Here is a 72,089-nt window from a genome sequence, read left to right as displayed (position 1 = left end):
CAATCACTTCATGGCCTCGCTGCTTCCCATCTCAGTAACCACCCCCAAGTCTAAAACTTCTTGTACTCCGGAACTTTCTACTTCTTTCGCTCTGGCCTTTTGTCCAACTCCCTGCCTTTGCCTCACCATTAATGGCCATGCCTTGTCCTGGGGCTTCAGAATTCAGTTCCTAAACTCATACGCCCCTCCGCCTCCTTCTCATCCTTTGAGGCTGTCTTTAAAACCCACATATTTGACAAAAGCCTTTGGTCAACTCTCCTACTATATCTGTATTTGTCAAAGCATCTTAGGATATTTTTCTATGTTAAAACATAATGTGAATAGAAATTGCTGTCATGGTTAAATCCTTAGACAACGTGTGTGAAAAAATTAATACAAAAATCTTCTCACATCCATTTGAGTTTTTTTTCATTCATGGGATGTGAACATTGCTGGCTAGGCCAGCATTTATTGGCCATTCCTAATTGCACTTGGGAAGATGGTGGTGAGGTGCTTTCTTGAACCGCTGCAGTCCATGTGCTGTAGATACACCCTCAGTGCTGCTAAAGAGAAAATTCTAGCATTTTGACCCAGCGACAGTGAGGAACAGTGATATAATGGTGAGTGGCTTGGAGGGTAACTTGAGGGTGGTCTTCCCATACATATGCTGCCCTTGTCCATCTAAGAAATGCTGTCCAAAGAGCCTTGAGTTTCTACAGTATATCCTGTAGATGGCACAGACTGCTGCCACTGTGCGTCAGTGATGGAGGGAGGGAATGTTTATGGAAGGGGTGCCATCAAGCAAGCTGCTTTGTCTAGCTGAGTGTTGATGTTGGAGCTACACTCACCCAGGCAAGTGGAAGTATTCCATCACACTCCTGACTTGTGCCTAGTCGATTGTGGACAGGCTTTGGGGAGACAGGAGGTGAGTTACTCTGTGCAGGATTCCTAGCCTCTGACCTGTCTTGTAGCCGCAGTGCTTACTTACATGGTGAGTAAAATGTAAAAACCCATCAAAATAGAAATTATTTGGATAACAGCCAGTCTGTCTTTTAAGCACTGATCTTTGCCTTTTCGTCAAAAAATTTAAATCCAGAATTCCTACATCATTACCGCAAAAATTATTGGGCACTCAATTCCCAGGAATGATTTCCTAATTAATTGAATGTTGTGTACGAATTAGAATGGGATAACATGTGTCTCAGATTTTCTTACAGTCACAGGCAAAGTGAATGTGATATTAGCAAGAGGAATCCACAATTCCCAGGGCACACTTCAGGCTGGGAAGATAATATTAAATATTAAAATCAGCAAAAATCATGAATTTCAACAACTTATTGCGTAGTAGCAGCACGTAAGAAACATGGAGATGCATGGGTACTGTGATGAACTAACAGGCCAAGCTCTAATGCATATGAATTACACTAGAGGTACAGAATAATAATACCATCCCCTGACACCGCCCACGTTTATTAAATACTGATTTAGATGAGTGAAATTATGGTGCAAATATAGGCTGAAACACATCATTTATTAAACATCCAGCAGTGAATTATATAGGGCACATTTATTATTCAGATTATTTACACCTACATTCTCTCATTGGAAAATTTCTCCATTGTGCTGTGTATGTGAATATGAAACACAATGAAAATACTCTACACAAATAGATTTTGGCTGAATTTTATGCTGGAGGAACTGGATTCAATCAGATTGGTGGCGCAGTGGTTAGCACTACTGCCTCACAGTGCTCAGAGACCTGGGTTCAATTACAGACTTGGGTAGCTGTCCATGTGGAGTTTGCACATTCTCCCCGTGTCTGGGTGGGTTTCCTCCGGATGGTTCGGTTTACTCCCATAGTCCAAAGATATGTAGGTTAGGTGGATTGGCTATGCTAAATTGCCCCTTAGTGTCCAAAGATGTGTAGGTTAGGTGGATTATTATAATACATGCTCAGGGTTACGGGGATAGGGCGGAGGGGAGGGCCTAGGTGTTATGCTCTTTGAGAGTCGGTGCAGACCTGAGGGGCTGGATGGCCTCTTTCTGCATTGTAGTGATTCTATGGTTCCTCCTGAATGAGGGCACAAGTTCCACCTTATGCCAGTCAACACTCATTAGAGTGTAATATGTCACTGGGACTGCTGGAGTCAGCAGGGGTGTGTTCTCTGTCCATTCTTCAAGCCTAAAATTTAGGCCCTTAAGTTTCTGCTAGGTTATCCTACTTTTCTCAGTACAATTGACCCTGACAGTGTAGTCTACATAAAAGATAAAGGAATTCCAAGCACAAATGATGTTCAGCGCAAGAGAATATCAGTGATCTTTTGTGCCAGTTTAAAAATAACAAATACCACAAAACCGGTCACATCCCAGGTCACAGTAACCATCATGGCAGGTCTCCACTAATTGTGCCTGCTTACATGCCTTCAACAATGCTGTTTGAAACATTTTCTTTGCACCAGCAAAGGATCTTAATTTTTTTAAAAATCAGTTTATTAAGAAACTGATTAGTGCACACCAATATAATTAGCAAACAGATCTGTTTAGTCATTAATGGTCAATATTAGTTCTTTGAAATCAGGATATTCACCAGGTGATGCACTATTCCAGCTGATTCAAAATATATTTTTGTGTTATGTGCATTTTCCGCTGTATTAAGCGATCAGGAACAACTTGTATTAAGGAATATTTTTAATGTAATTTAAAATAAATTCTAAAAAACGCAATAATGTTGGCCCATGGCAGGTTTCATTTTTGATATGTAAATATTTTATTATTGTCACATGTATCAGTATACAGTGAAAAGCATTGTTTCTTGCGTGCTATAAAGGCAAAGCATACTGTTCATAGAGAAGGAAAGGAGAGAGTGCAGAACATAGTGTTACAGTCATAGCTAGGGTGTAGAGAATGAGAAAGATTAACTTAATGCAATGCAGGTCCATTCAAAAGTCTGATGGCAGCAGGGAAGAAGCTGTTCTTGAGTCGGTTGCTATGTGCCCTGAGACTTTTGTATCTTTTCCCAATGGAAGAGAGTATGTCCGGGGTGCATGGGGTCCTTAATTATGCTGGCTGCTTTTCCAAGGAAATGCAGAGAAGTCAATAGATGGGAGGCTGGTTTGAGTGATGATCCAGGACATCACTGCAAAGTTTCCTGAGGGTAATGTCCTAAGCCTAACCATCTCCAGCTGCTTCATCAACAATCTTCTTTCCATCATAAAGGTCATAAATAGGGATGTTCACAGATGACTGAACAATGTTCAGTATCATTCGTGACTCCTCAGATACTGAAGCAGTTCCTATCCAAATCAGGGCAAGACCGGGACAATATATAGACTTAAGCTGACAAGTGACAGGTAACATTTGCACACACAAGTGCCAAACAATGACCATTTCCAACAAGAGAGAATCTAACCATTGCCCCTTGACATTCAATGGCATTACCATCATTGAATCCCCCACTGCCAACATCCTGGTGGTTACTATTGACCAGAAATTGAATTGGCCTAGCCATATAAATACTGTGGCTACTGGAGCAGGTCAAAGACTGGGAATCGGGTGGCATGTAACTCACTTCCTGACTCCCCAAAGCCCATCCACCATCTCCAAGTCAGGTGTGTGATGGAATACTCTCCACTTGCCTGGATGAGTGCAGCTCCAACAACACTCAAGCTTGACACCATCCAGGACAAAGCAGCCAGCTTTTTTGCCATCCCTTCCACAAACATTCACTCCTTCACCATTGATGAACAGTGGCAGCCGTGTGTACCATCTTCAAGATGCACTGCAAGAATTTACCAAGGTTCCTTAGACAGCACCTTCCAAATCCATGAGAACTACCATCTAGAAGGACAAAGGCAACAGATTCTTGGGAACACCACCATCTCCAAGTCACATCATCCTGACTTGGAAATATATCACCATTCCTTCACTGTCACTGGGCCAAAGTCCTGAGACTCCCTCCCTAACAGCATTGTGGGTGTACCTACACCTCAGGGACTGCAGCAGTTCAAGATGGCAGCTCACCACCAAATTCTCAGGGACAACTAGGTTTGGATAATAAATGCTGGCCTAGCCAGTGATCCCTACATCCTGTAAAATGAAAGTAAAGTTTTGAAGTAAGGGCATTGATTTGAAACACTAACTCCATTTCTCCCTCCACAGGTGCTACTTGAGCTGCTGAATGTTTCCAACATTTTTGGTTTTTATTTCAGATTTCCAACATCCACTGTATTTTGCTTTCATATTAACATTTTATCTCCTGTCTTCATGATCACAGGGAATGACAATTAAACCACTTGTCGAGTTACTAGAAGTTAAAAGAACAAGTCAAGCGCCTCCAACTGTAAGTGAGCAGATTCATATTCGGGTAAGTTTCACTCACAATCTCCACATATCTCAATGCAATATTGGCAGGAGTTCTGATTTTATTTACGTTGGCAGATCACATTACAGTTGAATTTTCCTGTTTTTTTTTAAACTGATGGCATGTCACAAGGGGTCAGGCAACAACATAGTTGAGGTTCTGAGATACAACATCAAGATCCTGAAGTCCAAGTTAAAATAATAAGCAATTTATTAATTAACCCACATGAAAACACATAGCCAAGTTCATAGTCATGAAAGCAGAAAAGATTCCAGTGACCAAAATGGTTCTCATTCAGTCCTTCGTCAAATTCCAAACCAGGTTCATTGTACACATAGAAAATAATACACAAACATTCCAACAACTTCCCAATTTTCACACTAAAACTTCCCCTCTGAGCAAAATTCAATACTCTACTTTTATAGTCTACTCAGGCTGCACAGCTAATCCCTGCTGGCACTGATTCCTCATCAGTCTGTCATGTGACTTCCTGTGGCCATCTTGGTCAGCACAGCTACATTCAGCAGCCATTTTGAATAAGGGGTGGATGTGATCTCGAAAATGGAGGGGCAAGTGTTGGAAATACAGCCCCTTGTGACATCACATTGGATATTATATAATGAGTAAGGATCTGTGCACATTTTCTGGTGTTGGCTTGTGTAATATCTCCACATATTATTACCAGTAAGGTAAGGTTTGATCATGCATCTTATCTTTGAAAATAGTAAACTCTTGGTTATTTCAACAAATTTAATGTACATCACATTCACTGGTATTACATTTATGGAAAGGGTCATAATCTGGTTTTCATTCACTGGTAATCAGTCTGCCCCTCTACCGCAGCTATATTCGTGGCTGGAGAGGGAGCATGTGGCATCCGAGGGCACTGTTAACACCTTCCATGCTTGTTGGGCACCACTGGGGCTAGGGTGCATTATTGACCCCTTTAATCACATTTTAATTTGATGTTTTAAGTTTCCTTTCTACTTTGTCCTTTGTTTCGGGCGGTTCCCTTTCTTTTGGGAACTGCCCGTTTTAATTTGTCCCTTAGTTAATTTGAGTTAGTTTATTTGGTTGGTCAAAAAGGTTGATAATCAGGTGACCAAAATCTCTGAAAAAGGGCACTTAATTAATTAATTAAATCACAAATATTAGATATTTCTCTCGATACCAATCAAGTAAACAAACTCAAATTAACTTAGGGACAAAGTAAAAGGGGCAGCTCCCCAAAAGGAAGGGGGGAACAGCCCGAACCAAAAACAAAGTCGAAAGGAAACTTAAAACGTCAAACCAAAAGGTGATTATCGGGGTCGATAATACACCCCTGCCCCTGCGGCGCCCAGCGGTCGCGGAAGGCGTCAACCGCACCCGTGGACACCGCATGCTCCCTCTCCAGAGACACCTGGCCGCGAATGTAGCCGTGGTACAGGGGCAGACAATCGGGATGGACGGCCCCGTCGATCGCCCGCTGCCTGGACCTATTGATGGCGCGTCTCGCCAGGCCCAGGAGCAGGTTCACAAGGAGGTCGGCATCCCGACCCGCCCCTCTCCGCACCAGGTGCCCGTAGATCAGGAGCGTGGGACTGAAGTGCAAACAAAACATCAATAAGAGGTGTTTGAGGAAACCAAAAAGGGTGTGCAGCCTAAAACACAGAACGTAGACATGGTCCACGGACTCCACGAGGCCACAGAAAGGGCAGTCTCGGGAGCCCGTGTACCGGAATATTAGAGACATGGCATACAATTGCCTACACTCAGTGGGGTAGACTATAATTGCCTTAATGGGATGGTAACAACCTCAGAATAGGGTTGGTTGCTTTACCACACTTTTAACATTGGCAGTGAAGCTAGGGCTATTCAAAAAGGGCTTTACTGCTAGGCATCCAGACTGCCTGCCTGCTCATCTGTCTCAAGCATTATATCCCTTTAAAAATGCAAATTGGGATTCTAGTACCCTGATCACCATTTTAGATCAGCACCTGTCCATGCACGCAATGACTGGAATTAATGTCACTGAGCTAATGCTCTGGGGGTTCAAATCCCACCATGGCATGGAATTTAAATTCAATTAATGAATCTGGAATATAAAGCTAGTCTTAGTAGTGGTGACCATGACAATTATTGTCTATTGTGTGTTGTTAAAAATTCATCTAGTTCACTAATGTCCTTGAGGGAAGGAAATCTGCCATCCTTACCTGGTCTGGCCTACATGTTACTCCAGACCCACATCAATCATAGAATGTACAGCACGGAGACAGACCCTTCGGCCCAAACTGGTCCATGCTGACCAAAATGTCCATCTAAGCTCACCCCATTTTCCTACATTTGGCCCATATCCCTCTAAACCTTTCCTATCCATGTATCTGTCCAAAAGTCTTTTAAATGTTGGCAATGTCCCTGCCTCAATCACTTCCTCTGGCAGCTCATTTCACACCCGTACCACCCTCTGTGTAAAAAAAATAAAGTTTCTCCTCAGGTTCCCATTAATTCTTTCCCCTCTTAACTTAATCTTATGCCCTCTAGTTCTCGATTCTTCATCCCTGGGGAAAAATACTGAATGCATTCACCCTATCCATGCCTCTCAAGATCTTCTACACCACTGTAAGATTACCCCTCAGTCTCCTACACTCCAAAGAAAAAAGTCCTAGCCTGTCCAATCTCTCCCTGTAACTCAGTTTCTTGAGTCCTGGCAACATCCTTGTAAATCTCTTCTGCATTTTCTCCAGTTCAATAATATCTTTCCTATTGCAAGAAGACCAAAACTGAACACAATACTCCAGGAGCGGCCTCACCAACGTCCCATACAACTACAATATAACCAATGTGGTTGACTATTAACTGTTCTCTGAAATACCCTGGCATGCCACTCGGCTCAAGGTAAAGGAGGGATGGGCAAAAAATGCTAGCCCTACCAGCAACATCCGCAACCCAGTGAAGAATAAAGAAGACACCTGAAGTGAGTCCGATGGACAATAGAGCCACACAGACCCAAAAAAGTAAATTTGGAATTATTTTGTTCATCAAGCAGCTGTGGATAAGACTGAAGCCCCAAGCTCAAGTCTGCCTCTATCTATGTATGGACAATCAGCTAGCACGTTCCACTGGACAGTCATCCAATGGTCAACATGACTTTTCAAATTCCAGACTGTTCCCAACTGTAGTGGGGAATTGGAGTTAAGAGGATCAAATTTTGAACAAATTCAATATTACCTGTAAAGTGTACCAGATTGTGATGAGGTAAACATTTCAATATTGACTGTGATCACCTCAGCATGACCGAGGGTATCTTGCTACCAAAGAACCTGCCTCAGCCCGCTCACATACGTCAGCACAATTATGGACTCTGAAAGCACTGCTGCCTCACAGTGCCAGGGACCTGGGCTCAATTCCCGGCTTGGGTCACTGTCTGTGTGGAGTTTGCACGTTCTCCCAGTGTCTGCGTGGGTTTTCTCCCACAGTCTGAAAGAGAAAGACATGCTGGTTAGGTGCATTGGCCACACTAAATTCTCCCTCAGTATACCCGAACAGGCGCTGGAGTGTGGCGACGAGGGGATTTTCACAGCAACTTCATTGCGGTGTTAATGTAAGCCTACTTGTGACACTAATAAATAAACATTAATTCCTTCCTTCAAAATACTGCCTCCATATGAAAGCTTCCTCATGGAAATAAAAATGGTCATGGTTAATAATTGACAGAATGATTTTGTAAGATGTATTTTCTGCAGTTCTTGGATCATTTGTTGGCTGGTATCGAAGACATCTGTGGACACTGGGGCCAATATTATTGGAAAGACAGGTATACATTTGATTCTTTAATGTGTGTGTGTGTGGGGTGAAATTACTCTATCTGTATGTGTTTGAGTGTTGGGCTGAACTTTATCCACTTTTGTGGTGTGGGTTGGGAGACAGGGAGGTTGGTAAAATGGTGTGGGAGGGCAGTGGGTGAGTGCTGATATCTTTCTGCTTCCATGTCATTTACCAGCAGAGCAAATGGCCTATCCACCCTCAGTCCAAATGAGTCACTCTTCCTGCCTCTACTGATATCTTACCAACAGCTGGTATGACCACCTGGATAACCCTGATGGTTTCCAAGCTGGTTCCGCTCAGGCAATCTTCAGCCCACATTCGAGTCCCCTGTGGCAATGGCCACCCCCGTGGCAACAGCACCAACAGTATTCAGCAATCCCCCTGCCGGGTCCTCACTGGGATCTGCTTGACTGACTCCAGCCCTCCCAGGCTCCACATACCTGACTTTGAGGGTGCACGATGCGCCCTCATTCTGGAGGTACAACCCTGGGTTAGAATTGTGATCGGTGCAGACTCGATGGGCTGAATGGCTTCCTTCTGCACTGTAGGGATTCTATGATTCAGCTGATTACCCACTACCCCTCCACCCTGCTAACAAGCATTATTATTCAAGTTGGTTAACAATCTATACACAAACCTCAAAATTACAATTCGTATTTAGAGCATACAAACATTTGTAATTATTATACAATATTCCTTCTTTTATTCTTTTACTGGAGGCATCTGTCCAATTAAAACAAGATGTGGAGATGCCGGCGTTGGACTGGGGTAAACACAGTAAGAAGTTTAACAACACCAGGTTAAAGTCCAACAGGTTTATTTGGTAGCAAAAGCCACACAAGCTTTCGGAGCTCTAAGCCCCTTCTTCAGGTGAGTGGGAATTCTGTTCACAAACAGAGCTTATAAAGACACAGACTCAATTTACATGGATGATGGTTGGAATGCGAATACTTACAACTAATCAAGTCTTTAAGAAACAAAACAATGTGAGTGGAGAGAGCATCAAGACAGGCTAAAAAGATGTGTATTGTCTCCAGACAGTCTGGAGACAATACACATCTTTTTAGCCTGTCTTGATGCTCTCTCCACTCACATTGTTTTGTTTCTTAAAGACTTGATTAGTTGTAAGTATTCGCATTCCAACCATCATCCATGTAAATTGAGTCTGTGTCTTTATAAGCTCTGTTTGTGAACAGAATTCCCACTCACCTGAAGAAGGGGCTTAGAGCTCCGAAAGCTTGTGTGGTATTTGCTACCAAATAAACCTGTTGGACTTTAACCTGGTGTTGTTAAACTTCTTACAATTAAAACAAGCCACAGTCAGATGCGTGTGCTAAGGGATTGTCCCCTAACATCAGCCAGAGTATCTGCAATGCTATGATGCCAGATAACACAGCAGAATAGTGGTCTCACCCCGCCCCCCTCGCTTCTCCATCTCAGGGGACCAAGTTAAAACCCACCTCTGAGAGAAAGAGCGGTAAAACTGTCAATCGCAGCTTGGATTGCGGTTTCTCTCTCTTCAAATCAGGATTGCGAACACCGAAAGTTTTGGTTGTCCCATTGTAGTGGGCAGGAGCAGAAAGTTTGGAAAGACAGCCAAAAGCCTACTGACTTCCAGCAGGACTGGAAAATCCTGATGGGGTGAAGACATAGAGCTAGGGTAAAAGCAAATAGTTACTTTTAGATTATATTTCTCTAGATCCCAAGTATGTTGACTCAAATTACCTTCTCCTGTCCTATAACTTTTGTGATTCGAAAAGCAGGGAGTTTTAGAATCATAGAAACCCTACAGTGCAGAAGAAGGCCTTTCGGCCCATTGAGTCTGCACCGACCACAATCCATCCCAGGCTCTATCCCCACAACCCCACACAGTTACCCCATTAATCCTCTTAACCTACACATCCCAGGACATTAAGGGACCATTTAGCATGGCCAATCAACCTAACTCTCACATTTTTGGACTGTGAGAGGAAACCAGAGTACCTGGAGGAAACACACGCAGACACGGGGAGAATGTGTAAACTCCACACAGACAGTAACCCAAGCCAGGAATCGAACCCAGGTCCCTGGAGCTGTGAGGCAGCAGTGCTAACCACTGTGCCACCGTGCTGCCGGGGACTTTAGGGACTTTAACTAATGCCTCACAAACCACACCTACATCTGAATGATTTGGTCATTTTTTTTTACCATTACTGCTGCATTCATCCACATTCAAAGTTACTAAAGTCCCAAATCGTTCACTGTATAAAATACTTGAGATTTTTCATAGACATGACAAGAAGCTGTATAATTGTAAAGTTCCTAATCATTTCCATTATCGCTGAAACAGTAAAGCAATGGAAAATACGTCGCTAGATAACAATTCCTGTTCAAGTTTAGTGTTGGTGTAACTTACAGGTGTCTCGTATTAATGAGTTACAATGGTTGTTACGACAGGGAAAGAATATTTAAATCTTGCTGCCTCTGGTGAGATAACCTTTCTATTCTGTGACTTCACGGATCCTGGCCAAACTTAACATGCAATTTGATATGTGTTCTGGAATGTCAATCAGCACTACAGATTGCAAAGTGTTGTCCCACACCGGTTAAACATCAATCTCATCAACAGTGCAAATATCAATTCATGGCAAAAACCGAAATCTATATTCATGAGGTATTAAAGTCAGGAAGATAAATGTCCCAAATGTTTTCCTTCTGGAGCAATTTATAGATTTTTAAAACCCTATTGAACAGCATTCTAAATATTCAGAAAGAAACAGTGCTGTAAAAACAAAATAATATACTATTACACCTATAAAAATGCCATAAAGTTCCACCAGCAACCTTGGGAGCCTGGGATTCCTTGAATACGAACCAACTCCCAAAAATGCCCCCCACCCTCCTGCAATTATTAACACACTCCCACAGACTCCATACAATTACTGACACACCCCCACACACTCCCTGCAACTACTGACACACTCGCAGAATGGGCGGCATGGTAGCACAGTGGTTAGCACTGCTGCTTCACAGCTCCAGCGACTTGGGTTCGATTCCCGGCTTGGGTCACTGTCTGTGTGGAGTTTGCACATTCTCCCTGTGTCTGCGTGGGTTTCCTCTGGGTGCTCTGGTTTCCTCCCACAGTCCAAAGATGTGCGGGCTAGGTTGATTGGCCATTCTAAATTGCCCCTTTGTGTCCCGGGATGCATAGGTTAGAGGGATTAGTGGGTAAATATGGAGGTATATGGGGATAGGGCTTGGGTGGGATTGTGGTTGGTTCAGACCTGATGAGCCGAATGGCCTCTTTCTGCACTGTAGGATTCTATGATTCTATAAGAAACACCCTGCAACTACTGACACATTTGCACACATCCCCAGCCTCGATCCCATTTCCAGGATTGACAACAGAGGGATCCACCCTGAGCTTCTCTGGGGATGGGCTCCAGAGGGTTGCAATATCTTGGAGACTTGCTCCTCCCCAGGCACTGGGTCACCCAGTGTGACCAGAGATCATTCTAAGTTCGTTACCATGGTACCAAGTACAAAGGCTTGGGAGGTACCGAGGAGCCTTTCCCTTCTCTGCAGTTCCTGGTGACCTAGGATTTTGGGAATCATTTTCACGGGTCCCCTCCAGGTCAGGCTGGCATGCAATGGGGCTAGGTTGTTGTTGGGCAGGGCCAGCCTCTGGCGCCTCACCCACCCTTGGCTCCAGAGGGCACCCCACGTAACAAGGGATGGTGAAGGTGTGTTGGGTTCGCCCGTCGTCAATGGGTCAGTTTGGGGGTTCTATGGGGGTGCCAGCACTTCCTCCACAGAGGGGCAGATCTCCTTAACAGTGTCCACCTTCATGTCACCTGCTCCCTCTTTTACAGGTAAGGCACAGAGGGAGGACAATGTCCATTTCCTTGGAAGCCTCCTGTGCCGTATCCTGTTGGAATTTGGGGTTCCTTCATCCATGCCCAGCCCCAGGGTGTTGAGCGCCCTCTGCAGCAGGCATGAGCTCAGGCTCAGGGACAGTCATACATTCTTTGGGTGACATTACTGAAGGCTCATATTCATGGCCCATCACTGGACCTGGGGCTGTGTGCAGAAGCACTGCCAGGTCTGGGATCAGGTACCTGGGCACTGCTGGCACCAGGGCGATGTGCGGAAATTTCGATGGGTTCAGTTAGATGTTTTGAGCAAGATCACCTGGGCAAAGGGGTTTTTTGCTTCTTCTGTACCTTCTATCCGCGTGGACATTACCCCCAGACCTCTGTGGCAGCTGAGATGGCATTGGCCGCTGATGGCGCTGCCTCTTGTGATGTTTGGGTTGGAGGGGTGTGGGAGAGGGGGGTGGGGGTGGTGCCACAGTACCAGCCACTGCTGCCTGGATGGAGCTAGCAGCCTTGGAGGCAGGGCAGGATTTTCTAACGTGCCTCACCTCCTTACTGGCTTGGCACTGCACGCCATCCGCGATGCAGAAGATGTGGTGTTGGGCCCCCTCATGGTCCATGGTAAATGCCCGTTTTGTGCACTGCCTCCTGTGCCAGCTTGATTTAAAAAACCTGCTGTCAGAAGGAGTAACCTGTGGGGCTGAGCAGGATCGGCAATACACCCGGGTCTGACCTTCCCAAGGTGGTGTGGATAGGGAAGGAGGGACTCAATGGAAGCAAAATGGTGGTGGTGGGGGTGGGTGGGGGGGTGGTCGACAGTGACCCTCTGCGTGGTAGCCTCTAAAGCGTGAACCGACAGGAATGTCCCGCCCACAGTGCACCCCTTTTCCAGGGCCAGGTGCACCCCCAGTCAGGTGCCCATGAAGAAGATGGTTTTGCCATACAATTTGGAGGCTGCAGCTGTGGCTGAAGGGCAGAAAAGCCCAGCCTTAGCCTCTGCTCGGGCCTCAGTTGAAATTTTGGGATGGGTGTAGCTCTTCATCCCAGGTTTTTTTGGTCACAGGCACAAAAAGATGCTGGGCCACTGGAGTAGCAGGAGCTGAGGAAGCTGCCACTCCTGCATAGGACTTTACAGGCCTCACTACTGGCAAAGATGATTTTGCCATAATGTCAAGAGCTGCACCCAGCCCCATGTTCGTTTTTGAAATGGTTAGGTGGGGAAACTAAAAATGTCTCCCTTTTTTTAAAGTATAGTCTATTTATTGGTGTCACAAGTAGGCTTACATTAACACTGCAATTAAGTTACTGTGAAAATCCTCTAGTCGCCGCACTCCGGCACCTGTTCAGGTACACTGAGGGAGAATTTAGCATGGCCAATGCACCTAACCAGCACATCTTTCGGACTATGGGAGCAAACTGGAGCACCCGGAGGAAACCCATGCAGACACGGAGAGAACATGTGGACTCTGCACAGACAGCGACCCAAACCGGGAATTGAACCCAGGTCCCTGGCGCTGTGAGGCAGCACTGCTAACCACTGTGCCACCATGCTGCCCTCTCTCTCTTTCAATGAGAATCGGGGGAAACCCTGTACCAGTTGAAGTCATACCTGACACAAAGGAAGATGGTTGTGGTTCTTGGAGGACAAGTGTCTCAGTTCCAGGCCATTACTGCAGGTGTCCCATAGCAGAGTCTGACGCCCAACCATCTTCAGCTACTTCCATCATAAGTTCAGAAAGTGGGGATTTTTGCTGATTATTGCACAATGTTTAGCATCATTCACGACTCCTCAGATATTGAAGCAGTCCATGTCTATGTGCAGCAAGATCTGGACAATATCCAGGCTTGGGTTGACAAGTGGTAAGTACCATTTGTGCCACACAAGTGCCAGACAACAATAATCTCCAACAAGAGAAAATCTAACCATTGCCCCTTGACATTCCATGGCATACCATCGCTGAATCCCCCACTATTAACGTCTTTGGGATTACCATTGATCAGAAATCATATTGGATGAGCCATATAAATACTGAGGTTACAAGAGGAAGTCAGAATTGGTTCAAGGAGGTGCTCACCACAACCTTCTCAAGGGCAATCTGGGATGGTCAATAAATACCTAGCTGACAAGCCCAGATCCAGTGAACAAATAAATTGAAAAAACCTCAATATAATTTCACAAGCTGTCAATTGTATGACGGTAGGTGTGTTGAGGACCTGCATTATATGACCTCAACTCTAATATTTAAGGGGACAATCCAAAGACAGAATTTGGAGGTGTTGAGAGTTAGAAGTAAGAGAACATTATCATGTTTCTGACTGCAGTAACCAGGCAAGTTCAAGTGGGCATCCTTTGTTACCTAGTGACCACCCAATAGGTCTGCTTGCAGATCTGAAGAACTGAAGGGACTTGGAGTGCTGTGAGATGAAAGCAATTATAGCAACCCCCTGGCTATCTTGCAGACGAGCAGGAATGTCATTTTGGGGAATGCTTACCAGTAGCCCAGTGCGGTTGATGAATACTGCTGGCCGATCTGGGGGTACTGAATTGACATAGAAACACTCAGTAATGTTCTGAACTGATGGGAAGCTAACCAGAGACACAAAGCAGAGAGCCTGCTATTTCTGACTGGCTTCATCACAGCGACAATTGGCAACCCAGACAACCAGTCATTCACTTTTAGGACGCTGACAGGGAAATCCTGCAAATCTAAGGGCACAGGTTCAAGGTGAGAGGGGAAAGTTCAAGGGAGATGTGTGGGGGAAGTTTATCACACAGAGAGAGGTGGGTGCCTGGAACATGCTGCCAGAGGATGTGGTGGAAGCAAGGCGCATTAGCAACATTTAAGAGGCATCTGGGTGGGTACATGAATAGGGAGGGAATAGAGGGATATGGACCGAGTAAGGGCAGAAGGTTTTTTTTAGTTAGGGCATCATGATTGGCACTGGCTTGGAGGGCCAAATGGCCTTCTCTTGTGCTGTACTTTTCTTTGTACTTTGTTCTTGTCTCTGGCAACACTGAGTGATCCGGAGGCAAACATGGGGGAGTAGAATTTACCACACAACCTGAATATGTTTCACAGCAGCGGGAGGGAGACCTTCTTCCCCCACCAATGTCAATGGGGTTTCCCATTAAATGCACCCAGCGCCGTGGTAAATGCCAGGGTGGGGGTGTGCCATCGTGGGACCGGAAAATCCCACCGGTGTGAATGGCCATAAAATCTCACCCAACGAGGGTAATGGTGACTTTGACAGACACAAGTAGTACATAGCTAGCAGGCTGCACACCAGCTGCAGATTGATGGATGAATATTCATTATAAAATCTCCTGGTTGCTGTGTTAGTGTTTGCATAGCACCCTCTATCTGGAGGAATGCACTCACAGAGACAAAACCAAGTTTAGTGTCATCACTGGAAATGTATATAAAATTGCCCACCCTGGAAAAGAAGCCATCAGTGAAGTGCTTCTGACAGCCCCAGCTATCATATAGTCACCAGGTCCAGCAGGGAGCAGGTTTTCCTCTCAGAGGTTCCAGCTCTTTGCTATCACCTAACCAGCTTGCAGAAGTATGGCTGTTCAGACGGTCCCTCCTCCGCTTTTCAAGCCCTGTTTGATGGTGAGTACCTCCTGCAAGCTGCACCTGTCTTCTCCTTTGTACACCTCTCCTCTCTGCTCTCCTGTTATAGGTCTGTCAACAGCAGGCTGCAGTTTCTGCTGCTGGCCCCTGTCCAGGTTCTGTAGAAATATTGCTCCAATTCAGCAAATAGCATGTCAGTAAGCAGCCTGCCTCTCCCTAGGGGGTCACACACAATCAGCCTGCTGTGCCCACGTTAAGCTCTGGTGGGGATTGGAACCAGCTTCCATATGTGCTTGCAATTTTGCTGATTTTAGTACCCAATCTGCAAACAAACCCTCACCACATTCCAGGTTAAAATTCTCCCCATTGTCTCTGGACAACCATCCAAGGTAAGAGAATACCTTGTAGGTAATTACTGGAGATTTGTGGCAGCCTTTAAGGGGCAAATTATCAGGGGGGGTCACATAATGCATCAGACCAATAGCAGTGAGGTGCATGAATCGAGTGGGGGGAACACAGGCTTTCTAGCGTGGGAGTCCGGAATCATGGAGTTTGGAACCATTCTTATCCGTCTTGTAAATAGTTATTTTTCCCCTATTCATTTATCTAGTCGTCAGTTCCTCACAGCTATTACAAGATTCTTATTCTCATTGAAGGCTTCTCAAAAGTTCAATTACAAATATACAAGGACATTGCATGTTTAAAGTTGCTAAGTTGACTAAAGGGTGATCTGAATAATGAACTTTTTCCAGCCAGTAAATGGAATTTGTTCTCTCAGAAACAGCTCAAAGCATTCCATATGTGATGGATTGTTTGTACCAAGCAGTGACAGCAGGTCTGTGGGCAAATGCAACATCCTGTTTAAGATCCCAAAAAGAGCATGTTTTCAGCACTATCACAAAAGCGGTGTTGCTGTGAAGGCTGACGGTTTGGAAAGGAACCATGCTGGTTAAGCCAGCAAAGAAGCTCTTGTTCCTCTCTTTATATTGTAGCAATAGATCATGGGTTGGAGTCATGTCTGGCACAAAGGAAGATGATTGTTGTTGATGCAGGTCAATCATCTCAGCTCTAGGACGTCACTGCAGAGGTTTCTCAGGGGAGTGACCTATGCTCAACCATCTTCAGCTGCTTCATCAATGGTTTTCCTTCTATCATTTAAAAAAACATTTATGGGATGTGGGCATTGCTAGGCCAGTATTTATTGCCCATCACTAATTGCCCTTGGTCGTGAGCTGCTTTCTTAAAAAGCTGTTGTCCCTGAGGCGTAGGTTTGCCCACAGTACTGTTAGGGAGGGAGTTCCAAGATTTTGACCCAGTGACAGTGAAGGAACAACGATATATTTCCAAATCAGGATGGTGTGTGACTTGGAGGGGAACTTCAAGATGTTGGTGTTCCCAGTGTCTGCTGCTCTTGTCCTTCTAGATGGTAGCGGTTGTCGGTTTGGAAGGTGCTGCCTAAGGATGCTTGGTGAGTTCCTGGAGTGCATTTTGTAGATGGTACACCCTGCTGCCACTGTACATTGGTGGTGGAGGGATTGGATGTTTGTGGACTGCAATCAAGTGGGCTGCTTTGTCCTGGATGGTGTCAAGGATCAATTAGATTCTCTCTTGTTGGAGATTCTCATTGTCTGACATTTGTGTGGCGTGAATGTTACTTGCCACTTGTCAGCCACAGCCTGAATGTTGTTCAAGTCTTGCTGCCAGTAGGCAGCAAGGACAGAAGTTGAGCATAGGACACTCCCCTGAGAAACCTCTGCAGTGATGTTCTGGAGCTGACCTCCATCAACAATAATGGTGTCTTGAGTGTTGTTGGAGCTGAACTCATCCAGGCGAGTGCAGTATATTTAATTGCACTCCTGATTTGTGCCTTGTAGATGGTGGGCAGGCTTTGAGGGGGTCAGGGGGGTGAGAAGCGTCAGAAAGAGAGTTACCCATTGCAGGATTCCGAGCCTTTGACCTGCTCTGGTAGCCACAGTATTTATATCGCTAGTCCAGTACAGGATCTAGTCAATGGTAATCCCCAGGATGTTGTTAGTGGGGGATTCAGCGATAGAAATACAATTGAATGTCAAGGGCGATGGTTAGATTCCCTCTTGTTGGAGGTGGCCATTGCCTGGCATTTGTGTGGCACAAATGTTGCTTGCCCTTTGTTAACCCAAGTCTGGATATTGTCCAGATCTTGCTGCATTTGGACACGGAATGCTTCTGTACCTGAGAATTCACAAATGATACTGAACATTGTGCAATAATCAGCAAAAATCCCCACCTCTTTCCTTATGATAGAGGGAAGGTTATTTATGAAGTAGCTGAAGATGGCTGGGCCGAGGACACGACCCTGCAGAACTCCTGCAGTGATGTCTTGGAGCTGAGATGATTGATCTCCAACCACCACAACCATCTTCCTATGTACCAGGTATGACTCCAACTAGCAGAGGGATTTTCCCAGATTCCCATTGACTCCAGTTTTTTTAGAGCTCCCTGATGCCATACTCTGTCAAATCCTGCCTTGATGTCAAGGACAGTCATAGAGTCATAAAGGTTTACAGCATGGAAACAGGCCCTTCGGCCCAACTTGTCCATGCTGCCCTTTTTTTAAAAAAAACCCCTAAACTAATCCCAATTGCCCGCATTTGGCCCATATCCCTCTATACCCATCGTACCCATGTAACTATCGAAATGCTTTTTAAAAGATAAAATTGTACCCGCCTCTACTACTACCTCTGGCAGCTTGTTCCAGACACTCACCACCCTGTGTGTGAAAAAATTGCCCCTCTGGACACTTTTGTATCTCTCCCCTCTCACCTTAAACCTATGCCCTCTAGTTTTAGACGCCTCTATCTTTGGGAAAAGATATTGACTATCTACTTTGTCTATGCCCCTCATTATTTTATAGGCCTCTATAAGGTCACCCCTCAACCTCCTACGCTCCAGAGAAAAAGGTCTCAGTCTATTCAGCCTCTCTTTATAACACAATCCATCAAGTCCCAGTAGCATCCTAGTAAATCTTTTCTGCACTCTTTCTAGTTTAATAATATCCTTTCTATAATAGGGTGACCAGAATTGCACACAGTATTCCAAGTGTGGCCTTACCAATGTCTTGTACAACTTTAACAAGATGTCCCAACTCATGTATTCAATGTTCTGACCGATGAAACCAAGCATGCCGAATGCCTTCTTCACCACTCTGTCTGCCTGTGACTCCACTTTCAAGGAGCTATGAACATGTACCCCGAGATCTCTTTGTTCTGTAACTCTTCCCAACGCTCTACCATTAACTGAGTAAGTCCTGCCCTGGTTCAATCTACCAAAATGCATCAACTCGCATTTGTCTAAATTAAACTTCATCTGCCATTCATCAGTCCACTGGCCCAATTGATCAAGATCCCGTTGCAATTGGAGATAACTTTCTTCACTGTCCATTATGCCACCAATCTTAGTGTCATCTGCGAACTTACTAACCATGCCCCCTATATTCTCATCCAAATCATTAATATAAATGACAAATAATAGTGGGCCCAGCACTGACCCCTGAGGCACACCGCTGGTCACAGGCCTCCAGTTTGAAAACAATTCTCTACAACCATCCTCTGGCTTCTGTCAAGAAGCCAATTTTGTATCCATTTCGATACCCCATCCTGGATCCCGTGAGATTTAACTTTTTGCAACAACCTACCATGCGGTACCTTGTCAAAGGCCTTGCTAAAGTCCATGTAGACAACATCAACTGCACTGCCCTCATCTACCTTCTTGGTTACCCCTTCAAAAAACTCAATCGAATTTGTGAGACATTATTTTCCACTCACAAAGCCATGCTGATTGTCCCTAATCAGTCCTTGCATCTCTAAATGCCTATAGATCCTGTCTCTCAAAATATCTTCCAACAATTTACTCACCACAGATGTGAGGCTAACTGGCCTGTAGTTCCCAGGCTTTTTCCTGCAGCCCTTTTTAAACAAAGACACAACATTTGCCACTGTCCAATCTTCAGGCACCTCACCCGTGACTATCGATGATTCAAATATCTCGGCTAGGGGACCAGCAATTTCCTCCCTAGCCTCCCAGAACGTCCTGGGATATATCTCATCAGGTCCCGCAGATTTATCTACCTTGATGCGCTTTAAGACTTCCAGCACCTCCTTCTCTGTAACATGTACACTCCTCAAGACATCACTATTTATTTCCTCAAATTCCCTAACATCCATGCTTTTCTCAACAGTAAATACTGATGAGAAATATTCATTTAGGATCTCACCCATCTCTTGTGGATCCACACAACCTTGTTGATCCTTAAGAGGCCCTACTCTCTCCCTTGTTACCCTTTTTCCCTTTATGTATTTGTAGAAGCTCTTTGGATTCTCCTTTACCTTATCTGCCAAAACAATTTCATGTCCCCTTTTTGCCCTCCTGATTTCTCTCTTAACTCTACTCCTACACCCACTATACTCTTCAAGAGATTCACTTGATCCCAGCTGCCTATACACGTCATGTGTCTCTTTCTTCTTCTTGATCAGGGCCTCAATATCCCGAGTCTTCCAGGGTTCCCTACTTCTGCCAGCCTTGCCCTTCACTCTAAGAGGAATGTGTTTACCCTGAACCCTGGTTAACACACTTTTGAAAGCATGCCACTTACCAGACATCCCTTTTCCTTCCCACAGACTCCCCCAATTAACTTTTGAAAGTTCCTGCCTGATACCACCAAAATTGGCCTTGCCCCAATTTCGAATTTTAACTTTTGGGACAGACCTATCATTCTCCATAGCTATCTTAAAACTAATATAATTATGGTCACTGGTCCCAAAGTGATCCCTCACTAATACTTCTGTTAGCTGCCCTTCCTTATTTCCCAAGAGGAGGTCAAGTTTTGCCCCCTCTCTAGTCGGGCCATCCACATACTGAATGAGAAATTCCTCCTGAATACACTCAACAAATTTCTCTCCATCCAACCTTCTAATACTATGGCTGTTCCAGTCAATGTTGGGAAAATTAAAATCTTCGACTATTACTACCCTATTTTTCTTGGAGCTACCTGTAATCTCCTTACATATTTGCTCCTCAATTTCCCACTGACTATTTGGGGGCCTATAGTACAACCCTATCAAAGCGATTTCTCCCTTCTTATTTCTCAGTTCTACCCATATAGACTCAGTGGCCGAACCCTCGGATATATCCCCTCTCAGTACGGCCGTGATGCTTCCCTAATCAAAAGTGCAACTCTCCCTCCTCTCTTTCCACCTGTTCCATCTCTCCTACAGCATCTGTACCCTGGAACATTAAGCTGCCAGTCCTGTCCCTCTCTTAGCCATGTTTCAGTAATTGCTATAATATCCCAGTCCCACATACCCATCAATGCCCTGAGTTCATCTGCCTTGCACGTCAGGCCTCTTGCATTGAAATAAATGCAGTTTAATCTGGACTTCTCTTGCTCTCTGTCTTGCTTCTGTCTGATCTGTCTGGTACTAGGATTACTGGCACTGCCTTTACTAATTAATGTGCTCTCTTTAACTTCCGTGCTGTCCTCAAACTTCTCTTCTGTCTCCCTACTGCTTTGGATCCCACCCGCCTGCCAAACTTGTTTAAACCCTCCTGAGTGGCTCCAGCAAATCTCCCCACCAGGCAGTCACTCTCACGTCTGGAACTTAGCTCTTTTGTCCATGTTTTAATCAAGGCTGTAATGAGGTCAGGAGCTGAGTGACCCTGGTGGAACCCAACTGAGCGTCCATGTGCAGGTTATTGCTGAATAGGTACTGCTTGATTGCACAGTTGGTAATCCCCTTCCACCATTTTACTGATGATCGAGAGTAGACTGATGGGGCAGTAATTGGCCAGGTTGGATTTGTCCTCCTTGTGTCCAGGACATATCTGAGCAATTTTCCACATTGCCGGGTAGATGTCAATGTTGTAGCTATACTGGGACAGCTTGGCTAGGGGCCAGTGAATTCCTGAACACAAGTTTTTAGTATCATTGCCAGAATATTGTCAGGGCCCATTGCCTCTGCAGTATCCAGTGCCTTCAGCCATTTCTTGATATAGAGTCATAGAGGTTTACAGCATGGAAACAGGCCCTTCGACCCAACTTGTCCATGCCGCCCTTTTTTTTTAAAACACCTAAGCTAATCCCAATTGCCCGCATTTGGCCCATATCCCTCTGTACCCATCATACCCATGTAACTATCTAAATGCTTTTTAAAAGATAAAACTGTACCCGCCACTACTACCACCTCTGGCAGCTTGTTCCAGACACTCACCATCCTCTGTGCGAAAAAATTGCCCCTCTGGACACTTTTGTATTTCTCCCCTCTCACCTTAAACCTATACCCTCTAGTTTTAGACTCCCCTACCTTTGGGAAAATATATTGACTATCTACCTTGTCTATGCGCCTCATTATTTTATAGACCTCTATAAGGTCACTCCTCAGCCTCCTACGCTCCAGAGAAAATAGTCCCAGTCTATTCAGCCTCTCCTTATAACTCAATCCATCAAGTCCCGGTAGCATCCTAGTAAATCTTTTCTGCACTCTTTCTAGTTTAATAATATCCTTTCTATAATAGGGTGACCAGAATTGCACACAGTATTTCAAGTGTGGCCTTACCAATGTCTTGTACAACTTCAACAAGACGTCCCAACTCCTGTACCCCTTCCACAAACATTCAATTCCTCCATCACCAATGTACAGTGGCAGCAGGGTGTACCATCTACAAAATGCACTACAGGAACTTACCAAGCATCCTTAGGCAGCACCTTCCAAACTGACCACCATTACCATCGAGAAGGACAAGAGCAGCAGCATATCATGTGTAGTGAATTGAATTGGTTAAAGACTGACATCTGTGATGTTGGAGACCTCTGGAGGAGGCCAAGATGGATCACCACTTGGCATTTCTGGCTGAAGATTGTTGCAAATGCTTCAGCCTTATATTTTACACTGATGTGCTGTGTTCCTCCGTCATTGAGGATGGGGAGATTTGTGGAGCTTCCTCCTCCAATGAGTTGTTTAATTGTCCACTACCATGTCCACCGGATGTGGCAGGACTGCAGAACTTAGATCTGCTCCGTAAGGAATGTTTGCTGATGATTGTACGATTGCACCATTTGCGACTCCTCAGATACTGAAGCCTTCCATGCCCATTGGCAGCAAAACCTGGACAACATTCAGGCTGTGGCTGACAAGTGGCAAGTAACATTCATTGCCCCACAAATGCCAGACACTGAGAATCTCCAACAAGAGACAATCTAATTAGCATCCTTTGACATTCAGTTGAATCCCCAACAATCAATATCCTGGGGGTTACATTGACCAGAAAGTGAACTGGACTAGTCATATAAATACTATGCTTACAAGAGCAGCTCAGACGCTAGGAATCCTGTGGTGAGTAGCTCAACTCCTGACTCTCCAAAGCCTATCCACAAGACACAAGTCAGGAGTGTGATGGAATACTTTCCACTTTCCTGGATGGGTGCAGCTCTCCAACAACACTCAAGAAGCTGGACACCATCCAGGATAAAGCAGTCCACTTGATTGGCACCCCATCCACAAACATTCACTCCTGCCACCACTGGCGCACAGTGGCAGGAGTATGTGCCATCTAGCAGATACAATGCAGGAACTCACCAAGGCTCCTTAGACAGTACCTTGCAAACCCACGACTGTGACCATCTAGAAGGACAAGGGCGGTAGATACATGGGAACACCATAATCTGCAATTTTCCTTGCCGGAGAGCACCTCTCCCAGCGAGGCCATAAAGGCAAGTGAGCTCAGACAATTGCTCATTAAATCCATGAAAATGACAATTTAAATATATTTAAATAAATTATTCAGCTTCTCACAGAAATGGGTGAGAGGCTGACTGCACCGGATATCTGGTGCCGGTAAGATTGCCAAAGGCAAGAAATAGGGCGCGAACCTGATTTCTTTGCTTTCGCATGATTTTCGAGCCCATGGTAAAACCGCAGCCCATGTGTTCAATCCCTGAAGTGTTACTTGAATGCATGGCTTTCTGACTCTGTGGCATCCACATTAACACCAACCCTGGTCTAAAATGTTTATTTAGAATTTATTTATTTAGAATTTATTCAATACATTGGGATAATGAACTGAAGTTCTGAGGGCTGGTTCGGGAACATCCTCACAGTCAGATAGAATTCTGCTATAACTAAACTGATACAGAACTGCAGTTTACATCATAATTTCAAATTGTTTCCATTTATATTGATTGCAAACTGGAATCAAACAGTGCAGAAAGGAGGCCATTCACTTAATTGACCCTGTACAGGCTCTTTCAAAGAGCTATCCAATCCCCTGTTCTATCCACAGATAACTCTGCAAATGTTTTCTTTGCATGGATATATCCAATCCTCTTCAGAAATTTACTATTGCGCAACTCGAGTCCCCTTTCAGGCTGTGCTTTTCAGATCATAATGACATACTGCACAACAAAAAATTCTCAACACCCCTCTGGATCTTTTGCTAATCATCTTAAATCTGCATAATTTCATTCCCACAACCACCTCCCAGTGGAAACAGATACCCCTTATTTACTCCATCAAAACTTTTTGTGATGCTGAACACTTGCATTAAACCTCCTTTTATCTTTTCCTGCTCAAATGAAATCTCCAATATTCATGATAATTGAAGTTTACAAACTCAGTAATTTAAACTAATGTAGTAACCTCGGAGGACTCGGACAGGGTTGCGCAGTTGGTCGGTTGTAGTTATCCAAACGCAGCCTGCAATGGAACCGTTTCTGGAATCTTCAATTACATTTTTAATCCAATTTCTTACAGGTTCGAGAACTTCAACAATAAATATCTCAACAAAGTTTTCATCAGAGAGCAACATTTGTCAAAGTCCAGCATTGTTGTTTTATACCAGAAACTGGAGAAGAAGCACGCCATTGAGCTGGCAGAGGCAGGCCAGCTGGTTGGAGCACCATCCCTTGCTTCACTCCCGTGAGTAGATTTCCTGTTGCAAACTGAGCGCTGATTCCTGCATCTTTGTGTTGTCCATTGCAAAATCCTGAGTTCCACTGGCTGCTATTCCTCTGTAAAATAAATCAGCCATGTTGGCTACGTTAGTGCTGTGACAGTAAGGAAGACTCCATCAGAGGAATTGTGTAACGTCTTATATTTATGGAAGAGTCTATTTTTGTCACTCTGTGGCAATACTTTCCAATAGTCTGGAACACTTCTGTGGCATTCAGCTGCTAACATGGAATTGTGTATTATAAATGGCAGAACTCATAGGGTGTTAACATTCAGCGGGATCTGGGCATGCAGGTTCACAGTTCCCCAAAAAGTGGCAAGCGGCCAAGGTGATGAAGAAGACATACGGCATGCTTGCCTTCATCAGCCGGGGCATTGAGTACAGGAGTTGGGAAATTATGTTGCAGCTATATAAAACCTTGGATAAGCTGCATTTGGAGTATTGCGTGCAGTTCTGGTCACCACATTATCAGAAGGATGCAGAAGCTTTGGAGAGGGTGCAAAGATAGTTCACCAGGATGTTGCCTGGTTTCGAGTGTTGGCTATGAGGAGACGTTGAATAAACTAGGATTGTTTTCACTGGAAAGACGGAGACTGAGGGGAGACCTAATTGAGGTCTACAAAATTATGAGGCATAGACAGGGTAGATAGTCGGAGGCTTTTTCCAAGGCTGGAAGTATCAATTACAAGGGGGCACAGGTTCAAGGTGAGAGGAGGGAAGGTTTAAAGGAGATGTGCGGGGGAAATTTTTCACGCAGGGTGATAGGTGCTTGGAATGTGCTGCCAGAGGATGTAGTGGAAACAGGCACATTAGTAACACTCAAGAGGCATCTGGATGTGTACATAATAAGGGAGGAATTGAGAGAAATGGACCGAGTAAAGGCAGAAGGTTTTGTTTTTAGTTAGGGCATCATGATCAGCACAGGCTTGGAGGGCCGAAGGGCCTGTTCCTGTGCTGTACTTTCCTTTGTTCTTTCTATTTTGCCCATCCCTTTCAGCTTTCTACTTCCTTTAATCAATCCAGAACTATGCATGTGGCATTAGCCAGCATTTTACAGAGATCAGTGTGTAGATCTATAGTTTGTTTGCAAAGTAAAATTTGATAACAAAAGACAGGCAGAATGACAATCAGAAAGATAGCATTGGGTAGGTAAAGTACCCAGCTTGTTCAACAGACAAATCTTTTTTGATCTAGACTGAAGTTGTATGTACAGCGAAGTTATAATTTGGAATGAAAACTCTGCACTGACACTAACATTGATGATTTTTTCGGGTATAAATTAATCTCAGGCAGAATGCTGGGTAATGATCATCTTCAGTCAGAGAGAACCTAAGCATCTCAAAGAACAAAGAACAGTACGGCACAGGAACAGGCCCTTCGGCCCTCCAAGCCTGCACCAATCATGATGCCTGCCTAAACTAAAACTGTATGCACTTACGGAGTCCGTATCCTTCCATTCCCACCCTATTCATGAATTCGTCTAGATGCCCCTTAAATGTCGCTATCTCCTCTTGAGATTCAACAGCATTACCATTGCTGAATCCCCCCACTCCCATCATCAATACCAGGGGGTGACAGAACCTTAACCAGACCAAGCACATAAATACAGTGGATGCAAAATAAGATCAAGGGCTGAAATTCTGTGGCGAGTAACTCACCTACTGACTTCCCAAATCCTGTTCACCATTTCCAAGGCATAGGTTGGAGTGTGATGGAATACTGTCCACTTGCCTAGATAAGTATAGTTCCAATAACACTCAAGAAGCTCAACGCCATCCATGATCGTACTTGGTTGGCACCCAATCCACCAACTTAAACATTTACTCCCCCCACCACTGGTACACAGTGGCAGCAGTATGCACCACTTACAAGGTGCACTTCAGCTCCTTTCAACAGCATCTTCCAAACCTGTAACTAGGCACCTAGAAGCACAAACGCAGCAGATGTATGGAAACACCATTATCTGTAGCTTCCTCTCCAAGTCACACACTATCCTTGTTTGGAATTACATCGCCGTTCCTTTACTGTGGCTGAGTCAAAATCCTGGAATTCCCTCCCTAACAGCAATGTGGGTGTATCTGCATCACAGGTGAGACCTCAATCTTCCTGTTTTCTGGACTCCCCTACCCAAGGAAACCTTGAGCCTTCCCCTGTGAGGCAGCAGTGCTAACCACTGTGCCACCATACTGCCTCTTGTTATCCCAACACCACCTTTTGTATGACCCTGAGACAAGCTTCTGTCCATCAAAAGATTACCTACTTCCAGCTCTATAACATCACCTGATCCCAACTCTTCCTCAGCTGATCAGCTGCTGAAACCCTCACCCATGCCTTTACCCCTAGGCATGACTGTTTTAATTCTGTCTCAGTCAGCTTCCCAGCTCCCACCCCACATGAGTTTGTGCTTATCCAAAACACTGCTGCCCAGAACTTAACTTGCACCAAGTCTCATTCGCCCATCAACCATGTACTCGTAAGAACATAAGAACACCTGGAATAGGAGCAGGAATTGACCACAAAGTTTCGTGAACCTGTTCCACTATTCAATATAATCATGTCCTGCCTCAACTCCATTTTCCCACTGACTGGCAGTGGCTCCCGTTCCAGCATTTTAAAATGATAATCCCTGTCTTCAAATCCACCCGTTCTTCCCTATCTCTGTCATTTCAGCTCCGTAATTCTCCCAGATCTCTGTGCCTCTTCAATTCTGACCTATTGTGCATCCCTGATTTTATTTGCTTCACCGTTGTCAGCTATCTCTTCGGCTGCCTTGTTCCTGAGCTCTGGAATTTCCTCAAACCTCTCTACCTCCCAATCTCTCTCCCCTCCTTTGTGGCTCCTTATAACCTGCCCCTTTGGCCAAGCACTTTGTTTCCTATCCTGATCTCTCCTTCTGTAGCTCATTGTCAAATCTTTGATAAGCTCTTGTGAAGTTCCTTGGGCCATTTTCTCTATTCTAAAAGCACAAATTATACATGCACATTGTTGTTGTTGAGCTGAGAAACTGACTATCTGATTGGTCGGGGCAGTTGGAAGCAAGAGGTCATGTGATAAGATGTCCAAGAGCACATTCAGCTGAGTTGACAACCCGACACATCAGGCCTTTTGTAAACAAAGGATAAACAAGCCAGCCTTCCAGCACTCCACAGCAAGTAGATGTTTTTAAATCTTCCCAAAACAAAGCAATCAGTGTAGGTGTTCACAATAATTCAGCACATTACATGGCAGAACCTAAGCGTGGTACAGCAATCTACAGAACAGAACTGGAAACTGTCATTGATGTTATCATATTAATGCACATTCCAAATGCCTGTCTTCATTATATCAACAATGGCATTAATCTATTTCAAGTGAACAGGTTAATGTTTCTCTCAGATAAGTAGGTGGTGCAGTATGATAAAAGTGCATTATTTGTTCGGATGGCATCATTGACAGTCTGTTTTACTGCAGTGTCAGGATTGAAGTCAATTAATCACATATTAGAGATAGCATGTTACTGAGTTCCCTTCAGTTACAGTGGGAGAAACTTCCACGGCCTTTGTATCTATGATACGGGACCTGAGTATTTGTAGTTTTAATTTGGCACCCGAGGGAGATGTTGGGGAGAGGGGGGGTGAATGGAGGGAGATGTGGAGGGGGCTGCGTGAGTTATCATACTTTGAATCACTACAGTACAGAAGGAAGCCATTCAGCCCATTGAGTCTGCACCGACAACAATCCCATCCAAGTTACTTAACCACGTAACCCCCTATTACTTTGCAAATCCCACTGACACTCAGAGTCAATTTATCACGGCCAATCCACCTAACCTGTACATCTTTGGACTGTGGGAGGAAACCGGAGCACCTGGAGGAAAATCTCGCAGACAGGGGAAGAACGTTAAAACTCCACTCACCACCTGAGGCCAGAATTGAACCTGGGTCCCTGGTGCTGTGAGGCAGCAGTGCTAACCACTGTGCCACTGTGCCATCCACAATTCATTCAGTTGGTATGTTAAGATTGACTTAATGGTCTCCGTTTCCAGCTGCAGCTGCTCTTGAGGAGCTAGGGTGACTCAGTGTGGTCTTGATTGGCCCAGGCTGCTGTCAAACACATCTCAGGGCAAGAGTGCAGGATCATTGAGTTGATTCTGCCTGCTGCTTAGATTTTTACATCTTGTCCTACTTGGGCTCACGAACATATGGACAATGCGATCATGACTTATCCGGGTTTCACAAGTTGCCTTTATGTTGCATCCTTAACATGGGAAAACATCTCAAGGTGCTTTGTAGAACCACAATGTACACTAAACTAGAGGAGGAGACAGTAGGACAGGTGACCAAAAGCTTGGGCAGGTGGGTAGGTTTACAGAGTGGCTTAGAAGAAGAGGCAGAGTGGTTTAGGGAGGGAATTCCGGACAATATGACCGAGACAGCTAAACGCATGTCTGTCATTGCTGGGGTGAAGTGGGGAATAGACAAGAGGCTGGGGACATCGAGCTGGGGAAATGCAGAGTTCTCTGAGGGGTTATAAAGCTGGAGAGAGACTATGGTGAGATCACGTAGGGATTTGAACATGAGGATGAGAATTTTAAACTGGTGGACATCAGCCAGCATAGGTCAGCAAGCGTGAAGCTCCCTGGACACATCCACTGATTCAGTCATTCCTGTGGAATGGACAGAATAATGAAATTCAAACTCCGACAGACAAGCCTGTGTAGGAATGTGACTGATTCAGTCATTATCAATCAGTGGCTCTCATTACAGGCTCTGCTATTAGGGCTTTCACATTTTGATGCCTCTATTGCACAGGGAATACAGCAAACTCACTTTGTAGCACAAACGCACAGTGCCATTCACAAATGATACAGCAGCAGATGTTGCAAACTGTCAGCTTTAGTTGGTGTAAATTGTATGTAGGCGTGATGTGGCGGCCATGCTCCCTGATGATTCATGATTCGGCACAAACAAGTAGTTGGACGAGGTTATTGTAATTAGTGTTAGAATATTAAACCCAATCCAAAATCAAACGAGGAAGAAAACAGGAATAGAGAAAGGGGTGAGAACTCCTCAGAGTTCTGCTACTTGCTTTCCTGATGATGACAATGAATTGAAACACATGAGGCGATCCCAGTTGGGTCAGCACCGGGACATTGCAACTGACCTCAGCGGCCCTGGACGAGGGAGAGGAAAATCAGCCACTCCATTAATATCCAGCGTCTGCCTTTAGTAGATGTCAGGCTAGACCAGCATCAGGCTCGGCAGCAATTCCCCTGCAGGCAAACAACATACCTGGATTCTCACTTTGTAAAATGGTCACGTCAGCAAAGAAACGAAGAAGGCGTTGCTTATAGATGCAATGTCCAATAGTCACCAGGTTGAGTTCGTCTCAGACAATATCCTGAAATGGCCAATAGATAATTAGCTTCAAAGAAACAGAAAATAAAACTGGACACAGTGGATAAATGGAACCTCTTCCAGCCAAGGATCTAACACTTGGAGAGTTTTGCCTGCCCACAACCCACCCTGATTCCCAGGCCTCTAGTCCCTATTGTAGATTGAGTTCTGGTACAAAATCCTCGGACCTGATCTGCTTATTTTAAAGCACATTCTCCAAGTGGACCCATCTCATCAAAAGAGCAGCTTAAATAGGGGACTCAGTGGAATGAATTACAATTGGTGGGGATAAATCACTGTCATTATTTTAGCTGCCCGTCCTCACACCCACAAGATTTTGTAATTGGGTGGATGGGGGCAGCTAAAATCAGTGCCTTGGTGTCTCCTTTAAATTTTAGACGTTTTTTAGCCAGCCATCTCTAAAATGAACCAGACAAGTATTATCTCCTGATCATGAACACGGATTGTTGAGACCAATGGCAATTTAAAATGATTAACGACAAGGATTTAAGGCAGGGATTTAACAGCTTGCACTGTCATGAAAGAACTCCTCGGATACTAATTGGCAAGACCTGGTGTATTTACAACATCTAGATGCTGTGATAATTAATCACGTTTTTAATCTTCCTGAAACAGTGATGAACAAACTGCTGAAGTTTCCAAAAGTCCAGTTCCTTTGGAACAGTTCGATAGCATCCAGGAGCTCTTGATAAGAAATCTTTATCGAATAAGGCAAACGGTATGAAAGTTTCTTTATCCTGTGATATTATGTTTGTTTCTAAATTGAGCAGCTCTCAGACCAGTGAGACTCTGGTTTGGTCACCAGGTTTGCTTTGCAGTTCTGCAGGGACCCACTGAAATATAAACTGATGCCAGAGTGATTTGCATTGAACAACTTGGTTCAAAATGTTCTTGTGCTTTATGGGTTTCCTCACTTTATATTCTGTGTGTGTTGTATATCGAATATACTCAATAATGTTGTGTCAGAGACATGGACAACATACCGCATTTCTCTCGGGACCCCTCAAGTCCCTAGAGAAATATCATCAGCGATGCCTCTGCAAAATCCTGCAAATTCAGTAGTAGGCTGGGGACTCCAATATCAGTGTCCTCTCTCAGGTCAACATCCCCAGTGTCGAAGCACTGGTTTGCCTAATCAGTTATATTGAGCAAAATCACATAATCCACAAGACCCCCAAAACAAACTCTCCACTCCGAACTTCGTCACAGCAAGTGGTTACCAGGAGGGTAGAGGAAACATTTCAGGGATGTCCTCAAAGCCTCCATGAAAAAATGCCCACCAATATGTGGGAATCTCTTGCTCAAGACCATCCAAACTGGAGAAGAAACATTCGCGACAGGGCCAACCATTTTGAACACTGACCAAGCTAGGTAGAAGCCAAGCGCAAACAGCCAAAGGAGCAGATCATAATCCAAGTCTCCCACCCACCCACCTCATCAAACACTATCTGCCCTACCTGTGGCAGAGTATGAGGATCCAGCATTGGACTTCTCAATCACCTCGGGACGTACAACCCCAGATTGGAAGGAAGTCACCCTCAGTCCTGAGGGACTGCCTAAGAAGAAGAGAAGAACTTTCAACACTAGATATGCTACCTGAGTTTAGCATCCATGATCTGGTCAGTAACTGCTCCTTGCCCATTATAACATAATCTGGGAGAATTTTCATCCTCTCACCCAGATATTGTTGATCAGTCGCCCATTAGGTACAATTTGTACAATTTTCCTTTTTTAAATGTTTTTTTTATTTATCCTCAGCATCCATTGTCCATCCACAGTCTGAGAAAATGTTGTTGGGATGCCTTCTTGCCGTATTCTGTTCTGGCTGCTTAATACAACTGCTAGGACATTTCAGAGGTTGTCAACCAGATTGGTTTGGTACAAGAGTCAGATATAAGCCAGGCCATGTAAGGTCAGACATTTGTGATGTGGTCAATTTTACAGATATCCGCTCTAATTTCCAGATCTTTCTTTCCGAACTGAATTGAAGTTTTCAAACTGCCCTGGTGAGATTTGAATTCATAATCTCTGGATTACTAGTTAATAACCACAATGCAAGTTTCAGTGAAAATCGGGTGATTTCTATTTTTGGCTGTTGATTTGCAACACTAGTTGTACAACTAGAAAGTTGAAAATCTACCCTGGTGTGTATTTACATACAAACATACAAACTAGATCAGAAGTAGGCCATTCAGCCCATCGAGCCTGCTTCACATTCAATAAGATCATGGCTGATCTGTTTGTGTTTTGAATTCCACGTCCCCATCTTTCTCTGATGACTTTGATTCCCTTGCCTAACAAAGTACTACCTGCCTCCATCTTAAAAATATTCAATGATCCCGCCTCCACTGCCTTCTGAGGGAGAGAATTCCAAAGTCACACAACCTCCTGAGAAAAAAATATCTCTTCATCTCTGTCCTAAAAGAGCAACCTTTTTGTTTGTTAAATCGCTGAATAGCTGTTGTGAGACCCAGGGATCATACAGAGAACCCTTTTGATAATGTAATACAATTCATAGGAATATATCATATTGTGCCATGTGATGATCTTAGCCTTGGTAAGTTTATGAATCTAGAGTTTATTGCTCAGGTTATGAATCAACAGGCGAATTAACTTGACATTAAATAAACAATTGAACAGTCGCAACTGCAAATTTGTCATGATTTATATCCTTGAAACACAAAGACAACATATGCTTCCTCTAAGACACCCTCCGTCTAAAATAAATTTTTGAAAAATAGTTGCTTATCTCTCTCATGCTGAACTGATGTGTGGAGAGTCATAACCAAGCTCACTCTCCCTGCCACTACCTGTCTTCTGGTGACTAGTGCAGAGAAAAACATAGGTATGTTGTTCAACATTTTTTGAAAAAACACTGTTGCAAAGCGCAACTGCATTTTTCATGATTACATTAGGTTAACAACCATTCACATTCTCTCTGTTACCCAGGCGTTTCCCAACACATTTACCATTTCTAAAATCAAGGTCAAAGGCATTTTGCAGTTATTCAGTCTGGATCCAGCCAATATGTCAAACTGACCAATTAGCATAGACTGGAAAGGCTTGATTCATTGAGTTGCCTTTAATACTTTGAACACCATATTCAGTGAATCCTCATCGTAGCACAGAAATGGTAATGAAACAATGCAACTATTTTTCAAGGATCTATTTTAGATGTCCTAGCAGAAACATATGTTGTCTTGATGTTCCAAGGCAATAAATCACTGAAGATTTTCAATGATATCTAGTCAATTACTCCTTAAATTTCAGATTAATACTGAATACACACCTCCACCTTGTGCTGTGGCGTGAAGATTAACTAGACTGTAAAAAGTATATCCACACAACTTATAGACACATCACAGAAAAACACAAAAATACCAAATGCTTGGGAACGCCACCAGTTACAAATTTCCTAAAAGTCACACATCATCCTGACCTGGAAAATATAGTGCCGTTCCTACATCATTAACCAATCACAAACCTGAAACTCCCTCCCTAACAGCGCTGTGTGTAGTGTACACCACACTGACTGCAACGGTTCTAGACAGCTCACCACTGCTTTCTAAAGGCCAGGTAGGGATGCAAAATAAACATTGGCCTTGCCAGTGAAGGCTACATCCCCTGAATGAACTTTTACAAAATGACTGAGCATGAAGTGACATTAATCTTGCAGAGGCAATTTTGAAAAAGTGTCCAGCAAATGACAGAGCATGGAGAAAAACTGTTTGTTGCTATGACAACACAAAGGAACTTTTTATCACATTTGGCAAGTTCATCACGATTGAATCAGTCTTTGATATCCTTTCAATTTTATCAAGATATCTAGTATTTCTACAAATCGCCCCACTTCGTTTTGCTTTCAATGCAGAACCTATTTTGTTAAATCAAACTCTGAAATATAGACCAGGCTGCATGCGTTTAAATGGACTTAGCACTTATTTCAACCTTTCTGATCGTAAGTTTGATTCCAAGCCATTCTACATAGTACTAGAATATCAGCTAACCTTTTCTCACCTTCAAATGGTGTGATCGTTCTTTATAACATCCGCCAACACATCTCCGAGAATTATTCGATAATTAAAACCCGTCGCCTAACAGAGTTGCTTGAAGTTCCCAAATGCAGCCTCAATGCTCATTTTAAAGGTCAGTTTTCAACAAACCAGTGTCTCAGTTATTGTAGAAAAGGTTCCTCACCCACCTTGGCTCGGAAACCGCTGTGGGCTAAAGTGGAATTTACTCAATGGCACTGTTTTCATTCCATCCTTTAGAAATAGGTACCCTAAGATTATCATTTGAAATAGTTGAACTCATCACTTGAAGACACTTCAAATAGAGAAGGTAATGCAAGAGGCTTGCTTGTAACTGCGAAAATATAATGGCATATCACCCATTGCCCGCCACCCACTTCATTCAATATGCTGGGTCAAAAAGGAGCTGGGAATCAGCAGCATGAACCAAATGCCTCTCTGTTTCAACCTCACCCAAGATTAGTGTCAGTGAAGTTCGTCATCCACCAATTTGATTCATCTCGGTCTCTTACCAAGAAAGAACTTTGACCTCAATGGCATGTGCTGCTACGCAAATGTGTGCAAAACTCTGAAATAAATGCCACAGCAACTTCAGATGAGGAGCAGATTCTTGCCACAGCCATGACCCTATTGAATGGCGATGCAGGCTCGAGGGGCCAAATGGCCTACTCCTGCTCCTATTCCTTATGGTCTTGTGGTCTTACATGTGAATATCCACAAGTTGCTATTTGGATTGCGTCACTCCCACTATTAATCTCACCCAAAGCATTCCCATTTATTTTTAGGATTTGCTTTATTTGCACATCTATTTCCTATTAAACTTACCAACAAAAGTTAAGCCTTGTTGTTACCATTCTAATCAATAACATTCTAATCTAATGACTGTCAATCAACCACTCTGGCACTGAAAATGAAATATTATAAAATTTAAAAGTTCCATTCCCTCTTGTTTTTAATGTTTAGGGGGAGATTTTACAAATACCAAATTTTAAGAAGAGCATACTTGCCCTTTCTGTCCCTTTCTTCTCTCTCTCTCTCATAATCTAATTTCTTCCTCTGTATTTCTCTTTCTGTCCCTGATTTAGTATTAAACTTACATAGTTTAATTTATACTCCGTACTCTCATGCCCTGTATCTCTCTCAGTGCTGTTATCAGTTTACAATTTAAGCAATTTTGTGATCAAAATATTTTTGAGCTGATGGGGGACAGAGCAATCTATTTAATTATGAAGCCTGGCCAATGTGGGCAATTTTAACATAAATGAATGGGTAGGATTGTGTGTAGTAAATGGACAGCAAATGGAAATCTATTAAATGCCCTTAGATCTCTTACCCTAACAGCACCTGCACCGCATAGACTGCAGTGGTTCAACAAGGCAGTTCACCACCACCTTCCCCAATGACAATTAGAAGTGGATAATAAATGCTGGCCTAGCCAGTGATCTCCACATCCTGTGAAAGAGTTTTTACAAAAGCCCCCAACATAAAAAATGACATGCTTTGGGGATTGGACACCCTCCAAAATTGGTGTTCAGAAACCCTGGGAATGAAGACATTCCCTCAGGATCAGATCCCACCACCCCTGCATTCATAGGCTGTATTTTTGGATTGGAAGCCCTTTCCCCTCCCTGTCAGGATCAGAGATTCACCCACCCCAAAATTGGGATCAGACCTACCTGGTCCTGTGGCCTCCTCTGGAGTGCTCCCTCTGCAAACGACTGACTGCCAATTGTGGCAGCCAGGCTGACTTCCAGGTAGGGAGCCTGTCATTGATGAAAGATGGGAATTTCAGAGTTTAACTCCGTGGTATATGGGGAAAGTCCAGACATCAGAAGGGCGATTCTCCCAAAAGTGCTGAATTGGCGGAAAAACAGTTTTAGATCGCGACAGTTCAGCTTCTCACCTGAATCTTCACACTCTGTGTAATGCAGAGGTACCAGTTGTGAATCTCATTAAAAACCCAGTGGGGTGGCAATGGGAACCCCACCCCCACCAACCGCACTTAGGCCCCACCCACAATCGGCCCATCCCTGAGCATGGGCACTTTGCCCCTTGGACAGTGCTGGGGGTACAGGCTAGCACTGCCAGGGTGCCCAGGGGGCATCACCCCCTGCCGACTGACCCTCTGGGGGGCCCCGATTGCCCCCCACTCATTCAGGCGGGGTCTCCAGCTCGCTCTCCGAATGTCGGAAGCTAGTCTGAACCCTGCCGGAATGAAGTACTCCTGACGGGGTGAGAGATTCGATCGGGACCTGAAAAGTCCCGATAATTAGCAAATATACATACTTAAAATAGATTAAAAACAGATTTAAATGACTTAACTGCCTTCCCGCTGATTTCCAGCATGGTCTGGCCGGCTCTGGGAGATGCGCATGCGTTCCCGGCGCATGCACATAACCCCATTCAAGACCGCAGATGCGCGTCTCCCGGCTGGACCCGCCAGAAAAGTGGCAAGTGCGGATGGGACAATCGTGGCCCAGGTTTCCTCACACACTACCAACCATACTCCCAAGTGTGTCAGAATTTTAGAACTCCCACCCCCGACCCTCCCACCCCCCCCATTGAATCCAAATATTGCTCCCTCAGATGTGTGGGGAAATATTGGAATAAACCTATAATTGGAAACCTTCTATTAGTTCATTATTTTATTTTGGAAAATGTTTTCTAAGTGTGACTTTGATCTATTGGTTCTGTTTGAACAGACGCAGTCTTACAGCAGACATACCTTGCCCCAAGGAAAACATTCCAGTCAAGCCAAAGAGATCTTTCTGCGTCGCCAAGAGAGTCTCCTCAAAGATGATGGTGTCCTGAATATAGTGCAGGTACATTGAGTCAACTGGGATAATGATCTCCACAGATAGTTGTTTCATTCTTGCAACCTTTTATTCTTATCACAATTACATAATTGTGTTTCTTTTCAGGTTATACCTTGCAATTAAGAAATATGTACATATTCCCTTGTATGTTAATATATGCAAGTCTAGAAATTACTGATATTAGTGGACAAACAAAAAAAAATCATATTTCCGTATCGTGCTTCTCACGACCATTGAATGCCCAACGGAATTTTCAGCCATTGAGGTACATTGAAATGCAGTCCCAGAGTAACCTTCCATTCTGCCTGGAGTCTCCTAGGAATTGAAGATCAATCTCCAGGTCACTGCTGTGTGCAACCCTGGAGAAAAATCATCAGGGCACCAGAAAATATAGTTTTATTGTTTGATTTTCTTTGAACATTTCTGTTTACCGCAGCTAAGAATATTGAAAATGGGGGGAAATGAAGACTGGCTGATACTCAAGCATAATCCTGTTGGGTCATAGAGGTTTACAGCGTAGAAACAGGCCCTTCGGCCCAACTTGTCCACGCTGTCCCAATTTCTAACCACTAAGCTAGTCCCAATGCCTACATTTGGCCCATTACCCGCCATACGCATCTTATCCATCTAACTATCTAAATGCTTTTTAAAAGACAAAATTGTACCCGCCTCTCCTACTCTGGCAGCTCATTCCAGACACTCACCATCTTCTGTGTGAAAAAATTGCCCCTCTTGACCCTATTGTATCTCTGCCTTCTCACCTTAAACCTATGCCCTCTAGTTTTAGACTCACCTAACTTTGTGAGAAGATGTTGACTTACTACCTTATCTATGCTCCTCATTATTTTATGGATCTCTAAAAGATCACCCCTAAGCCTCTTACACTCCAGGAAAAAAAGACCTAGTCTATCCAGCCTCTCTTTATAACTCAAACCATCAAGTCCCGGTTATATCCTAGTAAATCTTTTCTGCGCTCTTTTTCTAGTTTTATAATATCCTTTCTATAATAGGGTGACCAGAACTGTACACAGCATTCCAAGTGTGGCCTTATCAATGTCTTGTATAATTTCAACAAGACATCCCAGCTCCTGTATTCAATGTTCTGACCAATGAAACCAAGCATGCCAAATGCCTTCTTCACCACTCTGTCCACCTGTGACTCCACTTTCAAGGAGCTATGAATATGTACCCCTAGATCTCTTTGTTCTGTAACTCTCCCCAACGCCCACCCATTAACTGAGTAAGTCCTGCCCTGGTTCGATCTACCAAAATGCATCACCTCACATTTATCTAAATTAAATGTGCCATCTGCCATTCACCAGCCCACTGGCCCAATTGATCAAGATCCCATTGCAATCCTAGATAACCTTCATCAGTGTCCACTATGCCACCAATCTTGGTGTCATCTGCAAACTTACTAACCATGTCTCCTAAATTCTCATCCAAATCATTAATATAAATGACAAATAACAGTGAACCCAGCACCGATCCCTGAGGCACACCGCTGGTCACAGGCCTCCAGTTTGAAAAACAACCCTCCACAACCACCCTCTGGCTTCTGTCATCAAGCCAATTTTGTATCCAATTGGTACCTCACCCTGGATCCTGAGAGATTTAACCTTATGCAACAACCTACCATGTGGTACCTTGTCAAAGGCCTTGCTAAAGTTGATGTAGACAATGTCAACTGCACTGCCCTCATCTACCTTCTTGGTTACCCCCTCAAAAAAGTCATTCAAATTCGTGAGACATGATTTTCCACTCACAAAGCCATGCTGACTGTCCTTAATCAGTCCTTGCCTCTTTACATGCCTGTAGATCCTGTCTCTCAGAATACCTTCTAACAACTTACCCATTACAGACGTTAGGCTCACCAGACTGTAGCTCCCAGGCTTTTCCCTGCAGCCCTTCATAAACAAAGGCACAACATTTGCTACCCTCCAATCTTCAGGCACCTCACCTGTGGCTGTCGATGATTCAAATATCCCTGCTAGGGAATCCGCAATTTCCTCCCTAGCCTCCCTTAGTGTCCTGGGATACATTTCATCAGGTCCCAGGGATTTATCTACCTCGATGCACTTTAAGATTTCCAAGCACCTCCTTCTCTGTAATATGTACACTCTTCACGACATCACTATTTATTTCCTGAAGTTCCCTAACATCCGTGGCTTTCTCAACAGTGAATACCGATTAACAGACGTTTGAAAGCTTCCCACTTACCAGCTGTCCCTTTGTCTGCCAACAGGTTCCCTCAATCAACTTTTAAAAGTTCCTGACTAATACCACCAAAATTTTGGGTTTGCCCCAATTTAGAATTTTAACTTTTGGGCCAGACCTATCATTCTCTATAGCTATCATAAAACTAATGGAATTATGGTCACTTGTCCCAAAGTGATCCTTCAGTAACACTTCTGCCACCTGCCTTTATTTCCCAAGAAGAGGTCAAGTTTGCCCCTTCTCTAGTTGGGCCATCCATATACTGAATGAGAAATTCCTCCTGACTACACTCAACAAATTTCTCTCCATCCAAGCCCCTAACGCTATGGCTGTCCCAGTCAATGTTGGAAAAGTTAAAGTCCCCTATTATTACCACCCTCATTTTCTTGGAGCTATCTGTAATCTCCTTCATAATTTTTCCTCAATTTCCTGCTGACTATTTGGGGGCCTGTAATACAATCCTATCAAAGTGATCTTCCCCTTCTTATTTCTCATTTCTACCCATGTAGACTCAGTGGGCGAACCCTGGGATATATCCCTTCTCAGTACTGTCATGATGTTCTTCCTAATCAAAAACGCAACTCCTCCTCCACTCTTACCTCCTATTCTATATTTCCTATAGCATCTGTACCCTGGAACATTGAGCTGCCAGTCCTGTCCCTCCCTTAGCCATGTTTCAGTAATAGCTTTAATATCCCAGTCCCACATACCCATCCATGCTGAGTTCATCTGCCTTGCCCGTCAGGCCTCTTGCATTGAAATAAATGCAGTTTAATCTAGACTCCCCTTGCTCTCTGCCCTGCTCTTGTCTGATCTGTCTAGTACTAGGATTACTGACACTGCCTTTACTATTTAACATGCACTCTTTAACTTTCGTGCTGTCCTCAACCTTCTCTTCTGTCTCCCTACTGCTTTCGGTCCCACCCCCCTGCCAAACTAGTTTAAACACTCCTGAGTCACTCTAGAAAATCTTCCCACCAGGATATTAGTTCCCCCTCCAGTTCAGGTGTAACCCATCCCTCTTGAAGAGGTCACCCGTGCCCCAAAAGAGATCCCATTGATCCACAAATCTAAGTCCCTGCCCCCTGCACCAGCTCTCAAGCCACGGGTTCATCTGACTAATCTTCCTATTCCTACTCTCGCTAGCACGTGACACGAGGTCCTACACTTTAGCCTTCTGCCTAACTCTCTATAGTCACACTTCAGGACCTCATCCCTTTTCCTATCTATATCGTTGGTAACAATGTGTACAACGACCTCTGGCTGCTCCTCCTCTCCCTTAAGAATGTTCTGCACCACTCGGTCTTTGACTCTGGCACCAGGGAGGCAACACACTATCCTGGAGTCTCGATCATGGCCACAGAAACTCCTGTCTGTGCCTCTAACTAGCGAGTCCCCTATTACTACTGCTCGCTTGCTTTTTGAGCCAGGTGTAGTGCCATAGCCCTGGCTGCTGCTGGTATTGAATCTTTTTGCTTTTCACTTGGAGTAGGAAGACAGCCCGTCACATGGGTGGATGTGTTGGCTGACTAACGGTTGGAGTGTGGGGGCAAGTCATGTGATGGAACCTTCAGGAATATAGTTAATCGCAATTGGCAACCCTACACTATTGTAATAAAAGAAACATGACAGCCAATCAGCACATAGCAAATTTCTGCAACGAGCAATGAGATTATGACCAGATGATCTGTAATTGCGACACCAAAAATTCCCAGTCTTAGCATATCTGTTTGGATTACCTTTCCCTGCTTTGCAATGTGGGAACTACTCCATTTAATGAATGTAGCTTAATGTCTGTTTTAGAGCAATGGACAAAGACATCTCTCACAAGCATTAATATCAGTCACAGTCATAAAGCCTAATTTGCTTCTCTTGCGATTCTTTTGTTTTAATAATGATTTTTTAAAAGTTGATGTTAGAAGAGAAGCAGTTCTACTGGCCACACGTTTCATGTTGCTCCCCTCACTTTTGTTGGTTTAAAATGAATGAGGCAGGAAATGGTGGACAGTGGGCCTGAGATTATGCAGTGTGCATTGGCAATGCTTAAGATCAGTAAACAAGATCCCTTCATTTTAGATTCAGAGCAGCTGCCTCAATGAATTTATCAGTCAATTCTTATAGCAGAGTATGTATCAAAAGAGTTACTTATGGTGGAAGCTTATCTTCATGGACTGCAACTGATGGGCCAAATGGCCTCCTCCTGTGCCATATGAACTCCAAGAAGGCTTACTGCTTGGCTGATAGGCAAATACAAGAGGATTAGTTGAAGCTGGCTTGAAATAAAGAATGACATAGTGGATTGTGGGGGAGGTTGCTCACAAAGGGAAAGATGGTATCTCAATTCAGTAATCTGCCCCAAAGTTATTCCAGTGCTCACACTTGCATGTCACATTAAATCTCTGGAAGCAACTGCACATCGAAAGTGTTGAAGATCTGGATCAAGCGAATGAGAAAAGGGAGCTTTACTCTTTGGTGGCTGAAAGTTTTGAATTGTGATTGATGCGGACACAGTTCTGTCCATAGGATGACAAGTTTCTTAACCTCGCCAAGTGTAGAATGTTGCTGCCTTCACAGACTGATAATCGTTGATGACGGGACAGGCAGCTGAAGGAACACTATCCATTCATTGTTCTTTATTTCTTTGCCTCACAGAGGAGATCAATTTGCGTTGCTGGTGAATCACAAAAGAAGGGCAAACTAGCTCGATCCCTCACTGGTAAGAAACATTATTTACCCATATGTTTTGTCTCGGTGTAGCTTAGGAAGTTAGAGCCATGTGTAAATCTATCATCACTTTGTTTCATATTTTATATCTGTGAAATGTTAAAATGTTGGATCCTGCTAAACATGCCACACCTCAGGTGTGAAATTACTCAGAAACTATATCCCAAAATGTTATTTCCTGAAGGAAATTGATCTAATTTGAATGAATCAATACTAGCTTCTACCAGCATCTCTCCAGGAAGCCTGTTCCATAGATTAACCACTTGCTCACTAAGATTTTAACTTGGTTGAAGGCAGGGGCAGTTCAAATGGAGTGCATCTCTTTCTTACCTGCTGCTTTCTCACCCCACTCTGAACTAACAAGGAAAGCTGCCCCAGCTTCTTGGGTTCTCCCCTTTAAGTACCTGGCTCTGGCTCAGATGATTGTCATTGGGGCACACTCAGCTGTTCTAACTGGAGACCTGAGCAGCAGGGAATCTTGCTATCTATTAATCCCTATACCTCTCAAGACCAAAGATACCAAGAGCTGCATAGTGAGTTGGGAGAGGTCCAGGTAGGTAAAATTTCTTAAATGATTTAGATTTTCCCGTAGTCCAGGAGGGCAGGAGTTCTCCTCCAGGTGCCAACAGGAGAACTTGTACCTCTCCTGTCTTTGGATTCCCCTACCCTTCCCCAATTATTATCTCACCCCCTGCCCCCACCTCTCCCAACCGACCTGATTTAGGGGACCCTTTATCCACATCCCTGGTAGCGATCTCCTGCCACCAAAACTTTGGCTCTCATCTGCTACCAGATTTACTAGGTTTGAGCAGGAGTCTTGAATTAGACATGGAAATGAAGCCTGAGTTTTAAGGGAAAGGGGAAAGAGAACAGTGCAAGGGGGTAGGGGGATTAAGGGCTTGTCACTTTAGCGATTGGTAAATCCAGAGGGACATGTTTCCCTCTCCGATTGTCATTCAAGGCACTTGCTCAATGAAGAAAGCCATACGATCCCATAGGTTTTGAACAGACGAAAATATACTATACAAGGTCAGAAAGATAAAGTAATTTGCAAAATCTATCCTGTACTCTGACATTCAGGGTAGTATGAGGTACATGTGAAATAACAAGCCAACTGTGGTCGAACACATGGCATTGCACAATAAGTGGCAGATGTGACCAAGGCAGAGTCCATGGACTTCTCAACAACCTATCCAGATATCAATAACACCGTGAGTCCATCAATCTCACTGAATCTCTGTTGCTCATGAGGGAATCCAGTCCTTACCTTTGAAGATCTCCCTCCAAATTTTCTCAAAAGTCGTTCCGTTTCAGACAGCATCATTAGTAGCCCACCTTGCTAGGTTTCAATCATCTACCAAGATTGCATTCCCCTAGATTCCCAAGTATGCACCCAAGCACCAACTCACAAGCATTATTTCAGATCTTCAGCCATGCTGAGCAGAACACTACAGCTCCGAAGGGGCATTTCAGCACAGAGTCACCAACCTTCCACTGCCTTCTTTGATCTTCAGGGCTTCTTCCAATCCCATCCTAATTATCAGGGCTTCTCCCGAACTCCCTTTGATTGCCAAGGTTTCTTCCTGAGCCCTCTTGAAGTCTGCTAATGTAACCCTTTTACCACTTTTAACTTAGCTGGGACCTCTTCCTGCCCCTGTCCCCATCTGGGCCTGTCTTTGTCCCCTTTCCCTCTGGAACCTCTTACTCTCTCTGCCCTTGTCTCCGACAACTGTTTTCAATAATGTGCCATTCCTGATCATGTGATCTGGGATTTTGCGCCATTTTCCATTTCTGCGCAGGCACACTGGGCCTCTCCTTGGGCCAAAGAACCTACACTGCTGAATTATGCATGTGCAGCCCACTCCTGGTCGACGCATGTGCAAAACTTCCAATGTCTGTCAGGAGCTCCCGACCCTTGCTTTCAACACCAAGGCAGATCTGGTTTTCAAAGTAGGGCGCAGGGGCAATGGGTGATGGCCAGAGGTGAGGTCAAGGCGCAGTTCACAGGGTAGACTGTTGGATATTGGCTTGACAGTTGGTTTTGGTGGTTGGTGGTAGTGGTAGTTGGGTCCACTATGGATGACTTACAGGTAAGCTCAGTAGAAGCAGTACTGCCCCTCCTGGCCCACAAACAGCTCTGTCTTGCTCCATGTAGCAATCCTCAGCTCACTACAGCCGCTGAATCTCCTGAAGCCTAGTGAATCAGGCCACTCAACAACCTATGTCATATAGTCTCAGTAAAATATTTAACAAGGGAATCAACCCCTGCAAGCGGTTTAGTCTCTCTTCCCATGTTAAGCCTCCATTAAAACTGGAAGTAGGCATGTTCCAACTGGGGCCAGTTCAGATTCGAAATCTTTTCAATTTTCAATTCCTCTCCAAACTCCGGCTCGCATGTCTTTTCAGGTTAATATTACCTGGAAAATCTTCACGGGTCACACCACATGAGCTTGTTACTTGCCAATCCACACATTCAGAAGAATCCCGCCCCGCCTTAAAATCACAGCAGATTTGACTTGGATTTATCCCCTTTTTCTTTAATTCCTCCCTGGCAAGGTCAGCATTTGTTACCTATCCATAATTATCCTTGAACTGTGTGGCTTAAGTGCCAGAGGGCAGTTAAGTGTCAACCACATTGCTGTGGGTCTGGAGTCGCATGTAGGGCAGACCAGGTAAGGATGGCAGATTTCCTTCCCTAAAAGACATTAGTGAACCAAATGGGTTTTTACAACAATCAATGATAATTTTGTGGTCAACATCACTAAGAATAGCTTTATAATTCCAGATTTATTAATTCAATTCAAATTTTGCTGCTATTTCACCGTCTTCAGAGCATTAGCCTCTGGATTTCTAGTCCAGTCATATTGTTGCTACGCTACCATTTCCCCTAGCTGCAGTGGTGGGATTTGAACTGTCTCCCCAGACCATTAGGCTGGGCCTCCAGTCGTGACATTACCAATGTATGCCTCTCCCTTTAAGGAACCTGGCACATTAGCCTGTTCTCCAATTACAGCAGAAAGACATTTCTAAATGGGCTTGCCTATCTACAATAAAGTGCTCTGTATGTCATGTTTACTTTGCAGGCTATGAGAATGTGTAAGAACATATGAAAGATGGATACGATCCAAAATTACTCTTAGAAATCGGCTAAATCATTCAATTAGTCACTCTGTTAGTCATCATGAAGCAAAGTGCCTTGTTATCATGGGCGGTTCACAGACTCTGATCTCCAGAACATGCTATAAGCCCCAGAATCCATGTAACACACCCATACTTTGATGTCACCTTTGGAGTGGCGGGGGGGGGGGGGAAGGTGGGGGGGCACAGGGAGGGTGTAAATGGACGTGGTGGGCAATGAAAATCTACAATAAAAAATGACTCATCTTTGGAAGAATATAATCTGCAAATCACGAAATATGAAGCCCTCCATGACGAAGCTCCATCTGCCGGACATTAGTTCAAATTAACTGTCTCAAATCACGTAATATAATTACCTGGGATGCAATACATTATGGACTGTATCCAATTGAGGCATCAGGCACCACAGACAGCAAATTTATCTGCTGTCTGAAATATCTCAACATTAACTTTAATATCTAGCTGTAAGTCCCATTGTAATGCCTGCAGCAGAGCTTTGGGATACAGCTTTTTTAAATTCATGCATGGGACATGGGCGTCGCTGGCTGGCCAGCATTTATTGCCCATCCCTAGTTACCCTTGAAAAGGTGGTAGTGAGCTGCCTTCATGAATCGCTGCAGGCCATGTGCTGTTGACCCACAATGCCATAGTGGGGGGGGGGGGGGGGGAGGAATTCCAGGATTTTGACCCAGCAACTGCAAAGGAGCAACAATATATTTCCAAGTCAGGGCGGTGAGTGGCTTGGGGGGGAGCTTGCAGGTGGTGGTGTTCCCGTGTATCTGCTGCCCTTCTCCTTCTAGATGGAAGTAGTCATGTGTTTGGAAGGTGCTGTCTAAGGATCTTTGGTGAATTGCTGCAATGCATCCTGTAGGCAGTACACACTGCTGCTACTGAATGTTGGTGGTGGAGGGATTGAATGTTTGTAGATACGGTGCCAATCAAGCGGGCTGCTTTGTCCTGGATGGTGTCAAGTTTCTTGAGTGTTGTTGGAACTGCACCCATCCAGGCAAGTGGGGAGTTTTCCATCACACTCCTGACTTGTGCCTTGTAGATTGATGGATCGGCTTTTGGGGAGTCAGGAGTTGAGTTACTCTCCGCAATATTCCGAGCCTCTGACCTGCTCTTGTAGCCACTGCGTTTATGTGGTGAGTCCAGTTGAGTTTCCGGTCAATGGTAACCCCAAGGATGTTGACAGTGGGTGATTCAGTGATGGTTACACCATTGAATGTCAAGGGGCGGTGGTTAGAGTGTCTCTTATTGGCGATTGTCATTGCCCGGCAGTTGTGTGGCGTGAATGTTACTTGCCACTTGTCAGCCCAAGCCTGGATATTGTGCAGATCTTGTTGCATTTGAGCTTGCAATATATAAGCTGCTGTACCTTTGTGATTGTGCAACATAACTTCTGCCATCTTTTATTCATGTATAAAACTTACCGAACACACGTGGGAGTCATTCAAAATGAAGGTTAAAACTTTACATGGAGCAAATCTGCAAGTGAGAGTGCGGTGTAACTTAAAGTGGCTTGCTCTGCCCCTGCAAGTGTGGGTTTAAAACTAGCATCAAGAAACCACAGTGTTAATGGAGAGGTACAATGGGTGTTTTATGTAACTACGATAATGGACAGAAAATAAAATGTGGGCCTGGACATTGAGTTGCAGCTGAGTAGTCTAGCAACAAATTGTTGCCAGCCTCATTGGGTTAGCATTGGCAAGTTGTTGGCTGGCCGTCTAAGTTGGAAGGCCTTCTGCCCGAAACTCAAGTGCAATAATGTCCAATTTCACTCTGCTCATTTCCAAAATAGAGTATGTACAAGACATCTTAAGCCCTAACTAGGTTCTGCTCGGATTATTAATATCAGTGGATGTGCTCTGGTATGTCTAACATTTTATTCCAGGAAGGTACTGAATGTAAATGAGATGGGAACTGTCAGTGGAATTCTTGGAACAGAATATTGCCTGCACATTTTCCTGACCTTGAAACATTCATATTTGATGAAATGCAGCATCTGATTAGCTAAAAGACTGGCTGTAAATGCAGGGATACGGTCCACGAGTGAGTACTGTGGGTAGAGAGCTGTGTGTGTGCGACGTGAACAGAAATGATGGATGGAATTTTACAGCCCCTCCCGCTGGAGGGAATTTCCGGTTCCGCTGAAGTCAATGGACTTTAGACCAGCTCGCCGCATTTCCCAGGCCCACACCAGTCATGACAGGACCGTAAAAGTCCACCCGAGGAGTAGGCTCAAATCATAGAAATCCTACAGTGCAGAAGGAGGCCATTCGGCCCATCAAGTCTGCACCGGCCACAGTCCCACCCAGGTCCTACCCCCACATATTTACCCGCTAATCCCTCTAACCTACGCATCCCAGGACGCTAAGGGGCAATTTTTAACCTGGCCAATCAACCTAACCTGCACATCTTTGGACTGTGGGAGGAAACCGGAGCACCCGGAGGAAACCCACGCAGACACGAGGAGAATGTGCAAACTCCACACAGACAGTGACCCGAGCCGGGAATCGAACCCAGGACCCTGGAGCTGTGAAGCAGCAGTGCTAACCACTGTGCTACCGTGTGCTCAAAGCTGTCAAATGTGCTCAGCAACCTTTATTGGAAAGTACAAGAAAGTTACTTAATATCAGATTTATTCCTTTTTTCAGTCAAAAAGATTTGTTTCGCTATCCAGTACATACTTGATCCCGAGCAGTTGTTAATTCATTTTAGTTTCAGGGTCTATCATTTCCACCCCTGCATTGCTCAAGACTATGGGTCTAAATTCTTCCCCCATCATACCCCTCACTCCCTCCTGTCTCTGCACTCTCCCCCTCACTCCCTCCAAAATCCGCACACTCTACCTCCCTCCTTACTCCACACTCCCCCCTCACTCCCTTGTGTCTCTGTACTCTACCTCTCACTGCCTCAAACCTCAACATTCTCCCACTCCATCCTGTTGCTTACCTCTTGCCCTCACTCCCTCCTGTCGCTACACTCTCCTCCTCGCTCCCTCCCGGATCCACACTCTTCCCCCTCGCTCCCTACAATCTCCACACTCTCCCGCTCACTCTGTCCAGCCTCTGCACTCTCTCCCCCCCACTCCCTGCAGCCTCAGAACTCCCTCACACCCTCAAGTCTCCACACTTTCCATCTGTTCTGTCCCTCCAAGCTCTCCAGCCCCCTTATCCCTCCCCACAACCTCTCCCTCCCTCTATCGCTCCCTTTAGCTTCCAGGCACGAGGGTCTCACCCTTCACATTCTGGGCTTTCCTCCCAGGTTGAACCTCACCTCGCTGCTGGCCTGGGTCCTGAACTCATTTCATTCTCAGGCTGGACCCCAACCTTGCTTTTGGCCTAGTTCCTGACGTCAGCCTCAGAGAGCTGCTCCTGCGCCAACTTCATATCGCTCCAGAAACCATCACTTCCGGTTTCCAGTAGAATTCATTGCCACAAAAGGCAGTGGAGACCAAGTACTGAGTTTCTTTTATTAGTATCACAAGTAGGCTTACATTATCACATTAATCTGTGGGAAGGCAAAGGGACGTCTGGTAAGTGGCATGCTTTCAAAAGTGTGTTAACCAGGGTTCAGGGTAAACACATTCCTCTTAGAGTGAAGGGCAAGGCTGGCAGAAGTCGGGAACCCTGGATGACTCGGGATATTGAGGCCCTGGTCAAGAAAAAGAAAGAGGCACATGACGTGCATAGACAGCTGGGATCAAGTGAATCCCTTGAAGAGTATAGGAGGTGTAGGAGTAGAGTTAAGAGAGAAGTCAGGAGGGCAAAAAGGGGACACGAGATTGCTTTGGCAGATAAGGCAAAGGAGAATCCAAAGACCTTCTACAAATACATAAAGGGCAAAAGAGTAACAAGGGAGAGAGTAGGGCCTCTTAAGGATCAACAAGGTCATCTATGTGTGGATCCACAAGAGATTCGTGAGATCTTAAATTAATATTTCTCATCAGTATTTACTGTTGAGAAAAGCATGGATGTTAGGGAACTTGGGGAAATAACTAGTGATGACTTGAGAAGTGTACATATTACAGAGAAGGAGATGCTGGAAGTCTTAAAGCGCATCATGGTAGATAAATCCCCAGGACCTGATGAAGTGTATCCCAGGACGTTGTGGGAGGCTAGGGAGGAAACTGCGGGTCCCCTAGCCGAGATATTTGAATCATCGATAGTCACAGGTGAGTTGCCTGAAAATTGGAGAGTGGCAAATGTTGTGCCTTTGTTTAAAAAGGGCTGCAGGGAAAAGTCTGGGAACTACAGGCCAGTGAGCCTCACATCTGTAGTGGGTAAATTGTTCGAAGGTATTTTGAGAGACAGGATCTACAGGCATTTAGAGATGCAAGTACTGCTTAGGGACAGTCAGCATGGCTTTGTGAGTGGAAAATCATGCCTCACAAATTTGATTGAGGTTTTTGAAGGGGAACCAAGAAGGTAGATGAGGGCAGTGCAGTTGATGTTGTCTACATGAACTTTTGCAAGGCCTTTGACAAGATACCGCATGGTAGGTTGTTGCATAAGATTAAATCTCACGGGATCCAGGGTGAGGTATCTAAATGGATACAAAATTGGCTTCTTGACAGAAGCCAGAGGATGGTTGTAGAGAGTTGTTTTTCAAACTGGAGGCCTGTGACCAACGGTGTGCCTCAGGGATCAGTGCTGGGTCCACTGTTATTTGTCATTTATATTAATGATTTGGATGAGAATATAGGAGGCATGGTTAGTAAGTTTGCAGATGACACTAAGATTGGTGGCATAGTGGACAGTGAAGAAAGTTATCTCCAATTGCAACGGGATCTTGATCAGTGGGCTGACGAATGGCAGATGGAGTTTAATTTGGACAAATCTGAGGTGATGCATTTTGGTAGATTGAACCAGGGCAGGATTTATTCAGTTAATGGTCGGACGTTGGGGAGAGTTACAGAACAAAGAGATCTAGGGATACATGTTCATAGCTCCTTGAAAGCGGAGTCACAGGTGGAGAGAATGGTGAAGAAGGCATTCGGTATGCTTGGTTTAATCGGTCAGAACATTGAATACAGGAGTTGGAATGTCTTGTTGAAGTTGTACAAGACATTGGTAAGGCCACAGTTGGAATACTGTGTGCAATTCTGATCACCCTATTATAGAAAGGATATTATTAAACTAGAAAGAGTGCAGAAAAGATTTGCTATGATGCTACAGGGACTTGATGGATTGAGTTATAAGGAGAGGCTGAATAGACTGGGACTTTTTCCTCTGGAGCTTAGGAGGCTGAGGGGTGATCTTATAGAAGTCTATAAAATAATGAGGGGCATAGACAAGGTAGATAGTCAATATCTTTTCCCAAAGGTAGGGGAGTCTAAAACTAGAGGGCATAGGTTTAAGGTGAGAGGGGAGAGATACAAAAGTGTCCAGAGGGGCAATTTTTTCACACAGGGTGGTGAGTGTCTGGAACAAGCTACCAGAGGTAGTAGTAGAGGCGGGTACAATTTTGTCTTTTAAAAAGCATTTAGCTAGTTACATGGGTACGATGGGTATAGAGGGATATGGGCCAAATGTGGGCAATTGGGATTAGTTTAGGGTTTTTTTAAAAACAAAAGGTGGCATGGACAAATTGGGCCGAAGGGCCTGTTTCCATGCTGTAAACCTCTATGACTCTATAACACTGCACAAGTAGGCTTACATTAACACTACAATGAATTTACTGTGAAAATCCCCTGTGCATTTAAGGCAGAGATAGATGGGTTCTACATTAGTAAGGGGATCAAAGGTTGAGGAAAAAGCAGGAGAATGGCGCTGAGAAATATATCAGCTATGATTGAATGATGGGGCAGCCTCGCAAGGCCGAATGGCCTATTTCTGCTCCTATATCTTATGGTCTTATCTGGCACAAACCTTTGCTGTAAGCTCAGGGTCAGAGACATCCGCCAAGGGCCTCAAGAAGCAGGGAATCAGCCCATCAGAAGTTTAAACTTAAGATAAAGGCAAAATTCTGCGGATGTTGGAAAATCTCAGCGGGTCTCCACAGCATCTGTGGAGAGTGAGTAGAGCCAACGTTTTGAGTCTGGATGACCCTTCATCAGAGCAGAGAATTTTAAACTTCCTGGACAATTCCTACATATGTCTATGTGTCAGCCCTTTCTGACATGCATGTACATCCCATCTGCTAGTCCATTCAGTTTCATCACAACCGCTACCATTTAGTGCATCATGCAGTTGGGAGGTTGATGGATTTAGAAGGTTCGCAAGAATACTTTCCTAATCATTTCAATGAGGCATCTGTGCAACTCCCCAATGCCTCTCCATACCCCTCATTCATTTATTCATGCACAGACATAGTTCAGAAATATACAATGGGATGTCTAGGATTGCTTGAGATGTAGTTAGTTATTGAAATTCATTTAAGGATCTTGCGAAGAAGGCTCACCATCCAAGTTTCAATCCATTTCCCATTTTCTTTGGTGCTGTTTCTTTGCCATTCAGGACCTTTTGTGACAATTGGGATTCAATTACTTTTTTTTCCCAGTTGTAGTACAGTAACAGTATGTTTTCCCAGGAGAATCCCTTACATCTGTCCTTTCTAAAGAAGAGGAAGCACAGATCATTACCGAGCAGGTCAGGTTGTATTCCAGTGTTGACTTGCTCGGTCCCTTTTATTATCCAAAGATACTGATACCCGTAACAATCAGTTCACCACTGCGCTTTCAAGTCCCATTAAAGTCCTACTTTATGAGGTGCAGTTCACTTGGGCAACAATGAATGAGTTATGCAACATGTTGCAATGTTTTCAACTCACCTAAGGAAGACACTCTGCCAGTGATTGCAAAGGTCTCAACAACCCTTACCTTCTCTGTTCATTTCAAAGTGCTATTTCTCATTTGTAGTCTTTCTAAAGTACACATAGTAGATGCATCAAGTGAAATTGGTGCCTTGCTTATCCAAGCAGCCAAGTTAATCTTTTTCCCCATTGCCTCACATTAACAACTTGGTGATAGCTTTGCACTTTTACCAAACGGCAGGATTTCTGCAAGTGGAGTAGTTATAGACTGCAGCCCAAATCCTTTATGTGATCCATTGCAGAATGACCTTCACTTACATGGATCGGAGCCCCAGGAAGTTAGAGCATTTGCAACAATCCACTTTCGGATAAGGAAGTGAGTGCTCATTTCCCTGGCAGCTGTTGTTTAACTTTCAAAGTCAAGTCTCAAGGTGGATCATGGATCACTGGAATTTGTATTCAGGAGCTGTGGTGCGTGACAACTCTGTAATATCTTAGATATCCAGCTGAACACCAGTGTAATGAGTTGCCTGCAGTCACCCGACTAATCACTGAGCATATCATTTAGCATGTCGAAACAGTATGCCTGGTGCCTGAATAGATGTGAGGATGTCTTACAGTACACCCCTGCTATGGTTTCAGGGCTGTGGTGGTATGTTGCTTGAGACACAAAGTCATTCTTGGCAGGACAGCAGGTTTCCTTCCCTCAAGAATATTAATGAATCAGTTGGATTTTAACATCAATTCAACATCATGGTCGCTTTTACCCGCTATGAGCCTGTTATTTCCAGATTTTAGTTTTAAATGAATTGAATTGGTATGAACTGGCATGCAGGGCATTTGAACTCATGGTCTTTGGATTATTAAGCCAGAGTTTTTGTATTACTAGTCATGTAACATAATCACAACATCACAATATCCAGCAATGTGTTTTCACCGACAATGCCTTAAATGGGTGGCATGGTGGCACAATAAGTGGCAAGGTGGCACAGTGGTTAGCACTGCTGCCTCACAACTCCAAGGACATGGATTCAATTCTGGCCTTGGATGACTGTCTGTGTGGAGTTTACACATTTTCTCCATGTCTGTGTGGGTTTCCTCCGGGTGCTCTGGTTTCCTCCCACAGTCCAAAGATGTGCAGGTTAGATGGATTAGCCACGGTAAATGTGTAGGTTTGCAGGGATAGGATGGGGAGATACTCTGTCAGAGACTCAATGCAGACCCAGTGGGCTAAATGGTTTCTTCTGCATTGTAGGGATTCTGTGATTCTATGAAATATCATAGGCAACTCAAAAATCTTCCTTCTCCTCACCTTATGGTTCAATCTCGCCAATCCCTGGAAGAAGTCTATGTACAGGCAACTGTGAATCCAAATGCTTTTGAGAACATTTTAACTCAATCGCCAGTTTTATTGGATAGTGATAGAGGAGTAGAAGACATTAGCCGATAGATTCTCCTATGTCAGGCTGTTCCTCTTTAAAATTAGGCATTGGTTCCTCATGTTGATTCTTCATTCCACCCAATGAGAGAGATTTTAACCCAACTCACCAGGTAAGAGACTAACAAGATTGGATGTAATCTTGGTTTTACATTCTGCCCAACTCCCCTCACTATTGAAGTCTGCAAGTAGTATTGGGTGGGGTGTAAAATTAGCATTCCACCTGATCCCTTGGAGTTCCCACAAGGCACATTAGGTTAAAAGATCTCCCTTTATCTCAAAGAAGGCTCTGATGCTAAATCCCTGAAATTTGTTTCCACAGTTCATTCCCTGGGGTCTAATGCATGTCCTCTGAAATCAAATCTGACACTGTACCTGGATATCACCTAAACATTAAAATCATCTGAGAGTGATGGAATCATTCAACACAAAGGTCGCGATTCTCCCAGAAAAATTCTCAGTGCCGAATTTGCGTAAAAACTGGAGCAAATCCTGCTGGTTTTTTCAGCAGGATTTTCAAAATGAATCTCCCACTCTCAGTGCATTACAGAGTGCCCTAGCATGAATTACGATAAAAACTGTGGGCGGGGCCCATTTCTGCTGGAGAGGCCAGCAGCATAGCGCTGAGCAGGCCACTGCGCATGCATCGATCCATCGTCGTGGGGATCGGCGCATGTGCAGTGGCCCCGCACTGCCGGCCTCCCAATCGCTGCCCCTTTGAACCCTCCACGCCCCGATCACTGGCCTTCCTCAACACTCTTTTTAATCATATAACTCCTTATTTATTGTTAGATTATTTTATTATTGTGCATTTAGAGCTGAATTCCTTCACACCGTATTGGGATTTTTGCTTTAGGTTGTTAATTCAGTTCCATAAACATCACATTACCAGACTATATACAGAATTACACAGCTTATCTATAAGTAGACACCCTGCACTGAAATTCACACCCTACACATATATGTGTGGCAGGAGAGATGACTGGAACCTCACTGTCCAGACTTTTGGCATAGAAGTGGGGTTGGATGCCAGGCCTGCCCACTTGCAGGACACTGATTCCCCGCTATCAGACATTATCGTCCCAGGAGGACGCTGGGCAGGGAACATGGTTGGCCTGTTGGCCCCCCCTCAAGACAATGAAAGATATTCATGGCAGGTTAGGGACAGAGGCTGAAGCCTGGAGTGTGGGCTGAAGCAAAGGGTGGGGCAGATTATGGAGCCCAGAGAATGGGCTGGTGATGCTGGGGAGTCCAGATGTCCGAGAGAGACATCCAAGAGAGAGAGAGAAGGGAGAGGAGTGCAAGACAGCAGCAAGCATCAGAAGCTGGGGTGTCCCAGTGTTGAGGACCTAACACATGAATATGGCCAACTGAAGCCCCTGATGGTGGTTGGAGCACCAGGAGGTGGCAGCGGAGCAGGTGGACAGGGGCAGAAGACCTAGATCACCTGCTCTGAATCTGAAAAGCCCTGAGGAGTGGAAGATCCCCTTTGTGGCTGGGAGACAAGATAATCTGGGTCACTTGGTCATGGGAAATTAGCACCAATTGAACTGTGATTCAAGATCACGAGTTCAGCTCTCGACAGTCTCCTGGTGAATCTGGAGTATAGGCCATGAATATCCATTGTAATTGATTTGTTCCTCTTGGTTAAGCTTTTCCATTAATGTTTATGAAGATTTAATGCCAGTGTAATAAAATAGCCGTGTTTTATAACCATCCAGCAGTCAGTGTGTTTGAATCCACATTGCAAGTACACCATATAGGAATGACACTTGGGAACAATGGTAGGCCATTTGGTTCTTCAGGACCACTCTACAATTTAGTACAAACATGGCTGATCTTCCACTTTAGTCCCACCTTTACTGTACTATCTCCATATCTCTTAAATATATTGGTATTCAAAAATCTATTATCTGTGCCTTGGACATATTCAATAATTAAATACTTAACTCATAACTGCACCATATACACAGAATTTCTCTACTTTCATTTAAAGGATTAAGGACAAAGAGTTTGGGATCGTTCTTTCAAAGGGCCAGCAAATGTATGATGGGTCAAATGTTCTTCTATTCCGTACGATTTCATGGTTCTACATGGAATTACAGAGCAATACAGAACTGTACAATATATACCAAAACTACCTGACATAATAGAACTGCAATACACTTTTCATTTCCTTCTACAACACTCCACCTTGTCAATGACCCTCTTATTGCAGACAATAATCCCCAATTTGAACTGTTGATAATCCATATGCAAATGAACTGTGGCTTTAATTCTACCATGTCTATTGCAGTAAAGCTCTGCCATATCTGTGCCCCATCCGGTGCTGAACCTTTCTGTTTTTCTCTGTGACTCTGTTACATGTTGGGCGAAACGTTAACATGGGTGAGTGTGTGGTTTTGGGTGCAGATAAGATGTTAAATAGGGTTATTGGGATGCTGCTCCTGACTCATTGATTTCTAAGTTGAAAAAAAAGAGGGTTGGACAGCTAATCCTCTCTCACGGAAGGCATTATAAATCGAACGTTAGAAATCTCAGTCACCAGTGAGGTTTTGCAGGTCCCAAGAAATCTAGCAGTTAAAAGGAGATGTTGCAGCATTGGGGAAAAGGGAATGGCTTTTCCAGCTTGTGGGCCAGGAAGAGCAGGAGTGCATCATTTTTTAACCCCCTCCCCACCTCCCAACTTACCAGCATCATTCAAACATGCTCCTCATACAAAGAACCACAAGGTTTGAGACCAGGCTTGGGTCAATGATGGAACACCCCAGAATCAAATGCCCACTGGATTCATGGATCAGACTCCACACACTGACACCCGTTACACCCTGCCCCCCCCCTCCCCCCCCTCCTGCCTTCACTCCCTAGCTGCAGCCCCAAGAGAGCTGGGATGGAATCCATCACCAAGATCAAAGCCACCTGAATTGTGGATTGGATCTATCTGTGCCTGCCTGTCAAGTAGGCTTATTTCTACATGGAGATACCTATAAAGAGAAAGACTCATGCTGGAGAATTAAAACTCTGCAACACTCAGGGAAACTTAGACTTCTGAATTTCTGTAACTCCTCCTGCCCCCACCCTCCCACTCCACCCATATAACTCAATTAGTCCAAGTGAATATCCAAGTCTTTGTCTAGGCTGGTAACTTGCTGTTTAATATCCAAAGGGGAACAAGTCTCTCTCCTGAGCTCCTCCGTATGTCATAAACCAGCATGAGAGGACCCGTTTCACTGACTCAGTGAATGTCCCAGTATCGTCGTTTGGGCTTGGATTACCTGTCAGGAATCTGCCTGTTTCTGGGTCCCTGATAGATTAGGGTGGCTTTCTTGCTCCTCGGTGCTTTTCCTACACATTTTGAGAGAAGAAACTCGTTAGCCCAAGGACCACCTCTCAGGCCATGGAGTCACTTCCATTACATTGTTATTTTATCGTGGGATGTGGGCATTATTGGCAAGGCCAGCATTCCCATCCCTAATTGCCTTTGAACAGAAGGCTTGCTAGGCCATTTCAGAGGGCATTTGAGTTAAAAATGTTGCTGTGGGCCTGGAGTCACATGTAGACTAGGTAAGGATGGCAGTGAAAGATGCCAGATGGATCTTTATGAAAATCAGTAGTCAGTACTTTATATTCCAGGGGTAATTCATTGAATTTAAAGTGATTTGAACCCACGTCCCCAGAGTATAAGCCTGCGCCTCTGGGTTAGTAGTCCAGTGATATAACCACAGTGCCACGCATGGCTCTCCCATGGAAGCTTGATATTCTTGGAACTATTTTGAACCCATTCAGTAATCTCACTCAAGGTGTGCTGGGTGTTCGTACAATTGTAATGGAAGATTTTAGCGGGAATTGTATTATGCAACGAGCTCAAGATGTCTTTTGTGTTCCCTTTGTGCAGTTGGAGGATACGCAGGTAATAAAAACAACTCAGAGCATCAATCTCCAAAGATACCCAAGTCCATGTCAGTCACACCACAGCAGCCTCACAGGACCGAGTGGATTAATGAAGAAGAGCCGGAAGATCTTCAGAGTTCGAATGAAACAGATATACATCAGAACGGAGAGGATGAGGAGAAAAACAACACTGTAAATAAAATCCCTGGGCCCAAATTAAAGCTGAGATTTGCTTCTCAGGATAAAATTGAAAATGGATTGTAACGATTCAGCAATGGATGGAGAACATCCGATGTACCTCCATTGTCTGGCAGTTTTCTGAAGCCAGTAGTGACAGAGCCTAGTACAGAATAAAAAAACATACTAAATTGACGTGACAGTCAATATGAGATATTCAGCAATCACCTTTCTCTTAAAACTAAGGCCACACTTCTTTATGAGATTTTTCCGGTATAATGTTGCACTTCAGACGGTTAATGGACCCTTGTCACCAGGCAGATCACAACAGCAAGGAAGCTCTCACTGTCCAGAAATCAGGCATATTGAATGTGCGGTAAGCTCATATTGCCCTTCAAACTTGGCGATGCATTTCTCTTCCTCTTCATTAGATTAACATTACTTCAATGATCAAACAAGCCTCTGTACAGTCACAGCAAATAAAAATGTCAAAATCCTAGGCCAAAAGACAATCTTCTAGATGTCACTGTTAGCAGTGCTGGTGATGGGAATATCCGTAAGACATTATTCCCTGCTGCTTTGGCGGGGATGGTAAAACATTTACAAAACACAAGGTAACAACTGCATTATTATAGGCATCAAAAGAATGACACATTGAAGTGTTCATGCACATGTATCACCAATTTCTAGACATATCTCTTTGACTTTGTTAACTCCTGTGTGTGGTTTGAAGTCGTCACTTGTACAAAGGGAAGCTCTATTCCAGTAACCAGTAGGGCAGATATTGCATCTAACCACCTTAAGCTGTTAGTATAGTAAATATACTGTAGAATTAGTCATCATTAGCTTATCCGATGCTGCTTGAAACTTTGTAGGCATTTAAGATAATTAAATAAATAGGGTTGAAAATAGCTTTCCTGATCCAGATGCGTAAGAAGGTGATTGAGTTCTAATCATATATTATGGGTGGATTATTAATTTTCTAAAGTGACATTATCAGTCTGAAAAGCTGTCACTTCATGAGCATGAAATAATAAGTACTTCATACATGTCTTGAGAACGCTGGGACAGCAAATAAAACAGAGTCTAACTTAACTCTCAGCTGTTAATTGTATCCACACATCATGTCCGTGTTGCTGTCCTCGGCCTACTGAGCACTGTTACTCTAGTTCAAAGATGTCTTCCATCTTCAAGAATCTCCATGATGAAAATTGTTGGAGAGGCTGTTGCTGCATTCAGTTTGAAAGTGTGCAATGCCAATGTGACAGATACTGCAATATCAGAAGATTGTATACCATCTCATGTCAAATGTTTTACAAAGCGACTATATGTATTATATATGTTATAATATATCTGTATTGTATATATAGCTGATGCATCATGTCTTATAATGTAATTTTATGTATTGTATATATACCCAATAATTCGCTGCAGTTCCATGTTATTGTTATGGAAAATAAAAATTAGAATCAACTCGTCTTGTGCTTTAGCATTTAACTACTTACTCCGTTGTGCCATTATCCTTGACTCTAACTTGATATTTTATTTGAACCAGTTCCACAGTGTTGTGTACAAGTATTCAAGACTAAGTTTAGTATGACTGATTAAAACAGCTTTAGAGGGTAGGGAAGGGGATAAGGTGGGCAAGAACAATGGAGAGGAATAAGGATATGGGAATGGAAAGATGGACAGGAGGAGTGGGAATGAGGATAGTGCCCAGGGAACTCATTTAGAGGTGGGATGAGAAGAGTGCCAGGCAACATCCAGGTGCTCCAGTCTCCTCCCACAGTCCTAAAGAAGTGCTGGTTAGATGCATTGGCCATGCTAAATTCTCCCTCAGTGTACCCGAACAGGCGCTGGAGTGTGGCGACTAGGGGATTTTCACAGTAACGTCATTGCAGTGTGAATGTAAGGCTACTTGTGAAACGAATAAACAAACTTTAAAAAGCTTTAAACCTTTAGCTTAGAATTTTTGTTTAAAGTTTCAAACTGCAAAAAGTGCTGAAGAAAAGTATCTAATATTTATTTTGCTCATTTCTAACACTCATGCTAGAAATGAACAAAATGTATCTTGATCAATTGGGCCAGTGGCCAATGAATGGCAGATGAAGTTAATTTACATAAATGTGAGGTGATGCATTTTGGTAGATAGAATTGGGGCAGGACCTACTCAATTAATGGTAGTGGGTTGGGGAGAATTATAGAACAAAGAGATCTAGGGGTACAGGTTCATAGCTCTTTGAAAGTGAAGTCACAGGTGGACAGGGTGGTGAAGAAGGCATTTGGCATGCTTGGTTTCCATGGTCAGAATATTGAATACAGGAGTTGGGACATCTTGTTGAAGTTGTACAAAACATTGGTAAGGCTACATTTGGAAGACTGTGTACAGTTCTGGTCACCCTATTATAGAAAGGATATTATTAAACTAGAAAGAGAGCAGAAAAGATTAGGATGCTACCGGGACTTGATGGGTTGAGTTGTAAGAAAAGGCTGGATAGACTGGGACTTTTCTCCTTGGAGCACAGGAGGCTTAGGGGTGATCTTATAGAGGTTTATAAAATAATGAGAGGCATAGATAAGATAGATAGTCAACATCTTTTCCCAAAGGTAGGGGAGTCTAAAACTAGAGGGCATAGGTTTGAGGTGAGAGGGCAGAGATACAAAAGGGTCGAGAGGAGCAATTTTTTTACTCGGAGCATGGTGAGTGTTTGGAACAAGCTGCCAGAGGCAGTAGTAGAGGTGGGTACAATTTTGTCTTTTAAAAAGTATTTAGACAGTTACATGGATAAGATAGGTATAGAGGAATATGGGCCAAATGTGGGCAATTGGGATTAGCCTAATGGTAAAAACTGGGCTGCATCGACAAGTTGGACCAAAGAGCCTGTTTCTAAGTTGTAAGCCTCTATGACTCTGTCTTGTTCTTTTTTTCCAGAATGGCCTAACTGATTCTCATTGACATGGGTTTTGGAAATGCATTCCAATTATTTACCTCATTGTTCAAACAAAAATACCCATATTGGCGCTCACACAGAATCAGAAATTACTGGCCAAATACAATAACTGTTCATTCTTTGGCATTAATACCCAATGTCGCCACTTAAAGTCTTAAGCACTCCATTTATTTTGAATAGGACTATGTTTGTTAGTTCACATTTCATTAAGGTGCACTGAATTGAAGAACAGACATAAGCAATGAATATGATGAAAGGTTATTGACCTTAGATTTTACTCTTGCTTCTTGATCACGGATGCTGCCTGATCTGCTGAGTATTTCCAGCATTTTCTGTTTTAATATAAGTAAATAAAACTCATTAAGTTTTATTTACTGTTTGTGCACCTAAACTCTCCAAGTGAGATGGGGTTACCAAGATCTGACTGCAATTTAAATTAAACTAGTTGTACTGTATACGGTTTTGTTTATCCACTGCTGATCTACATTATTCATGTTATATGGTACAACATAGTAATAGTGCCACCACATTCTGCTGCCCATTGTCTACATCCATTCTATCAGCGAATACACTTTCTGCCATGGTAGTGAAGCAGATTCAACCACAACTTGCAAAAGGAAATTGGATATGTTCTTGAAATTGAAACATTTTGAAGGCAATGGAGAAAGAAACAGGCTGAGACACAAGCAACCGAATGGTGACTTTCTCTGTCCCAGTTTTAATAGCAACCTGGAGTCAACCTCTCTCAAAGCCACAACATTATTTGCAGCTGCTAACCCCGTTTGCAGTTTTTAAACTCTGGCAGCACAGATTCCCCTCAGTGCTGGAGAGTCATTATCCTGGCATGATGCAGCTAACAGTGTCTAATTTGTACCCAAGAGGCGTCATGCACTCATCCTAATAACTTCCAGACTCATTTGCTTCTCAAAGTGTGAACAGCAATGAGCTATTTCCAAGACTTAATGGTCCAACAGGCTTTCTACAGCTATTGGGAAATATTGATATTATCTATGGCTTGACGCAGCCAGAATTAGTCACAATTCATTGTAATCATCAGCCCAGAGAGAGGCACTCTGTGTGAATTATCATGGATTCTGAGAAGCTTACAATACAGAAGGAGGCCACTTGGCCCATTTTTTCAGTATTGGTTCACAGCCAACACAATCCAAAATGATCCTACGGCCCCAAGCTTTCCCCAGAGCCATGTATTTTTCTCTGCTTCATATATTTAGCCACTGTTGTGGCTAAACATAAAAACCGAAGCGTACAGAGTGGCCAAAACTAGTGGGAAATTAGAAGATTGGGAAAGCTTTAAAAAACAACAAAGAACTACTAAGAAAGCGATAAAGAAAGGAAAGATAGATTATGAAACTAAACTAGCACAAAATATAAAAACTGATAGTAAAAGTTTTAGAACATAGAACATAGAACAGTACAGCATAGAACAGGCCCTTCGGCCCATGATGTTGTGCCGAGCTTTATCTGAAACCAAGATCAAGCTATCCCACTCCCTATCATCCTGGTGTGCTCCATGTGCCTATCCAATAACCGCTTAAATGTTCCTAAAGTGTCTGACTCCACGATCACTGCAGGCAGTCCATTCCACACCCCAACCACTCTCTGAGTAAAGAACCTACCTCGGACACCCTTCCTATATCTCCCACCATGAACCCTATAGTTATGCCCCCTTGTAATAGCTCCATCCACCCAAGGAAATAGTCTTTGAATGTTCACTCTATCTATCCCCTTCATCATTTTATAAACCTCTATTAAGTCTCCCCCCAACCTCCTCCGCTCCAGAGAGAACAGCCCTAGCTCCCTCAACCTTTCCTCATAAGACCTACCCTCCAAACCAGGCAGCATCCTGGTAAATCTCCTTTGCACTCTTTCCAGCGCTTCCACATCCTTCTTATAGTGAGGTGACCAGAACTGCACACAATATTCCAAATGTGGTCTCACCAAGGTCCTGTACAGTTGCAACATAACCCCACGGCTCTTAAACTCCAACCCCCTGTTAATAAAAGCTAACACACTATAGGCTTTCTTCACTGCTCTATCCACTTGAGTGGCAACCTTCAGAGATCTGTGGATATGGACCCCAAGATCTCTCTGTTCCTCCACAGTCTTCAGAACCCTACCTTTGACCCTGTAATCCACATTTAAGTTTGTCCTACCAAAATGAATCACCTCACATTTATCAGGGTTAAACTCCATCTGCCATTTTTCAGCCCAGCTTTGCATCCTATCTATGTCACTACTCCACCAATCTTGGTGTCATCAGCAAATTTACTGATCCACCCTTCAGCCCCCTCCTCTAGGTCATTAATGAAAATCACAAATAGCAGAGGACCAAGCACTGATCCCTGTGGCACTCCGCTAGCAACATGCCTCCAGTCCGAAAATTTTCCATCCACCACCACCCTCTGTCTTCGATCAGATAGTCAGTTACCTGTCCAATCAGCCAACTTTCCCTCTATCCCACACCTCCTTACTTTCATCATAAGCCGACCATGGGGGACCTTATCAAACGCCTTACTAAAATCCATGTATATGACATCAACTGCCCTACCTTCATCAACACACTTAGTTACCTCCTCAAAAAATTCTATCAAATTTGTGAGGCACGACTTGCCCTTCACAAATCCGTGCTGACTATCCCGGATTAATCCGCATCTTTCTAAATCATAGAAACCCTACAGTGCAGAAGGAGGCCATTTGGCCCATCGAGTCTGCACCGACCACAATCCCACCCAGGCCCTGCCCCCACATATTTTACCCGCTAATCCCGCTAACCTACGCATCTCAGAACTCTAAGGGGCAATTTTTAACCTGGCCAATCAACCTAACCCGCACATCTTTGGACTGTGGGAGGAAACCGGAGCACCCGGAGGAAACCCACGCAGACACGAGGAGAATGTGCAAACTCCACACAGACAGTGACCCGAGCCGGGAATCGAACCCGGGACCCTGGAGCTGTGAAGCAGCAGTGCTAACCACTGTGCTACCGTGCCGCCCATAAATGGTCGTAAATCCCATCCCTAAGGACCTTTTCCATCAACTTACCAACCACCAAAGTAAGACTAACCAGCCTATAATTACCAGGGTCATTTCTATTCCCTTTCTTAAACAGAGGAACAACATTCGCCATTCTCCAGTCCTCTGGCACTATCCCCGTGGACAGTGAGGACCCAAAGATCAAAGCCAAAGGCTCTGCAATCTCATCCCTTGCCTCCCAAAGAATCCTAGGATATATTTCATCAGGCCCAGGGGACTTACCAACCTTCAGTTTATTCAAAACTGCTAGTACATCCTCCCTCCGAACATCTACTTCCTCCAGCCTATTAGCCTGTAACACCTTCTCTTCCTCAAAAACATGGCCCCTCTCCTTGGTGAACACTGAAGAAAAGTATTCATTCATCACCTCTCCTATCTCTACTGACTCCATACACAAGTTCTCACTACTGTCCTTGACCGGCCCTAACCTCACCCTGGTCATTCTTTTATTCCTCACATAAGAGTAAAAAGCCTTGGGGTTTTCCTTGATCCGACCCGCCAAGGACTTCTCATGCCCCTTCCTAGCTCTCCTAAGCCCCTTTTTCAGCTCATTCCTTGCTAACTTGTAACTCTCAATCAAGCCATCTGAACCTTGTTTCCTCATCCCTACATAAGCTTCTCTCTTCCTTTTTACAAGACATTCCACCTCTTTTGTGAACCATGGTTCCCTCACTTGGCCATTTCCTCCCTGCCTGACAGGGACATACCTATCAAGGACACACAGTATTTGTTCCCTGAAAAAGTTCCACTTTTCATTAGTGCCATTCCCTGACAGTTTCTGTTCCCATCTTATGCCCCCTAATTCTTGCCTAATCGCATCATAATTACCTCTCCCCCAATTATAAACCTTGCCCTGCCATACGGCCCTATCCCTCTCCATTGCAATAACAAAAGACATCGAATTGTGGTCACTATCTCCAAAGTGCTGTCCCACAACCAAATCTAACACTTGGTCCAGTTCATTTCCCAGTACCAAATCCAATGTGGCCCCACCTCTTGTTGGCCTATCCACATATTGTGTCAGGAAACCCTCCTGCACACACTGCACAAAAACTACCCCATTCGAACTATTCGACCTACAAAGGTTCCAATCAATATTTGGAAAGTTAAAGTCCCCCATGACAACTACCCTGTGACCCCCACACCTATCCATAATCTGCTTAGCAATTTCTTCCTCCACATCTCTCTTACTATTTGGGGGCCTATAGTAAACTCCTAACAACGTGACCACTCCTTTCCTATTTCTAACTTCAGCCCATATTACCTCAGTATGCAGATCCCCCTCGAAGTGCCTTTCCGCAGCCGTTAAACTATCCTTGATTAACAATGCTACTCCTCCACCTCTTTCACCAGCTTCCCTACACTTACTGAAACATCTATACCCCAGAACGTCCAAAAACCATTCCTATCCTTGTTCTACCCATGTCCCCGTAATGGCCACAACATCGTAGTCCCAAGTACCAATCCACGCCCCAAGTTCATCTACCTTGTTCCGGATGCTCCTTGCATTGAAGTAGACACGCTTCAACCCACCTTCCTGTCGACTGGTACCCACCCTTGACCCTGATACCTTCCCCAATACCTCACCACCCTCAACACTGACTTCTGGACTACAACTCCTTTTCCCACCCCCCTGACAAATTAGTTTAAACTCCGCTGAAGTGCCGTAGCAAATTTCCCTCCCAGGATATTGGTGCCCCTCTGGTTCAGGTGCACCCGTCCTGTTGTACAGGTCCCACCTTCCCCAGAATGTGTTCCAATTATCCACGTCGCTGAAACCCTCCCTCCTACACCATCCCTGCAACCACATGTTTAACTGCACTCTCTCCCTGTTCCTCAACTCGCTATCACGTGACACCGGCAACGTACCAGAGATGACCACATGTTTTGTCTTGGCTCTCAGCTTCCAGCCCAGCTCCCTAAATTCATGTTTTAAATTCCCGTCCCTTCTCTTACCTATGTCGTTGGTACCAATGTGTACCACGACTTGTGACTGTTCCCCCTCCCCCTTAAGAATCCTGAAAACACGGTCCGAGACGTCACGGACCCTGGCATCCGGTAGGCAACATACCATCCGTAAGTCTCTTTTGCTGCCACAGAACCTCCTTCTATCCCTCTAACTAATGAGTCCACAATAACTATTGCCCTCCCGCTCTCCCCCTCACCCTCCTGAGCCACAGGGACAGACTCAGTGCTGGAGATCCACTCACCACTGCTATGTCGTCCCCCTCAACTGTATCCAAAGCGGAATACTTGTTGCTAAGGGGAATGACCACAGGGGATCCCTGCGCTGACTGCTTCCTCCCAGCCCCTCTCACTGTCACCCATCTATTTTCCTTTCCTGGAGTAACTATATCCATGAAGCTTCTGTCTATGGCCACCTCTGCCTCCCTAATGATCCTAAGTTCATCCAACTCCAGCTCCAGTTCCCTAACACGGTTTTGGTGGAGCTGCAGATGGGTGCACTTCCCACAGGTGTAATCAGCAGGGACACTGACGGCGTCCCTCACCTCAAACATACTGCAAGAGGAACATTGCACTGCCTTCACACCCATCCCCTCTAGATACCTTGCCAATACCACTAGCAGATAGAGTTGCTCCAATGGAACAATGAGCTATTTTCCCCCCTTTTCCTCGGAATCCACACGGACTGAACTTAAGATTTGCACTTGAAGAGACAACAAAACGAATTAAACTTACCCCGCCTCACCCTTTCCGTCTAAGCCCTTAGAGCCAAAGCCCTTACAGCTCTCACTCTGCTCCCTGCTCACTCCACTGCCCACTACAACGCTGCCCGCTCAAAAGTGCGGCCTGCTTTTAAACCCACCAAAAAAACTTTCCCAGGCCTCTCCTGGGCCTACTTCCGGTTTTAGAAAAAACCTCCGATTTTAAACACAAAAGTCACTGAAAAATATATAAATAAATCAAGCGTAGAAACAAACTCTCTTACCCTCAGCCTGCTCCTGTGGAACAATGAGGCTGAAATCTCCACGGTAAGCCCTTTTTAAACCCACCAAAAAACCTTCCCAGGCCTCTCCTGGGCCTGCTTCCGGTTTTGGAAAAACCTCCAATTTTAAACACAAAAATCACTGAAAAATAAATATTATTTACATATATATAAAAAGGAAAAGAGTAGCTAAAGTAAATGTTGGACCCTTAGAAGACGAGAAGGGGGATTTAATAATGGAAAACGAGGAACTGGCTGAGGCCTTAAACAAGTTTTTTGTGTCGGTCTTCACGGTACAGGACACAAATAGCTTACCGAAAATTGATGGTCGTGAGACTGTAGGGGGTGAAGTCCTTAAAATAATTACTATTACTAAAGAGGTAGTGCTTGGTAGGCTAATGGGACTAAAGGTAAACAAGTCCCCGGGCCCGGATGGAATGCATCCCAGGATACTGAAAGAAATGGCAGTAGTAATAGCGGATGCGTTGGTTGTAATTTATCAAAATTTGCTGGACTCTGGGGAAGTGCCGGCTGATTGGAAAACAGCTAATGTGACGCCACTGTTTAAAAAAGGAGGTAGACAAGAGGCGGGTAACTACAGGCCGGTTAGCTTAACATCCGTAGTTGGGAAATTGCTGGAATCCATCATTAAAGAAGAAATAGCAGGACACCTGGAAAAAAATGGTTCGATCAAGCAGATGCAGCATGGATTCATAAAGGGAAAGTCGTGTTTGACGAATTTACTGGATTTTTATGAAGATGTAACGAGTGCGGTTGACAGAGGGGAACCGGTGGATGTGGTGTTTTTGGATTTCCAGAAGGCGTTCGATAAGGTGCCTCACAAAAGGTTGCTGCAGAAGGTTAGGGTACACGGAGTTGGGGGTAAAGTGTTAGCGTGGATTGAGGATTGGTTATCTAACAGGAAGCAGAGAGTTGGAATAAATGGGTGCTTTTCTGGTTGGCAGTTGGTGACTAGTGGTGTGCCGCAGGGATCGGTGCTGGGGCCTCAACTGTTTACCATATACATAGACGATCTGGAGGAGGGGACCGAGTGTAGGGTAACAACGTTTTCAGATGACACAAAGATGAATGGGAAAGCGAATTGCGTGGAGGATGCGGAAAGTCTGCAGAGAGATTTGGATAGGCTAAGTGAGTGGGCGAGGATCTGGCAGATGGAGTATAACGTTGACAAGTGTGAAGTTATCCACTTTGGAAGGAATAATAGTAAAATGGACTATTATTTAAATGGTGAAAAATTACAACATGCTACTGTGCAGAGGGACCTGGGGGTCCTTGTGCATGAATCGCAAAAACTCAGTTTGCAGGTGCAGCAGGTGATCAAGAAGGCAAATGGAATGTTGGCCTTTATCACGAAGGGGATGGAGTATAAAAGCAGGGAGGCCTTGCTGCAATTGTACAAGGTACTGGTGAGGCCGCAACTGGAGTACTGTGTGCAGTTTTGGTCCCCTTATTTGCGGAAGGATGTATTGGACTTGGAGGGAGTGCAGAGAAGGTTCACCAGGTTGATACCGGAGATGAGGGGGTTAACTTATGAGGAGAGATTGAGTAGATTGGGCCTGTACTCGTTGGAGTTTAGAAGGCTGAGGGGAGATCTTATAGAGACATATAAGATAATGAAGGGGCTGGACAGGGTAGAGGCAGAGAGATTCTTTCCACTTAGAAAGGAAACAAGAACTAGAGGACACAGCCTCAAAATAAGGGGGAGTCAGTTTAGGACAGAGTTGAGGAGGAACTTCTTCTCTCAGAGGGTAGTTAATCTCTGGAATTCTCTGCCCATTGAAGCAGTGGAGGCTACCTCGTTAAATATGTTTAAGTCACAGGTAGATAGATTTCTGATCAATAAGGGAATTAAGGGTTATGGGGAGCGGGCCGGTAAGTGGAACTAAACTACTATCAGATCAGCCATGATCTTATTGAATGGCGGAGCAGGCTCGAGGGGCTAGATGGCCTACTCCTGCTCTTATTTCTTATGTTCTTGTGTTGTCTTAACATTTGTGATTGTTTCTTCCTTAAATACTCCCTCATCTCCTATTGAGGACATGCATTAAAAGACTATTATTCTCTACTGTATGGTGTGAAATTAAAAAGTCTGCAAACTCCTTGAGTGAACTCAACACTCAATCTGTAGCTCCATCTTTGCTTAAGAATGATGACCGATTCCTGTGTGACTTATGGTCACACATTGGCATTCTGGTTGGTATCACTGATGTCGAACTCAATAAAAAAAGACTTTCCAAAGGATCGGAGTGAATCTTCAACTTACACTCGAATCCAATGTTCGCAATAGGCTACCCATTACAGAAAATTGCCCAATTGTCATTTTCAATTAAGGCATTGGAATGAAAATTGGGTCCTTATTGTGAGAGCCAGCCAATCCATAACATTGGCAGCGGGTTGCAAATCTATTCCAGCATCGCAACAAATTCAGTAATTGAAATAGCTTTCAGCTTATCCAAGGTTGGGTAAGGGTGACCAGGGAAATTGAACAAAGATGGGTGAATGGAGTTGAGATACACATCATAGCTGAAGAGACGTGTCAAAGCTTTTCACTTTGAACTCAAGAATACTGATATAAGGGGAATACAAAACTTTATACTGCATGTCTCTTCTTGTAGAATATATACTGTTGTTTTACCCTTATTTTGGTATTCTTGTGAAGTGCCCTGATAAGTGCAAGATGAAAAGCTTTGACAAGTTTCTTTCTTCAACAATACTCAAGTTTTGTACTTCGAAATGACTATTTAGCTGCAGATCCTCTAAGGTCCAACAGGCACATTGGCCTACTCCTGTGCTTATGTACTCAGGTAATGTTCCACATGCTTAGATAGATCAGAAGCAATGTCCCACAAAATAAGTTGCAAAGGGTATGCAAAATACTTCTGCTGAACTGGTCAATTAATAATTTTGCCCAATGTGGTAGCTACCTTGATGTTTCATTGGAGAGTGTGAGTATGGAAGTTGATAAACCTTTGCAGCCTGCAATAGAAGAAAATTGCATAATGTTACATTGAATTTACAGGTCAGAAACAGACCATTTGACACAACTGTCAGTACCACTATTTATTTACAGGCCTCCTTTGTCCCTATTTCATCTCACTATATCAGCATAACCTTCTATTCCTTTCTTTCACATGTATTTATCCAACTTCCCCTAATATGCAGCTGTGTCTGTCTCAATTATTCCATGTTGTAGTGAGTTCCACATTCTTACCACTCAGAGTGAAGAAATTGTGAGGGGCTGTTAAGAGGAATTTTCCGGGGGTATCCCTCTGGGGAGTCTTGTGCTCAGCTGAACTCAACCAATACAGAGACCACAAAAGACAGCATGTATTTAAAGAGCGAATAGAGGTTTATTGCTAATGCATGCATCAGAATAAAAGATAGTCAGCAACCACCAGCTACCCTTTCTGATGTAACAGTACAAGTGTGAGATTGATATACCCTTCTGAATACTTCAATTCCCTGCCCAACTTGTCACCCAAACTGGAGGGTCCAATTACAATATTACACATTATTACCTCAGCCAACAGCATCCTATTCCTTAGCATAATTAGGCACTCATTGATTCACTGGACCTGGAAATATTTTCTCCTTCTACCTAGCAACCTTACCTATGCATGTCTGACAGGTTCAAGGTTTCCCTTCGCCACTTGCAGGCTGTGGGAACTGAAAAGGAGTCATTCTGCCTAACTAGCTATATCTTATCATCGCAGCCTCCACTGGGAGGCCAAGAATAAGGAGTGGAATGCTCCTATTCATTTTAATTAGCAATTAACCCCTTCTATTCAAACCACTATCTTAGTACCTTCCAGCTGCAAGGTCTTCCAAAGCTTTTCACTGATTAGGTTCTATACTTCATTGTTCCAGTAAATGTGGTCTGCCTGGTTCTGCTTTCTCCCATTATGCTTTTAGGGCAGGCCCCCCTTGGCCAAAACTTACAAGACATTCAAAACTACATTTTAAAATTACAATATTTGTTAACAGTTCACTACTGTTGATGATATTGTGTTTAATAGACAATGTCTTCATATAATATATGTGGTGAATCTTTATTCTATATATAAGGCACCTTGTAATCTTTACCTCAACCTAGTCTACTTAGTTATAGCAAATTTAAAACGAGTGGCCTTTATACTATAAGTTTTATATTACATCCTTCCGGGGCATAGATAAAGTAGACAGGAAGAAACTTCTCCCTTTGGGGGAGGGATCAATGACTGGGAGATTTCAGGTAGGGGGCAGGGGGTTTAGAGGGAATGTAAGGAAAATTTGCATTGGACCTTCATATCCAACAGGTTTCCACCCAAGGAATGATTAAGCCCAAATTCAGCTGGTGTCTGGGCAGGAGAGAATTCTGTCTGACACCCATGTCAGATGTCACGGCTGCTAAGAGTAGGAATCATAGAATCCCTATAGTGCAGAGGGAGACCATTCGGCCCATTGGGTCTGCACGGACTTTCTGACAGAGTATCTTACTTAGGCTCTTTCCTCCACCCTATCCCCGTAACCCCACATATTCCACCCCTACAAATCCTGGGACACTAAGGGGCAATTTAGCATGGCCAACCCCTTTAACCTGCACATCTTTGGACTGTGGGAGGAAATCGGAGCACCCAGAGGACACCCACACAGACATGGAGAGAACATGCAAACTCCACACAGACAGTTACCCAAGGCTGGAATCGAACCCGGGTCCCTGGCACTGTGAGGCAGCGTGCCAACCACTGTGCCACCAACCATTGGTATGGGCTTGCTGCAGGGATTTAGGAACTTTGAAGCGAAGACATTCAATGGACTGATCCCAGAAGGGACAAATTACCTCATGGTCCCCACATTTTGTTTCCCATGCATGGGAGGCAGAGCTTTTGAAAATCAAATCTTCCCCAACTTAAAGGTCTCATAGAAGAAATCATAGAAATCATAGAAACCCTACAGTACAGAAAGAGGCCATTCGGCCCATCGAGTCTGCACCGACCACAATCCCACCCAGGCCCTACCCCCATATCTACCCACTAATCCCTCCAACCTACGCATCTCAGGACACTAAGGGCAATTTTTAGCATGGCCAATCAACCTAACCTGCACATCTTTGGACTGTGGGAGGAAACCGGAGAACCCGGAGGAAACCCACGCAGACACGAGGAGAATGTGCAAACTCCACACAGACAGTGACCCAAGCCGGGAATTGAACCCAGGTCCCTGGAGCTGTGAAGCAGCAGTGCTAACCACTGTGCTACCGTGCCGCCACCCCACCCTGACTCCAGAGTGCACCTCTGATCTCCCACCAGTTTCTGTGTGCAGCCTCTGTTCCACTCTTGCAGATTCAAGGAGCCCCACCATAATTAACCCAGTGAAATGAGCCCATGTCTGGGGCTTGGGATTGGGTTGATGAACAGGCCAATCAACAGTAAGAAAACTGATTCTCCCAACCCAAGACCATATCCACTGAGGTGTTTCTAGTGCTGCTTTCTGAAGTTAAAGCAGAGCTAATGAAAGCACACAGTAACATTGGAAGAGGGAAATACAGGGAATGAGAGAAGAAAGAACTTGTATTTATTTAACACCTTTTACAAACTCAGGGTACCCTGAGGTGCTTTATAGCCAATGGAGGTAGAATCTAAGAAAAAGCTAGGCAGCAAAATTCCACAAATAGATCCGACAAAGATCATCTACTTTATCAAAGTTAGCTGAGGGATTATATATTGGCCAGGATACTGTGGAAAGTCTTCTGCTCTTCAATGACCTGTGCACTAGGATCTTTCCAATCCACCTGAAATTGGCAGATAGGGCCTTGGTTTAACATCTCATTCAAAAGATGGCACTTCTGATGCAGTGCTCCTTCAGCACTGCCCTGAAGTGTCGGCCCAGTTCATGTGCTCAGGTCTCTGGAGCAAAGAGGACTCTGGGATGCCCTAAATAACTTGGATATCTGAGCAACTACAAGATGTACTCTTGTATATACCCAAAGCCAGGAC

This window comes from Mustelus asterias, chromosome 4 (assembly GCF_964213995.1).
Source record: "Mustelus asterias chromosome 4, sMusAst1.hap1.1, whole genome shotgun sequence".
NCBI lineage: Eukaryota > Metazoa > Chordata > Chondrichthyes > Carcharhiniformes > Triakidae > Mustelus > Mustelus asterias.
The sequence above is the reverse complement of the archived record's forward strand: the minus strand, read 5'-3'. Positions refer to the sequence as shown.